Source organism: Caloenas nicobarica, chromosome 1 (genome assembly GCF_036013445.1).
Source record: "Caloenas nicobarica isolate bCalNic1 chromosome 1, bCalNic1.hap1, whole genome shotgun sequence".
Classification (NCBI taxonomy): Eukaryota; Metazoa; Chordata; class Aves; order Columbiformes; family Columbidae; genus Caloenas; species Caloenas nicobarica.
The window spans coordinates 4,463,737-4,535,144 of record NC_088245.1 but is presented as its reverse complement, the minus strand read 5'-3'; the positions used below and the strand labels follow the sequence as shown (position 1 = coordinate 4,535,144).

Sequence of the window (71,408 nt, the reverse complement as noted above, 5' to 3'; positions counted from 1 at the left end):
TTCAACAACACTCCAAACAACTTTTCAAAGAAAAATGAGCTGTTTCATGGATGAGGAAAGTGTGGCACAGAGAGGTGAGCTGAGATGCCTGTGGTCATCCAAAAGGCATAGCTGGGAACAAAGCCCAGTTCTCTTGACCATCAAGCCAGGCTTCTAACCAAACTGTGCATCCCAGCCTCTGATCTTCAGATCCAGCACAGGAGCTGGTGGAGTCCAGCTGCTGGCTGAAGGCTGCCCTTATTCCCGTAACTGTAGGTTGAAAAGTTGTTAAGATTCCAGCATTCAGTTTATCTAAGTCAAGACTCAGTGGAACCTGCTGGAGGGCAGATGTCCACCTCATTAATATTTTGGGACTGTCAGAGGAAGGTTTGAAGCACATGACCACATTACACTGCGTTGATGAGCAAGTCTCAGTTGCGTTTGCTGCAAGGCTCTGAAGATTTGAAACTTCTCTCTGCCCATTCCCCCTCCTGGCTTTGTGGATTGATATTCTCCACCATCACACTGCACCAATGTGACTCTGTGTGCTGAATTTCAATTAGTGGGTAGGGGGTACGGTCCTCACACAAAAATCCATTAGAAGCTGCCTGCTATTGAAGGGCAGTGAACAGATAAATGTGATTGTCTATGAGTCTGAAAACAAAGGGAATGTGCTGTGATTTTACTGGAAGCAAGGTACTGTCGGTGGAAACAGGTCAATACGAAAAATGGCTCTGCTGCTGCGTTGAAAAGTCTGGGAAAACTGAGATGAATAAGGAAAGCAATTTAGCTACAAGGAAATTTAAAAAATGTTTTTTAAAAAAGAGAGAGCTTTGTTTTTTAAATTACAGCTGTAGTTTTCTTTCTGTTTTTTTAAATTCATGGGATGCTTGAGAGAGAGGTCAGGAACTTCATTCTTCAAAGCTGATGTTCAAGCTGCATGCACGGCAATTCAGAGCAGAGGCTTCCTTTTCACGCTGCGTCTCTAATCTCTTAGTCATCCTTGGGGCTTTCAGGGCAGGTTCATAATGATTTTCTGACAAAGTCTCTCAGCTTTGTCTGGAACAGCCACTTCTCCATGGGTGAAGGTGAGTCAGAGAAAGCCTCAATAAAAACCTGTGGATGGCCGAGTTCTAATAGAGGTCCCACGTTTTTTTATCTCTGTGGATCCAGCCCTTAAATTTCCACTATACCACCCTTATGGTATGGAAATTCCTTGAAGAAGGGGGTACCCAGTGTCAACTAACATGACCTGTCTGGCCTCCAGTTGCCAATCTCAATGGCATCTTTGTTGTCTTGTAGATCCTGGGTCATATCTGCCAGCTCCACATGGATGTCTTGTACTTGGGGCAGGTTTGAGCACGTGAATCATGGTCCTGAAGTGAAGTGAGACAATTGCCACATCTAACACTAAACATCTTTGAGTAATTCATCTGGAATTGGTAGGCACAAAAGTAAGGCAGAAAGCCTTGCCAGCAGCAAGTCCCACAAGCTGTGCTGGCATCTTCACCTGCGTGTTCTCAAAGAGGTATGACATTAATTCAATTTTGACTCTGCATAACGCCTCTCAGTGATTGGTAAGCCCAATCCCAGCCAGAGTGGGATGTGTTGTAAGCTATAAACTTACCCAGACTCATCTCTGCTTCAATTTCTATGTCCTCCAAGCCTGAGATTTCAACTTTTCTGCCCAGCAGGCCCTATTTCACAGCCTTCAAATGACAGGCATTGCCTAACATATCTGTCTCTAAGCATCACATGTATAACTTACACTTTAGCACAGCCCTCCAGAGTTTTACAGAATCATTAAATAGTTAGGATGACTCTTTGGCGAGTGGAGAAGATGTCCATGCACTGGTGGTGTTTTCAGCTTTGTGTCCCCCTTTGACTTTTTCTTAGACTAGCAGGAAGGAAGACTGTAACTGCAATGCAAAATGTGTGCCCAAGCCACCCAGTTTTCTGCATGGTCCACGGTGCTACCAGTGCTTGGAACAGGAAACAAATCAAATGAGGAAGGAGCCACAGGACAAGTGTGGGACCTCCTTGTTTTCCTGCCGAACCACTTCCCTCCTGCCCTTCCTACCTGCTCTCACTAATAGTTACAGTCCCTTGCTGCCTTGAGCCTTGAAACATCCAGATCCCACTAATCAGCTCTTCCAAGCAGACACAAAAATCCCACTTCACAGTCCTCTCCGCCTTGTGGAGATACCTGGGATCAAATTCAGGGGCTCGATTCAGTTGGTCGTTTCAATAGCGTAGAGGTAATTAGTGCCATTTGAGACACCCTTGGGTGCCTGAAATATCTGCAAAGGACTTGCAGATGTGACACAGCACCTGTGGGAGGTCAGGGGAAGCCGAAGAGGCACCTTGAGGCCACGCAGGGTCCAGCTCAAGTGGTCCTGGATATTTATGTGTGGAATTAGCTTTCTGGATCCTATTGAATATGTTGAATAAGGGCAGGATAGAGTTGATTAAACGTCTGGGTCTAGAAACATTTGTGGTGTCCCAGGGTATCCAAGGCATTTGCCCAGTACTGACAGATATGACACAAGAACACAGAGGACATTTGCTCTTCTACAGCAGCAAGTGAAGACCAGATAGGATATACCATAGTGTCTAAGGTGACAGCAGGCATCTACGCCTAGACAGCTGAAAGCCTCCCTAGATCTCTGATAGATATTTAAGAACTCAGATATCAGACTCCCATGAAGACATCGACACTGTAAGTATGAAAAGGGAAGTCTCTGACTCTGGAGCTGAATCCCACCACAGAGTGTAGAAATGTATATCTGAGAAGTTATCTACACCCCTTTGGAAACCAGTGGAGAAAACAGGCCCTTTCAGGATACAAATTCATCCCACTCTGGAGCAACTATCTACAAAAGTTCAGAATGATAGCCTATACTATATAAATAGCTCTGTAGCAGACATATAGGTCCTAGATATCAGAACTTTTTCCTACCCGTTCCCCTATACTTCTCTACCCAAAACATAGTAGATAATATCTATTGTCTTCTGACTCTATGGCTCCCTTCTGCATCAAGTTCACATTTTTCATCCTTCCCCTCCAGTCATGGTAAGATTACACACCTGCTTTCATTTCTCACCCTTCCCCATCCATGCAGCTTTTGCTTCAAAAATAAAGCTACTGCATATCTCCATCCTCATCTTAATTCCTCCATCAGGACACCCTGTTCCCTACCTGACATGTCTTCATTCAAATATCTCCTTAGAATAGACACTGGAGTTGGGTAGCTGACACATCCCATAATTGTAACAAACAAGGGGGAAAAGTTCAACAGAAAGTAAATTTGGATCAGTGCAGAAGATCAGTACATGATGTATCAGCACCTGAAGGCCTGAAAACCTGGTGGGACTGGAGGAGACTCCAGCTTTCAGTGCTATTTATTCTCTGGTTTTGCACAGAGCACAATTTTATGGATGCTGATTTTACTTTAAGTGAGAAATATGTGTGTCCTGTGGGATAAATAAAAACAATGCGAAGCCCCTTGTGGGTGGCTGATCCTCTTAGAATGGCAGATGACCAGCTGTGATCAGTCAAGTCCTGGTTTCACCTTTCTACCCCACAGAAATATATGGTGTGCCACATGTTGTGGCTCTGTCCTAGAGAGAGCAACCAGAAATGCTGCTACTGTCTCCCATGGCTTTATTTTTTTTTCCAGCTGGGCTACAGAAATGAAAGATAAGACTGGGTTTGCAGGGTGGTCAAGCTATTGGAGAGATCTGAATTAATGTGGCATTAATGAACCAGCAAGCTTAAAGCTAAACTTGTCCTTTAATCGTTAACCATCTTGTAAATAGCATTAATCTGAGTCTCGAATGAATTACTCTGCAAAAGGCTTTGATGCCAGCCTTTTGGGATCACTCCCTTTGTGAGTGATTTTAAAATCACTTTCATTATATCAAATATGATGAATTTAAGAGAACCAGTGTTTCCACTTGTTTTCACAGTGCTTCAAAATAGGAGAAATATTTCTTTAGAGTTAGTATAAAAAGGAAATTGCAAACACCTGAGTTCCCCTTACTTTATTCAGAGTTTTTATTTCCACTTGTGCTTGTAAGATATTAAGCCAACCTTCACTGCCTTATCCAGAGTCAGCCATTGCAGAAACAGACTTCCCAGAGTGTATCAGAAGTCAGCAGGAGGCAGAGATAAGCCTCATAAGAGGTCAGAAAGAGTTCAAAAGAGCAAAACAAGGACAAAAGGCAAGAAAGACCTACGATGCAAAAATGCAAATGCATGAAACTGAACAGAAAGGCACGTGAGATCATAGAATCGTAGAACCATTTTGGTTGGAAGAGACCCTCAGGATCATCGAGTCCAACCATAACCTAAATTGAGCACTAAACCATGTTCCTAAATGTAGCTGTATCTGCTCACTTTGGACCTTGTGGAAGGCTAGGCTGTCTAGACCATGCAGCTGTAGGAGTCAATGGGAGAAAGAGCCACACCTGACAGGAGGAATGGCAACAGAAAAGGAGAAAACATGGTCTGATCACAGCGACTGCAGTTCCCATCTACCTAAACCCATTTATGTCCAGGCTTTTGGATCCCTTTTCATCTTTGAGCACATCGTCACCTTTTGCCCTTGGGACTGTGAATGCTCTGCAATGAGGGTTTGCTCCTGTCTGTCCAGTGGGATATCAAACAGTGAAGTGGTCCCTGTGCCACAAGGCCTCCAGTCGTGTGACTACCAATAGACACAAAAGATACCATGCTATGGGTGCACCAAAATCCCAGTATCTGCATTTTATAATCCTGTAATTCAATGCCAAATCTTTCTGGAGCTCTGACTGGCATTTGCAGTACTGGTCGTGCCTTCAGGCTAGCTGACAGGAAGCTTAGGCATAACCATGGAGGGTGTTGAACTCTTCTCCCAAGTGACAAGCAACAGGACGAGAGGAAATGGCCACAAATTGCACCAGGGGAGGTTTAGGTTGAATATTAGGAAAAAATTCTTCATGGAAGTGTTGTCAGGCGTTGGAACAGGCTGCCCAGGGCAGTGGTGGAGTCACCATCCCTGGAGATGTTTAAAAGACATGTAGATGAGATTCTTAGGGACATGGTTTAGTGACAGTGTTAGGTTAATCTTGGAGGATCTTAGGTTAGATCTTGGGGGTCTCTTCCAATGAAAATGATTCTATGTTTCTGTGCTAACTGGAAATAAAAACTTAATGCATGGCTTAGGCACTACTGGATCAAGGTGGCTGTGGCTCTGTGGAGATCACAGCACATTGGCCGAGCATTTTCCCAGCTTCTAGGGCAGGTTTTGCAATTGGCATCAGGTCCCACAGCTTCACTAAGAAGGTCAGAGTGGGTCTCACAGCCCAAGTCCACTGGGATGTGCTTTCTCCTATGAGTGAGAGGGGAAGAGAGGGCAGAGGTAAGTCTGTAGTTCTGGAAGAGAAGAGAAAAGAGAAGAGAAGAGAAGAGAAGAGAAGAGAAGAGAAGAGAAGAGAAGAGAAGAGAAGAGAAGAGAAGAGAAGAGAAGAGAAGAGAAGAGAATAGGAGTAGAGTAGAGTAGAAGAGAAAAGAGAAGAGAAGAGAGAAGAGAAGAGAAGAGAAGAGAAGAGAAGAGAAGAGAAGAGAAGAGAAGAGAAGAGAAGAGAAGAGGAGTAGAGTAGAGTAGAGTAGAGTAGAAGAGAAGAGAAGAGAAGAGAAGAGAAGAGAAGAGAAGAGAAGAGAAGAGAAGAGAAGAGAAGAGAATAGGAGTAGAGTAGAGTAGAGCAGAGTAGAGTAGAGCAGAGTAGAGCAGAGTAGAATAGAATAGAATAGAATAGAATAGAATAGAATAGAATAGAATAGAATAGAATAGAATAGAATAGAATAGAATAGAATAGAATAGAATAGAATAGAATAGAATAGAATAGAATAGAATAGAATAGTAGAAGTTAGTAGAAGTTAGTAGAATAGTAGAATAGTAGAATAGTAGAATAGAAAATAGAATAGGGTAGGGTTGGGTTGGGTTGGAAGGGACCTTGAAAGCTCATCCCTGACATGAGCAGGGACATCTTCAACTCAAACTGTTTGCTCAGAGCCCTGTCCAGCCTTGCCTTGAATGTTGAATGTTCCCAGCAGGATGAGAGCCTGCAAGCCTGATGCCTTCTGTAGCTGGAGCAAGAAGGCTTTGTCAATAGGCTCCCCAAGATTGAGCAGCCTGTAGTAAACACCAGCCACAAGGTTCCCTTTGCTAGCTTGGTCTCTAATTTTTACCCATAAACTTTCAACCTGCCCTCGGCTATTCTTCACCCAAAGAACTCCCATTTCTCCAAGTCCTGCACCACTAAAACAACAGTCCGGGCACCTCTATTCTGGAAGACAAAGAGTATTTGGTGACTTCAGCTAAGGGACAGTGTATGCACCTAATTTCAGGAACTGCTGGTGGGGTCTGAAGACAAGATGCCATTCTCCTTGGCATGACCTCTTTGCTGGCCTTCCTCCCCTTGCAGTGAGGAGCACATGCCTGCAACATCACCAGGGCCTAGATGCCCCCATGGATGTGATCTCAAGGTCTTTGGCATGGGCGCTATGTCTCTCTAAAGGCCCTTCCTATCTTTAGAAGTAACTTCTTACCTTTGAGTTCTGTGAAATAACACTAATAATTACAATAGGAAAGAAGTCACCATTAAGTATCTCCTTAAAGTTGTACTCTACTCCCCAGAAAGTTTAGTTTAGAAGAAATGCAACCAAGATTTTCACTAAACCACTTAGAAGGCTGCCAGCATCAAGTTGGGGATTTCTGAGATGTCAAAGATTGTGAAAAACTTCTATCAATGACTTCAGGAAACCGGAGAAAAGGTTCGTGATTTCTGGCACAGGACCTTCTTGTTGTGACATTCCTCTTGAATTTGTTCACATGCCTTCCCTCTCTTTGTGTTTCACACACACATCCCTCAGGGGCAAAAGACGTTCTCCAAGGTTGAAGAGTTTTTTGGGTTTTTTTCAGACTAAAGAGAGGGAAGGGGGAAAAAAAAAAAAAAAGAAAAATGTGTGACAAAGATGAACACAAGATGAGTCATGCTGCCAAAGGACACACCTGAAAGGAAACTTAAACCAGCAGCTTCCTCCTTGCTGCAGGCTTCAATGTGCTGCAGAATACAAGGACCTGAGAGAGAAAAGTCAGAATGTGTCCTTTCTTCTCCACGGCCAGGCACATCCAGTGTCAAAACCAAACTTCTGTACTCCCCCAGTGCTCACACCCTCCATTTCCCCAGCCATGGCTGCAGTTGCAGAAGAAAAACAAAATTAAATTTTGCTGTGCTTCAGCACAAGCAAGCAAAAGCTTTGCATCAAAAACCACGTGATGTTGCAAGTGACAGCAAACTCGGACCACAGGCAAATTTCCCACAGTGAAGTGGAACTTGAATGTCTTCAGCAGATCGGGAAAATACATGGCAGTTTCACTTGAAGTCATCAGACAGTCATTTTCTCTTCACTGACGCAGCAGAGAAGAAATCTTGTTCTCTGTTTACCAAGGTCTCTGCTTGTCTATACAAAGCCCGGAATCAACGTTACTAAGATGACCTCATGAGGAAAACCTGGAATTTACAATAGGAGATTTTTTTTTTTTAAATGAAATAAAAAATACTTGGAGTTTTGTTATTGGTTTGGGTTTTGTTTTTCTTCTCTACTTTTTCAGAAGTCATGGTCTGCTGTAGCCCCATGTGTTTTCAGACACCCCACCAAGCCACCTGGACCACGGGCAGCTCAGCCTACACGTATAGTCAATGCAGAGCAGCAGGTCCTCATGGGTCTTTGGTTTCTCTTCTTCCCCATAAGACTTTTCCCCTTTCTTCTACTTATCTAGTGATGAAAAAACCTCCCACCAAAAAAGTAGGTGAAAATGAGGAAGAAAAATACAAGAAAACTGCATGAATTCTAACAGGCAGTGGCTACAAGAAGATGCCTGTATCCTAGCTTAAGAAAAAAAATGATGTTTTCAAATTTTTATAAAATTTGCAATCATTTGCTGAATTCAGACAGGATTCATGGGGATCTTCAAAGCCGTGTTTCATACCAAGAGCACCCTCTCATCCCAAGTCCCTGAGCCTTTGAAGTTCAAAGCCCTCAGCGTCATCCAGCCCTAATCCATATATTCGATATAGGGTCTGCTGGGAAAATTGACCGAGATGGAAATGGGTCGCACTCCCCATCTTCCCCCCCGCAGAGGCACTAATTGCTTTTTCAATTAGCTGAAGCTGAGAAGAAAGATGACAGTTTACATTCCAGGACCGTGGGTCATATTCTAGCGTGTCACCTCCCTCCTCCTCTACATCGTTAGGCAATCGCAACAGGGAGGTATTCTGCCTTAATTTGTCAACCAAACTTCTCATGGCTTCTTTCAGGAAGCTGCCACCAGCTTCCAACGCCTTTTGCCATAATATTTACTTTTTTTTTCTTCTGTTGGTATTTCCTGGCTCTGCATCTCCACGTGACTCAGCGATTTCCCGGACTCCGATTCCGCGGTGACATCAGCTCCGAGAGCTGAAATTAATAAATACCACTCACTCATTATGTCAAACTGTAATTATGGGGGAGGTGGGGAGGGTTTTTTAGCTTTTTTTAGAGTGAGGATGTTGAGTTTCCTCTAAATCCATATTTGGAACCGAGCTGAAGCACATCTGCAATAAGGAATTGGTACAATTTTAATGGCTGAAGGAGAGAAAATGGAACACCCTGCTTTATTTTGGTTCCCGGTATCTCAAGAGACGAGAAGTATGTATAAAACAAACTGTGCTGCAAAGCACCTGGTATAGACATAAGGCAAAAGTCCAGAAGAGCTTCGAGGTGATTTCCGTGTCCCAAAGTCACCTCTGAGAGTGACTTCATCTCCATGAGACTCAGCGACATTAAAAAAAAACCAACAGTAAAAAAGAAACAGTAAAGGTATTTGAGACATGCCTAGCATCTGTCGGCTCAAGCAAACATTAGTAACTGTATAAATACATCTGCTTTCCCTGCTTGATGTTGTACGTTCACTTTTACCTTTAAAAAGAGGCATTTATTTCGTCCTACAGAAGCAAAGCGAAGCTGGCACTGACACAGCGCATTGGTATCAATGCTGTTTACAGCAGGTTTCAGTGCAGCAAATTTTGCACCAGCCCAAACACAAGTCATCTAAAATCCTTCATCCTTTTACAGATTCTCAGTTCACATTGAGATTTACTCAAAATCACAGATTTTCTATAGTTTTTAAGATATATTTTTAATATTTTTTTTCTTCTCCCTGCAGTTCTCGGGTTCACTGCCCTGAAATCTCCGTTCTTTGGCCAGATTTCAATAGAGCCACTTATAACCGCATCACCTTTTCTTTCCAGGGCAAAGTGAACAGCCGCCCATTGCAAGCGCTACCTGGGGCCGTGACACTACCGGGAGTCACGGGGACCTGCCGTACCACAGATAACACACGCTCACACCCACATGGAGGGTGAATTATGAGCTGTCACGAGAATAAGGCACAAACCCATCAAAAACGCAAGCCAGGCAATGCCTCTCCTGTCGGTACAGGAGAAAACGAGATTACAGAAGAGATTCTTGCAGCACTATACAAGGCCAGAGCAGGAGACTTTTAAACCGGTTTATCAGCAGGTCATATGAACTTCAGCAAAGTTAATTGAGTCTACCTCATCCTTTAAAAAAAACCAAATCAAATAAAAATCAGACCTCATAACATAAGCAAGATGTTATGAGAAACGCCCGTGAGTTCTGGTAAGGATATTTGTTTTTTCAGGCTGGATTTAATTTTTTATGGGTGTGTTTTTTAATCTTTTAATAACTCTGTCCAGAATTATTCTTCTGTGAAAACTGTCACCCTGCTCATAAAAGGTAGAATAATGTTCTCATGCAGATGCAAAGGGGCACTTTTTTCATTTTTTTTTTTTTTAAATAAAGGGGAACTTGGGGTTGAGAGATCAAAGCAAGCAGGGCCAGGTGGGGAATTCTTGTCTAGAGTTTGGAGGGGAGATCTTGGCCAATATTGAACTTTCAGGGCAGGGAATTTGCCGTTTTTCCTCCAGGGCTCGTGCTGCTCCAGGCTGGTTTATTGACCAGGTCTGGCCGTAGGTCAGCAGCACTCACTGTCCATCTGTCCTTGCTTAGGCGATGCTGCTCTGCTCACGGATGGAGGTTGAAGCACCTCTCCCTGATGCTCCCCATATTTCTGGGTCTGGGCTTGCAGGCAATGAAAGCACCTCTTCCGTGCATGCAAATGTAAAACCTGCCCTCTGTCCTGAGCTCTCTCAACTATCCTGATTTATCACCTCCAGCATCTAATGCGGATCCAACCGCCTCAACATCGATCACTCACGGTACCAAAGGTCCCTGTGAATTTCTGCACAGCTTCCTTGCTGATAAGGTGCTTCATACTGAACAGCCGAGACCCAGTATAGGAAAAACAGGATTCAAGACATCCAACAACTACATCCAGAGCTGTCCAACCTCACTCCCCAAGCAGCTCAGACCAAGCCAAAGACACAAGACAGAAATAATCCACTTTCCCACCAGCCTCAGCCCTTCCCATGTGTGTTTGTGTCTGTGTCTTGGTCTCACCACCTCTGTCTCCATTGCAAAGAGAGCAGGAGGCTGCAGCAGGCACTGATGCACCTTTGGACCTACCTAGTCTGGATGACAACACAACGAGGATGCTGCAGCAGACTTCAGCGTGAGCTTAGCAAACACCAGGACCCAGGATGGGCTCCTCGCTGTGCATGTCACTGGCAATGCTTGTCCATGACTGCCAAGTTCGGAGCCGAAGAACACTGGAAAGGTGCCCTGGGAGAAGGCTCCCATATTCTGGACTATCACTGCTGGCAACAGTCTGTGTGGACCGTTGGCTCGATCTTGTACATTTGCTTTCATGCTTGTCATAGAATCATAGAGTAGAGTGGGTCGGAAGGGACCTTCAAAGGTCGTCCAGTGCCCCCAATGCCATGAGCAGGGACATCTGCACCAGCTCAGGTTGCTCAGAGCCCCGTCCAGCCTGGCCTGGGATGTCTCCAGGGATGGTTCATCCACCACCTCTCTGGGCAACCTGGGGGGCCAGTGTTTCAACACCCCCAGTGTGAACAATTCCTTCCTCATGTCCAGCCTGAATCTCCCCTTCTTTAGTTTCAAACCATCACCCCTTGTCCTATCACAACAGGCCCTGCTAAAAAGTCTCTCCTCATCTTTCTTACAGGCCCATTTTCAGTACTGAAAGGCCACAGTAAGGTCTCATCATGTTCTTACATGTTTGTCTCCCCTAATTTCAGGGATGGCATTGGACTGACCCTCTCTCATCCCACACTTGTGCTCATCTTGTGCATTGCGGGCTGGAACCAGAGAGTGCAAACACAAGTGTTGTATTTATTTGTACAAAACAACATAAAAATGACTACACTATGGCCATCTAGCCCAGTATTATGGTTGACAGCAGTGACTTAAGGGAAAATATGACAAGATAAACATAGAGTCACATTTTTTCCTGAATGCTCTCCCAGTGAATTTGTCCAAATAACTTTCAAAACCCTGAAAGCAGCAGGACTCTGTCCGTGGCATATTTGGTGATGGAAAATATGTCCCTGGCAATGGAGAATATCCGCGGATATGCACAACTCTGCTTTTCATCCCCTGTGCTTTAAAGAGACTGAGTCAGAGATGCTGCATCCCCAAGAACAGCACTCTCCAGGTTAGGGGTGAAGGTCCCAGGGAAACAGTATAGCACAGGAAAGCCTGGGATGTTAAAACTGTGAATTTTCTATGGTCAGATTTGGGTTATTTAGAGGTGACTAATGGGACCACTACTGTCAGATAAATAGGATTTTGCCTCAGCTGTGCTATCTGGAGTAACTCTACTAAAGCCAGTCCTGCTGCACTAAAGTGGGAGCAGTGTAGGGCAAAATCAGCTGTTTGATGTGCCAGATGAGAAACTCTTTGTGTCCCCAGAAGTAGTTAAGTTGGTGTTTTATGTCCTCATGGGCAGATGCTAGATTTTGCTGCTAGGTCTGCTGCTTATTTTACTGTTTGGCTGCAAATATCCCAGAAGAGAGGTTACAACACAACCTTTGGGGGTTGGACTAGATGACCTTTGAAGGTCCCTTCCAACCCAAACTATTCTATGATTCTAATGTGGCTGTGTCTCTTGAAAAAATATCTGAGCCTTTAAAGAGAACCAAATCATTTTGGAATTTAATGGGTGTAAAAAAATCTTGAGGAAGTGTGAAAAAAGAACCTGCATAATACGACATAATAAAGTCATTCCTCTTTAAACCTTAAAAACTACAGGAAAAAATACTTAAAATGACTGAAACTGTTGGGGCATTGTCTGGACAGCAATGTCAAGGTTTGGTTAAGGTTCCATTGCAAGGGAAGTATGCATAGTAATGAATTTCTCATTCTCAGCTGAGCTGCTACTTGAACAGAGCCTGCCATAGCAAAATAGGTCACCTCACACCACCTGACTGGAATAATCCTGCAGAGAAATCACTTTTGCCTGCTACGTAGCAGAGAAGCAAAGGATTCAATGGAGATGAGAAAATTGTCACTTGGAAGATATTAGTAGGCCTAAAGTTTGGGCCAAGGCATAGTCATGGAAGCAAAACTCTCTTGGCAGTGAATTGGTCCCTGGAGACTCCTCGGTGTCCCTGTGAGTGCTTCCCTCTTTCTGAAGGCAGCAAAACTTTCCTGTAAATACCAAGAACCTGCTGCTTCTTGTCTTATTCCTAGGGTTGGGAGGTGTTTCTCTCCAGGGCATCAGAGATCATCATCGTCAGACAGACGGTGTTTCTGTTTGATACCATCAGTATCAAAGGGATTTTGGTTCCCATTCAACTCGTTCAAGTGCTGCCTTTCCCATATGGGGTCTTCTTCCCTGGTTTTACTCAGTCAACAGCTCAGAGAGACCTTGCTGGACATAAGAGTCCTGCCTTTTCTCTGTAATGAAAACTCCTTCATTTTTTTTCCCCCTGTTTCTGCTAAGGAAGGCAAACACACCTCAGCTCCAGGCCCAGCATCTGGCTTCGCTTGGTTGCCTGAATAACATCAGCAGAGTAGAAGATGGTCTCCACAGAGGGTTTTCTCCTAGTTGGGTGTAAAACCTGCAGGCTTGGGAAGGAGCAGAGCTCCAGAATGTGACAAGGCTCAGAGGTCTCTGTGGCCTGGAGACAGGGCTGTGAATACTCCTGTGGTGTCTGCCTTCAGGTTTACTCCCACCCCTCTCCTTGGAACTGATTGCCTTGAGCTAAGAGCTGGTCTGAAACCCTCCTGACTCACTTGGTTGGACATGCCAGGTGCTTAAGTTGCCCACACCTTGTTGTCCATAGTTGAGGTGTCTCAGGGAGTCTCATCTGTCCTCTGTCCAAGGCCAATGGTTCTCCCTGTGAAATATGAGCCAACCTTGTGCAGATACCCAGGGCAAACTTTGCACTTGGCAGCTGTGTTTAGGCAAATGAATCCCACTCCAGCTGTCCCCTGCAGGGCAGAATGAACCTCTCTCAAGACACCATTGGCTCCATTGATTAGATCTTGACTGAGGGGAACTTAAACACCATTCTCACATCTAAAAACCTCCATGTAGGGGTCTTCCTGTGCAAACCAGAGGTTATTACAACCCATTTCTGCCCCTTGTTCTTCTGCAACCAGCAAGCTGGAAAGGTAAAACTAATGAGAGCAGGGCTCAGTTAATCTGATATTAGCAGCCTTCAATTAGTCTGACCTATTAACCCTAATCTCATAATTACCCTGCTATTGGTCAGGAAGCGTGTGCACTAATTGGCAGAGCATTTGAACAGAAACTCGTACCCAACACATGAATCATGATCTTAACTATCAACTCCTTCTCCTGTGCCTCATTAAGGCTGGAACTGCAGCAGGTTATGTTATGTCACACTCTCCTTTTGGATGGAAATGGAACACAGTTATGTGAGAAAATGAGCCTTCTCATTCGTCTTCCAACCTGTTGGCCTTGTCAGCTGCTTAGTGGCAACACAGTCCCAAAAGAATTTATACGACACAATGGTCTAAGTGTCAGGTAAGAAGAGTCCAGCCTTCCTCTTTGGATGACACTAACCAAAAAGGGAAGACTCATGGACTGATTCTCATTTATGTTGTCTCCTTTTCTTACACAAAATAACCTATAGCCTTTAGACAGCCTAAGGCAGCCATGTAGAAATAACTTAAGACCATCAGGCTGTAGGATCCACACTGGATGCATGTCTCATCTTCTCCAGTCTTGCCCTGACTTTACAGGGCTGGAAGTCCTAATGACCTAGCATGGTCTCCCACTGGAAATGGATTGCTCTAGGTGGCAAATTTACATGTCTTCAGGAAGAACATGGGTTTCATCCAGCAATGTACCCATCTGGTAGGGCTCCTATGGAGGTCTCAAGGGAGGGGGGGCTGAATGGTTTTACAAGGGCAGGATCTGCTCTGTTCCCAGTGCTGTTGCCACCAAGATGAAGGGAGCTAGTGGGAAGGAAAAACCTCCTTCCCAAGCTCTGCTGGGCCCAAGAGAACAGCAGGACCATGGGAGAAGCACCCTGCTATTACTGTGCTGTCACAGTGAGGTTTTATCTCTCAGGGGTTCACAGAAGACTTCTTGTAGCAGACACAAGGTGCACAAGGTCCAGGTAGAGGTATCATCCTTCCACATGCTGGTTATCTCCAGAGGAGCAGCTGTCTCTTCCTATCATCTTGAACTTTAGCCCAAGGAGATCTCACAAAGCGTGAGGAGTTGGACCAACTCCAGACCACAGATGGGGGACAACGCGGAGGAGAAAGTGCTTTGAGCTTTGCAACCTGTAACTTTTCAGCTCAGGTTGATGCTGTATTCACTACAGAGGTGCCTGGGACCAAACAACCTGATTTTCACTTGTAGGGTCTTGTGCAATGCCGAAGGGGAAGAGCAAGAGGCAAACAGCCATTTCATTTCACATCACCATTCCCACTGAGGATTAAGCATCTCTAGTCAATGAGCCTGACGAGTCCTGTGATCAAGCGTTCAAGAAACACCTACTGTAAGCAGAGGCTGCCTTTGGTCTTTCTCTTTCTGTTCCTCCTGTGGATTTCACACTGATCATTTTCCCATAAGGACCAGCATTGTGCAATAACCACTCACACCAGCTTTCCCAGTGCTCTCCACAGTGCTCAGGATGCAGAACTGGTTTGCAGCAGTGACCAGCACCTGGGTGCCCTCAGCCTCACTTAGGAGGTGAATACACACGTGGAAATGCTGCACTGGTGAATTTTGCAAGACCTCTGCACCTTCTAGGAAGCACCCTGTGATGCTTCTTGCACAAATAAGGTTGCTTTTTTTTCTTTTATTAGTTAGTGTTGCAGCCAGGGGAAAATACAGTGTGGGACTGGAGCACTTTATGGCCAAGGGCACCCCTAAATCAGTGCTCCACTGGTCCTCGAGCATGAGCAATGAGCTCTCACATACAGCCCAGATTTCTTTGTGATCATGAGTCAGGACTGAGCACATTTAGCTACTCATTTGTCAAATGTGTTTTTACTTCCAGTTTGACTTCTTTGAATTTCCAGCATGGAAAGAAAAGAAAGTAGAAAGTAGAAGAAAAAAAAAATATATTAACTCCTGAAAGACGAGAATAAAAATTTCCAACATTCCATCAGCTGCATCAATCCAGGCCAGCTCCCGCACCAAGAGATTAATTTGCTAAGAACTGTGTTATCTTGCCTTGTGTCTTCAAGAACTTCTTGAAATTAAATCTCAAGTTTCTGCTCCCAGGCTTGTTTTAAAAATCCATTTTCAATTACTGTTAGCAACTTGTGACTAGAAACGTTGACAAAGGCAGTACAAAGTCCCCCCCTAATTAGCAGCTCACCCTGCAGCAAGGACCAAATTCCACTGTTGCATGTGGTCCATAGTTCTCTTTTGCCCTGACCTTGGGATCTTGCTACTTCACGTGCCTGGAAGGCAGAATTTAAACTGATAATAATGATATTCTTGCCCTTACAATCTGTCATCCAAGGATTTTCATGTGCTTTAGAAATCCTGGGAGGCTCTGGCCAAGCTAGATATCACACCTCTCCCTAAGTTGTTTTTATTCTCTGTTGTTGCAAGCATCACGTTATCATGCTCTAAACATCAGTGAACGGTGAGAAAACTGGAAAGTCTCTGTGTTGGATGACTTCGTGCCATGCATGTGACTCGACCTTATTCCCCATGATTTCGGTGTGATTCCCCACAGAGCTGCAAACAGCCACGTCTTCACAGGATCTGCATGTAAGTGGGACTGAAAAGGCGATTCTGCCTGGACTCATCGTTGAATCCAGGGTCGAAGATGCTTGGCAAGCTGAGTCAAATCGCTGTCTTCCAGGATCTCTTGTTACATTTACAGTTCTTTCACACATCAACTCAGAACAGACAAAAACCTGGGGGAAAAAAATAAAAAAAGGAAAGGAAAGAAAAGAAAAAATATATAATGGCTAAAGCACTCCTGACAGCAAAGGATGAAGGGCAGGTGTAAGAGGTGAACCTGTGGTGGATAAGAATGGATTAAACATGCCCCTTTTCTCTCAAAGGGGAAATTTTAGCTGTTTTTAACTCATTGCTTGGACATGCTTGTCTCCGTAAGTCCAAAAACATCCATGTGTCTGGGAAGGTGGTCAGAAGCTGCAGTTTGACTAATTCAAGGCTGTGTTAGAGTAAAAGAGAAGCAACTTCTAAGTGGAGAAATACCCTGTGGAAACCACCCATGTCAACATGACAGACACTCTTAGCTCAGACCAGGAGACCACTTCAGCTGAACTTGATTGCCATGACTACTCAAGAAGAAAGAGTCAGTTGTCCAGCAAGTTAAAGCCTATTAATATATGGAGCTTTAAAATTCTCCATTACTATGTGTTTAGAATAAGGCAGAGTAGTCCAAGCTTTTTCTTTTTACCCCCTGATTTTGGAGCATTTTCTACCAGAGGTGCGGATCCCTCTTGCACATGTTTGTTGTCATAAACCAAATACAAACTTGGTATCACAGGCCCCTCCAGAAAACAGCATGGATGCTGAGACCACAAATTGAAGCCGCAAGGAGGAAGATTATAATAATGTTTGCATTTCGGGGGAAAATGATAGGCATTTTTGTATTCCCTGGCACTGAAGGCTTCTCTAGTCATTTTGCAGACAGTAAAATTCATCCTTTCTGCAAAGTGCCCAGACTTATTCTGTCTGGTTTAGATAATGGGTAATAAACAGCATAGAGATGTTTAAGTGTCCTGGCCAAGGTCTTGGAGGAGTCACAGTCTCAGATTCAGGAACAGAGCTCAGATGTCTCCTCTCCAAATTCTGCCGATTGAGCACGATAAAAAGTTTCTTGTCCCACCACCTCAGGTAGATTCCTTTGTGCTAAATCACTGGTAGTTAAAAGGGTATAATAATTAGAATAATTAACTCCTACATAAGCAAGACATGGTGCAATTTGCAAAGATCTCCAAGAACTCCTTATCACCATTTTGCATCTAGGTAAACTGAAACAATGGAAAGTCAAATTATTCAACCCCAGGCCTGTCCTTTTCAGTCATAGGTATGTCTGGGATCAGAGATGCTCTGCAAGATCACCAGGAACTCCTGAAACCCAGCTCTCTGCATGGGGCAGAACTGCCGAAGAGAGATGGGTGAGATGTTAACACGTGTTGAGCTTATCACATGCCTACCAGCCGGCCCAGGAAGGCTGATTGCAACACGTCACCCCTGGAGTAGTCAGCAGGTGATCAGGGTCACATTTTGCATGTCAAATTTCCCAGCTGGAGACCTGGGCGATGCCCACTAGGAATTTGGGTGTGTTCTTCTGCCATTCAGCATGCCAGGAGGAGCAACACAAGCATATCGGCTAGAAGAGAGGCTGCTAAGAATTTGGTGAAAGAGCTTTTCGGGTTATCTCTGGTTGAGAAAAGTCCTTATTACTCATGCCCTATGCAGAAGTGGTCAATGGGACTGCTCTTCAGTGGAGACAAAGCCAATGTTTCAACTGGAGTTTCATTCCTGTAGATACCACACTGAGGTTTTTTGTTTGTTTTTCTTAGAAAAAGCCCGCGAGTTGCTATACAGAGGACTTGTAATCTACCCAGCCATCTGCAGCAGAAGGCTGGTGATGAATCAACACCAGCTGGAGCTTAGTAGAGGCATTTAGGCTGCAATTATGCTAGGCTATGTTCTGAGCCTTCATTAGTGGGAACCTCCCAATTGTTTCTAATATCTGCTGCTTTCCTTACAACAACACTGGTAAAATCCTCACCAGAAGAGCCTGAAAGAGGTCCCAAGGTTGTATTTAACTCCCAGACCACAAGCATTCCTATATGATGGTTGGTGGCGCTAAGAAAACTGAAAATTGGAGATTGAGCACATTAAAAACAGTTTCTCCTTCAAAATTTCCCCTGCTTTTGGGTTACAGTTTCCTCCAAAGCTGTTTTTCCAGGTCCCAGAGGGTCTGACAGCATATCAGACCTTGTGGAAGGCAAAGTGTTTGGTGCGGGAGCATGCTGAGATTGGTTCCCAAATCCCTCAGCCAAGATATCAGATGAAGTCCAGGCCACCTGTAAGATTCCCTGCCCTGTTCAAACATCACAGGAGAGGTACTTAAAGCTAAATGTGCACGTTTTGTCAAAATTGTGACTTGGAGCCATCCCACAGCCTCATAAGCTCAAACTGATCCCAGTTCCCAATAATGGTTACACTAACCGGAATCAAATGCAAACAAATGTACATTAGTTTCTCGGCCGTTGGCAAACATAGGAGTAAGGAATATTGCTCAGCCAGGACCAGTCATTTATATGTCTGGAAAGCTTTGTACTCCTTAATTAAGGGCAAGTTCTTCTAAAAGGTGGTTGACGGGTATTCTAGAGCCCCAGACACTTTTGCTCACACAAGAGTCCATACAGAAGATACCCAAGTCCTCCTCATTTCCACCATGCTGAAATCCTTATGATGCTCTATGATATCTTTACAGTTGATGTGAAATACATGTTGTGGCTCATCTTCCCCTTTGCCTAGAGTGTGGGCTGCTGAGGCCTGGAAGATGCTGAAGCTCCTGCGTGGCCTGTGGCTACATCTACAGAAGAAGCAAGGTTGAACAGACTCGATTTGGGGCCTTCATTTTATAAAATTAATAGCCAGGTTCTTGGGCAGATAGAAAGGAACATATGTGTTTCAAACCACTGCTAACACCTGAGAGTGCAGGGGAGGAACATACCCTACAAAATGCCTTAGAATGACACCAGCTCCAAAATGCTGACAAGATGCGTTTTGTGGCTGGTTGTCAAGGCTTTTCTCACATAGATGAGACCCTGAGACACATTAGAGATGACTTGATATCCTGCTCCGTAAGTTAGATCTTTCCTAGGCCTGGCAGAGCGTTTGAACCTCTATATTCTTTTACCTGGGTAGAGCATGAGGAACAAATTCTGCACTTAATACAGGGCCTGTAAATTCAGTGTAATTCACTGACTTCAGCTGATTTGCTTCAAGTTGGTTGAGATTAGAACATGATATAAAGACAGATACATTGCTTCAGCCACACCTATCCTGTCATGTGTTCATCTAACGCTTCTTTGCTGCTTAATGTGAGATGTGTTTTTAGCTGGTCACAGGTGAGGCAATGAACCCGTAGTGATAACCACTCTATCTCTGTTTCCCTGTGACCTTCACTGAATGACCTACTCAACCTTCACTTCGAAACTTTATGCTGACAGTGGAGCACTGTAGCTCCCAGTTATTATCTCTTGCCTGGCTTTTGCTCGTTGCCAGACAACAACCCTCAAATATTTGCTTTTTCTTGCCCTTTGTATGAATTTGCAAGGGAAATAGCACCAGGTTTTTGTCTCCAGACACTTGCATGTTTATTAATCTGTACTCAGCCCACAAGAACAGGAGGGCAATAGATGTACCTACTAACTATCCCCATCCTATGCGCCTAAAAGTATCCTCTAAACCCATTCCTGGAGCGATGACAGGGGAGCCAAGACTTAGCATAGCAGTAGATGGCGCTGAAGACCTTGAAGCCTGTCAAGGAGCCTTGGTCAACCTACACTCGCCTTGTAGGGGTTCCCCAAAAGCCTTCTCCCCCTCTGTTTCACTCCTACAGCGAAATCACTGCAAAGGAACACAGGGAGACCTTGTCATTGAAACCTGGGCTTCTTTGGGTTCAGTGCAGAGCAGGGGTTGACTTATGCTAAGTTCAGAGACACTCTTACCAGAAGTGGGATCACAAACCGTGGATGATGGTTAGAGGGTCTAACTGGGAGTATGAAAATGGCAGCAAGCCATGGACCACAGAAGAGCCCTGTTTCTGGACAGCAGCCATGTATAATTCTCCTCAATAGACTTCGCTACCAGCCTATTTGGAGGGTTCAGCATGGTCACAAAGAAGCTGATGACCTTCTTTCTCTGATCTCAGTAATCTCTTGAAATGCAATTACATTTATAGCTTCAGAGATGTGTCTCCAATTCTAGAAGTGCTGCGAGTCAGCTCCAAGCCACTGTCTGCCACTGTTACCATGAGACCACTGGGAACTTGTGACAGGCTGTGCCATGGAATTTCAGGTGAGGAGACATCATACCTCCTCTTATCTGATAGAACATGCCATATCTGAAGTGGAACTTGACACATCTGACTAAAAAAACTACCTTGACCTCCCAGGCTTCCCTGCCTGTTCTTCTGATGGTTTCAGGAAAAAAGTAGAGGAAGATACTCCTTTGACCTGCTATGTGACAGGTGATGTACGCATGGTGCAGCTGGAGGAGCACCATACTCTATGATGGCTTGGCTCTGGGACCACAGAGGTTTCCTAGCTGGACAATGCAAATTTCTGTCTATTCCACTGGTGGGTAGATACACTTGTGAAAGAAAAGCACATTTACAGGTGCCCACGGCAATGAGCAGTGACAGGATGTCTTCAGGGGGATCGTGTGTCATATTGAACCACTTTCTGCTGTGACTAAGACAAGATGTACATTCTATCCATCTTAAAAACACCGAGAGCAGAGCAGATCTCCAGAGCTTCCTGACCTCAGCTCCCTGTCCAGTCAATGGAGTCAACAGCACATGGGCATTTATGTCACTGATGTCTAAACTGAGCATCATGCCCACTGCTTTCACTGGGAGCCGGGCATCACCCACCTTTCTCTTGAAGTTAAACTGCAATGTGGACACCTAAGCACATTTGCAGATGCTGCAGTGGGACATCTCCATAAAAGTCTTTGTTTCTTAGCAAATTGCTGTCATAAAAGCTATAAAAGTAGATCGTCACTGATAAGGATAAAACATGTCTGTACTTGTGGGTATAGAGGCAGCCAGACTTGGGCCAGAACAAGAATTTCCATGTTGCCTTTAATACTCCTCTGAGTTACCAGTTCAAATTTACGAGTCTCCAACCCCCAAGGATCATGTCTGGATAAAATCTCAGCTCCATAAAGAACTCAGATTAGCTGAGACATTCCCTCCCTTTAAACATCCTTGAAGATGTTGAAAAAAACCTTCCCTCGGGGCCAGTTCCCTGACCTCAAGCAGTCCATCATTATTCAGCACATCATGACCATTCTAGTCAGGAAATTGAGCTTCTCCTCGCTAAACACTCTTATCTAATCACCATGGTCAATATTTCGAATTCACTTGCCCTACAGACATTTCCCCTCATGCCCATAAAGCTGGGACAGATCAAAGTGTAGCTGTCACGTGTTGTGGGTGCTCACCATTACTGAAATAAGTTTTTCTCCCAGGTACCACACCTCCACATTTTATCTGCAGCCTAATTCATTCTATCAGTGGATGAAGCAATTTAGTCATCATGGGATCAACCAGGAACTTTTCCTCTTTAGCCATACAAGGACATTTCTTTCTTCTCTCTCCGTAGTTACAGCAAAACGATCAGGACATTGATGCACGCATTGGATTCGTATTGATTCAGCCAAATACAACAGCCATATGATTTTTAATTAAATGGTTCTGCTGACGTATACTCTAGCTGAGATAACCAGCACTGTGTGCTAACTTAATTCATCCGCATTCCCATATAAGAACATAGTGATATTAAGCACACTTATGTATTGGCATGTTCATAACTAGACAGATGGAGAAAAGATGTGTATGTGTACATGCAAAGATTAAAATGGCATCATGTGCTACGTATTCACTTCTGCAAACATCAGATTAACGCATTATTAATGCCAAGGCATCCAGATTATAATTTCCAGCACTCCATATTCATATGTAGGTGAATGTGGGTGGATAGACATACATATATGCATAAATGCATATTCATACACACACATACATGTAAAAAAAATCGAGTGCATGAATATAAACGGATAGACAAATGTGTGGTGCAGAAGAGTGTTTAGGTGGAAGTCCAAATATCCAAAAAGAAATATCCTTGTGCATCTAGCCATGGAATTGCTAGAAATCCCAGCATATTTATAACAAATCTCACAGGCAGGATCTTTTTCCTCTCCTTAGCAGACAGAAGTGTGCCCATGCTTGCTGCGAAAGCAAGCATCTGACAGCAGCGTGGATGCAGCGTGAACTGGAGCGTGTGCCCGTGTGACACAGAGAACCAAATATTTCGATGCTGAGTGGTGATGAATAAATCCTTGCCAGTGTTTATTCCACACCCCAAGGTGGGGCTGGCACTCAGGTTGATCAAGGGAACCTTTTTTTGTGTATGTTTGTTTTGTCAGTCTCCAGGGTTTTTGCCGTCCTTTCCCACCCCTCAAGTAGGGTTTGGCTTGGGAGGTAGGTCCTGTAGGACAAAGCTACTCCATGCAACAACAAAATCTGCAGAGGTTGGCTGGGGACTGGCTGATTAGAGAGGTTTAATGAGCTGCGTGGGGAAAGGGGAAGCATCTCTGGAAATACAGAATGAGTCAAGCTCACCTCTGGGGCAAGGAGAAGAAAACCTGAGGTACAGAAGAGGCATTGAGGCACCTATGTGCTCTCAGTCACATCCTCTGCTGTTTACTCAAGCTGGAGGGATGTGAGCAGAAGTAAAACCTGATTTAGGTCACATATGCCTCTCTCTTTGCTCAGCGAGGAAGTCAAAACATCCCTGGGGCAAGAGAAGGAGGAGACAAGGAGCTGGTGCATTGTCTGGGAGATCAAACAGGGCTTGGTGCACAGTCCTGGACTAGCAACCATGCCATTTCTACCAACTTCAGTGCTCCAAGCAGAGGGAGGTTTTTGCATCTCTCTAATCATTCTTTTTTTGTATGTGTGTGTGTGTGTGGACCTTAGGACAGGGTAGTTTGGCTTATCAGAGACTTTATTTTCATAATCATGCACATTTGCATAGCTAATAAACACTGTTGCTAGCACGTTCTGTAAAGCAAGCACTAGCTGGCAAGGAATTTGCCTGATTTATGCACCTAAACAATGGGCATGGTTTGATTCCTCACCTCCTACCCCCTCACCCACACTGCCTTCCCAGTCTACAGCTTCTGGGTTCTGCATAAAACCTTCTGGACTGTTAATTCAGCATGGCAAGGGCCTATCTACAACTCCACATCCATGCAAGGCTCAGTGCAATAATGGTTGCATCTTGGTCAGCCTCTAGGCATTGTCCTCATGACTTAATTAGACTCATCTGTAATTTTCTGACTTAAGGACTCAAGTTTCCAAAGGTATTAGAGTCCTTGGAGGTGCCAGGGATGTCAGCGTGTTTGAGACCTCTGAAAACAGCCTGTTGAGCCAAACCAGAAGGAGCTGTGCCAGGAGCCCGGTTGTAGGTAACCCAAAGCACCTGAGCCCCATCTCATGCAATTTAAATATGGGGCACTGGTATGGCCAAATCCAGGTCCAGCAACACTTGTCTTTGGCCATCCAGGGCCAAGAGAGCAGTTCTGCCAGGCCAACAATTGAAATTATTTGACTGCCAGAAACGTTCTCACCAGGAGATCACACGTAGAGATGGACCATAAGATCAGCGTTGCTAGTTGCCTCTGTTGGGTCAACAGCAGAGAAGAAAAAGAAGACTTCAAGCCCTATGACCAAGCAACAGGAGAGCTACCCAACACCTGTCTGGTGGTAAACTAAACACGAGCTTTGCCTAAGCCAGGGGTGTCAAACTCATTTTCACCATGGGACACCTCAGTCTCGTGGTTGCCTTCAAAGGGCCGAATGTAATTTTAGGACTGTATAAATGTAATTATCCCTGCATGCAGCACATACCAATTACTGGAAAGGGCTATCAGCAACATGTGGTGACATCCTTCCCTCTTCGTCTATGCTATTTCATTTCGAGCAGCTGTGCTGCGGCTCACCTCAGAGCCAGCACCAGGCAGAGATGCAAATCTCAGTCACTTCTTCCACCCACCACATGTGAGAGAACTGCATTTACTGGCAGAAAATAACTACCCATGGCTTTAAATACTGCCGTACTCAAAGCCTCTGTCTGCCTCCAGATTTTGTCCTTCAAGAGAGGAGCCAGCCCTGCATGTTTTCTACAGGCTTTATTAGAAATGGATGGACAAAACGCACCTGTAGTCAAGCAGCCTTATTGCTTAGGCTGGCTGCTGATAACTTTTTCCGATTTGGTTGAGAGTTAGGCAATGCAACAATTAAAGCCTGGTTGGCAGCTGCAAAAGAAGCTGCAAACTTTTGCCAGTGGCAGCATCTGCCAGGCAAGGCACAGGTTGTAAATCAAAGCATTGGCACTAATATCCAGACTAGACACCAGTTACAGGTTTCCCCGTGATTTGTGACTCCACTGGTCCATCATCTGCCCTGTTAGATGACAAGACTTCTGCTGCAATCCCCCACTCCCAGCAAATCCTAAACTAGAAGGTAGTGACTGGAGCGAGGTAAGAGCACAAGGCTGATCAGGGAATGCAGTTTGCTCAGGATTGCTTAATGCCAGCTCTCAGGATTGCAGAAAATCCGTAACTGGGACCGTGGGGGAGGAAGGGGGATGTTGGCTTTGGAAGGCAGGAAGGATGTGTTTCCACCTTGGCTGTCTTTTAGGAGATGCCCTGAGGAATAGAATTCACAGCTAAACCCTGGGTTTTGATGTCTTCCCCATACAAATTCATCAGCCGCTCAAACTACAGGAGAACTAGGCAGGTATGTGACTCTTGCTAGAGGCTCCGACAGGAATTTACCCCTCCAGGGATCAGCAAAATGTGCCTGGGGATCCCAGAGGATGAGAAAAGAGGCAATTTACCACTTCCTTTCCAGATAAAAAAAAACCAAATAAAGGCTTTGGGTTCAAACAGAGTTATACTGAATCCACTGTGCAGCCTGGAACCCTCTCTCAACTCCCAGCTCCCCAGATGCTCGTATGAGCATATGCCAGTCCCAGACATAATAACAGTAATAGTAACAATGACAATAATAATAGTAAAAAAAAGTAATAATACAACTTTTCCATCCATCAAGGGAAAGTTCTGCCAAAGAACCTCAGAGACCAGAACAGGCAACTTTCGGTGGTTCAATGAGCCCAGCTATGTCCCCAGCTGGGGGCTGCTCTTTGAGAATGGGGGGGTTGGGGCAGGGACAGCATAGAGGTTTGTCAGCTTTGCTCCACAGGGCGATGGCCTCCACAGGAGAGGTTTCCCCTTGGAGATATGCAAAATGCCAGATGAGGAGCAGCGCTGCTCACCCACCCTCCCGGTTAACCAGAGCTGTAGCTGAGGATGAAGTCATTTTCTGCTATTGCCCCAAAACTCTGTGAAACAGGTCGTTTCCCATGGTTGTCTCCTTCCATGTGGAAGTTGTGGGGACACGGATGTTGGGATGGAGTTTCGCTCTGAGCCTCGGGACTTTCCCAGGGCTGTACGTGGCATGGCCATGGTGTGCATCATGCTCACATGGCCCTCTCTCTGGTCCTCACCCAGTTGCTCCCAGTCTTACCCAGTTCATCCATCATGGGTGGACACCGGCTTGCTGACAACAGGCTGCTGCCCTCAGCAATATATACCTTGTAGGTATAATCCACATAATCCTGCAGTTCATGAACTACATCTGTAGTTAAGATCTTGCTCAGTGTGCCTCAAATGGGGACAGACTTTTTAGCAGGGCCTGTTACAATAAGACGAGGGGTAATGGTTTTAAACTAAAGGAGGGGAGATTCAGAGTAGGCATAAGGAAGGAATTTTTTACACTGAGGGTGGTGAGAGCCTGGCCCAGGTTGGCCAGAGAGGTGGTGGATGAACCATCCCTGGAGACATCCCAGGCCAGGCTGGACGGGGCTCTGAGCAACCTGAGCTGGTGCAGATGTCCCTGCTCATGGCAGTGGGGGCACTGAATGAGCTTTGAAGGTCCTTTCCAACCCAAACTATTCTACGATTCTATGAAATAAGGAGCTATGTTGAGCACTCTATTTTAGGAGGGTCTCTTTGGACAGCAGAACCACACAGCCAATGCACTTACCCAAGCTGGGTGGTGGCTGTAGTGTGGCTGCATCCAGGAGCCATCCCTGAGCCACACCATCCCCTATGCCCATCAACCACGAGTCCCAGTTAGCCCAAGCCAACACCACACCAGGGAATACACCAAAATATCATGATTGTCACAGCCCCAGCTCCAGCCCTTGCCCCGACCCTGTTGGTTTGCCAGTGTAAACATGGCCTGGTATGTTGCTGCAGAAAGCTTCAATTCGAAGAGGAGGCTGAGAGGGGATCTTATCAATGTTTATAAATATCTCAAGGGTGGATGCCAGATGTCAAAAGGATGGAACCAGACTCCTTTCAGTGGTGCCTAACTATAGGATGAGAGGTAAAAGGCACAGACTGAAGCATCTTCCAACCAAAATGATTCTATGAATGCCATAGGAGGTTCCATCTGAATACGAGGAAAAACTTCTTTATTTTGAGGTGCCAGAGCCTGGACCAGGCTGCCCAGAGCGGTTGTGGAGTCTCCTCCTCTGGAGACATTCAAACCCACCTGGACACATTCCTGTGTGATCTGCTCTGGTGACCCTGCGTCAGCAGGTGGGTTGGACTGGGTGATCTCCAGAGGTCCCTTCCAACCCTAACTGTTCTGTGATTCTGTGAAACCAGCGTTTTCAGCTAGGAAAAAAGCTCGCCCAGAAGAATCCTATCTGGCTTTGCCTGTGTTCCCAGCCTTACTTGAACACAGCTGGTTTCTCCCAGCAGACACAGCCCCTGCTGTGCTCCCTGCCTGCTCAGATGGGAACCTACAAACAGCGCTACTATAAATAATCCCATCCAGTGTAAGAAACAACCTCCTTGACAGTTTTATTTTCTGCAGGTGCGATCAAGCCACAACGATTTGATTTGCTCTTTGTGCATATTAGCTTTGGTCCCCTGGTTAATTACTTGAAAGAAGATGTTACTGGATTTCTACCCTGGACTATATCTGTTTTGCAACTGAATTCTTCAGTGTTGTGCTTTGTCTCACCTGCTGCAAGCAAAGGTGATGATAACTCAGAGTGGCTCAGTTGCAGCTAATGGGATCTATCTAAAACATACCCGGTTCAAGAGAGGAGACAAGACCTGATTCTACAATAGCTATTAGGCTTGTTTCCTTCAGTGGATTTATTCCTAAGCCCTACCAGCAAATGTTTACTCATCCAGAGGTATCTTGACCTCTGGCATTTGTGTACTGAAGCACACAATTTGATTGTGAGTTAGCATGGATCTCCCACGCAGCCTGGATTTGAATATCTTCCTATGAAACCGGACCCAGACCGCTTCCAGCAATGGGTCCCACAGCTGTTTGTCTCAAAACACCTCTTCAAAACAATAGGGGGATGTAATGGCTGCTTAATATTTCATCTGACCTTTGCACAGAGGCTAATGCAGCCCCTTTTGAAGTAGATGGCCAATGTGCTTGTGCTTATCAGTACTTAAAATACCAAATTCCTGGACAGTATGTATTTATTGGTTATTGCTTGTATTTCTTCTAGTATTGATTTAGTTTTAGTTAGTCCTACAAGGAGCAGGGAGTTGGGCTTGATGAGTCTTGTGGGTCCCTCCCAAGTTGAGATATCTTAAGATTCTATAATCCATGACTTTGATCCACAACCTGCAAGAGACGCACAGACATGAGAAGTCCTGCTGTCCCACTGCCAGTGGATGGGCTGGACACTTTGATTGCGGGGATTCCTGCCTGCTCTTGGCAAACATCACGCTTTGCAAAAACCCTGCCTGTGCCACTAAAGATGAGCCACAAAGCCAAATCCTCCCTTCCAGACCAGCACAAAAACCCACCAGCATGACCAAAAAGGGAAATATTGTGCAAAGCATTGCACTGCCATGGGGAAATACCAGAGGGTTTCAGATTCCCAGGTTGTGGAGAAAAGAAAATAAATAAAGCTTCCCAAAGGAGCTGCAAAACTCACATTATAGGCTCAGACACACGACTAGAGCTATTGCAATGGCAGCCTATCAGCCCAAGCCTGGCTGCCCAACACATGCATGGTAACACATGTGTGGTCTCACCCCGTGGCAGGCACGGGATTGCTTGGCTTAGCTTAACCCTCCCAGCACTGCTGAGTCAGCCTCTCTGCAGGCAAATCGGCTTCACAGCCATGGCAAAAAACCTTCCTGGGCTGGCTGACATCTTTGTAGCCCTTAATCAGCACCAGCCCCATCCTCCCCAGCCCTCAGAGCAGCCCTGCAAGTACGCAGACAGTACTAGCTTTGCTAAGAGCAGCTTCAGGAGGAAGCAGCCGGCCGCAGACAGGCTCAGATCAGCTTAGCAGATAGGAAGGTAATTAAAACAACCTAGGACACACAGGTGGGCTTTTTGTTTGAGCCTACCCCTCCCAACGTTTATCCTTGTCTGGGGCATTGTTGACCTTGCAAGCTCACGTAGCTTCCAAGAGCGTTTCAAGGGATGGTACTGAGATGCCGGAGACAGCACGCTGAGCCATATCTGCATTCCTGAACCTGCTGGGTCTCCCAGGAGGTGCCTGGAGGTGACGAGTTGTGCGGGTGAGGTGGACAGCCAGCCCCACGCAAGATAAGGGCAATGAAACCCCCATTCAGTCTCTCATGAGCGGTGAAGGGCCGTTCCCCGTTCTCTCGTCAGTGGTGCTTCTTCCCCCAGCGTTACTGCTGCAAGTTAATCTGGTGCAGTGCTTTCCAGCAAAGGAATGTTTGTCAAAAAAAGCTAACATTTGGTTTAAAGCATCTTCAGCAAAACAAGCAAAACAATATGTCGGTTCCTGGGATTGAAAGGAGCTTCAGAAATTTTGAAAAGTATTGGTTTCCATCCCATTTGGACAGGAAGATATTTTTATTTTTATTTACGTTTAAAAGAGAAGATCTCTGGTGAACCAAAAGCCTTGGTTTCCAGCCAGCTTTACCCATGAGCCTTGCAAACCCTTTATTACAATTCTTCTGACTTAATTCACTTTTCTTCCCAGTCTCGTCTCTCTCCAGGCTTTGCTGACTCTTGCAAGTGATTTTATGTAACAGATGCAGATGTACTTCTCCCACCTCTGCAACAGACCCTGTTGTGGGCAAAAATGTGCCAGAAGAGGAGACTTGAAACTAGTCCCTCTGCAGTGGCCATGCTCAGAAATACTCACTATAAGCCTGCACATTGGTTTAGCAAGTCTGGAAAGCCATTCTAGCCATTATTACAAATTAATTGTGGTGATTATTAGTGTTCTATTATTTCATTATGCCTTGTTTATACAGCAGCCAGTCCCTGCTGGGTAATTTATAGCCAAATAAGAAAATAACTTCCTTGCCCTAATGGCTTCTAAAAGGTGGGCTCATCCACACCAATGGGGCCTGTAATGGTGCAAAAATGTCACTGAGAATGTACCCAAACAGATTATAACCTCTTAGGAAGAAAAAAAAAAAAAAAAGAGAAATTTTTACAAAGATAAATCAAAGTGGTGGCTGAATTTTGTGGCACTGGCTCTGACACTGTAGATGGATACATCTCTAGTAGAAAGGGCAACACCCTTCTCCAAGAACCTGCCCTGGGGATGACTCCCAGGTCTTTCCTCTCGCCTTTCTCCAGTAGGTTAAATCCACCAGTGCAGAAGCAAAAACAAACCCCAAAAACCTGGCATCTAACCCTTGTACCCATACAGCAGAAACTGGGTTGCTGCTGGCAGTGGTTGAGCAATAATAGAGTGGGTTGGTTAACGAGCAGGATGTCTGCAAAGGATAAAAAGTGGCCTTGGAGTAATGAACAAGGAGGTCATGCTTGGGAGATGCCTACACGTTGCACTGAAAATACAGAGCAAGAAGTGAATGCGTGGCACTGCAAATGCCTAGAGAATGCTAAAGGATGGGGCGATTAGAAAGAAGGAGGTGGATGCATGGCAGGAGAGCACGTCTGCCTCTTGTCACACATGAATCAAGGCTGGGCAGAAGGAAGAGTGAGTCAGGTTGGCTGGTTGAGCGGGTGGTGTCACCCATCAGAGGGAGTGACATTAATACTGTCTGGAAGGTAAAAGAGCAGCCCTGGAACAGCCAGAGTAAGTCACGGTCCTTGTAGCATCACCAGTGGTAAAGCCAAGAAGGAAATCAGCCATTAACACTTGTACCATCACCCTGAAATCTAGATGTGTTCTGTCTGTAGATACACCCCCAGGGACAATGTGCTTGCAACATGGAGTGATGGGGTGACCAGGCACCTATAGAGAACTCCAGCTTCCTTCTCTCCACCAGAACAACAGTGCCCTGAGTAACAGGTGGGTTGAGATGGACCAAGAAGCAGAGAAATGCATGGTGACATTTGCTTCTCCATGCTGCCATATGGTGGAACTCCTGCTCCCAAGGGAGGACATCAGTATTTTTAGGTAACCTCCGCCTCTCTTAAACCAACACATCCCCCGCTAGGCAGAAAGTCTTCTCCTCTCTTCATTGGGAAAAGGCAGCTCTGCCCACAGGTTGGCATACAGCTTTGGTGGAGGCATCCAACGCAGGCTCTCCAGTCTGGTTTGGATGACATTTATCAAAATTCTGGGTTTTCTTTCTGCTGATGCTTAGTCAGTTGTTTTGGTGGATAAAGGCAGTGAAAGGCAAGACTGAGCTCTGGAAATACCTCCTCATAATGACCAAAATCACAGCGTAATTGAGGGGTTTGAGCTGCAGCTAGTAATATCTGGATTTGGGGCTGTGCTCATTCTCGAGCTGCCCCCCACCATGGTAATTATTCGTTAGGTCTTAATTACTATTTCTCTTCATAGCTCCAATTCAGCCACGCTTTTTGGGCACGACCTCTGCTGCCATCCACTTTTCTAACTGCTTCACCAGTTCACTGTTTGGCACGAATTTTTGCCAACATTGATTTCAGCACAAAGAGCATTCAGTTACCTTTTGTGGCAGTAAAGACCGAATAATGTTTGCTGGGTGTCTGACTTGGAGTGGATGCCATCCAAGACTCTATACCTTGTACTAGAGGGAGAAGGCAGTCACAAAGCCTCGGTGATCCTGAACATTGTCTCGTCACCATCTCTTCAGATCGTGCTGGCTCTGCAGCTGAGGTACATGTGCTGGGACCAGAAAGGAATGATGATCTCACTGTGCCAACAGGTTGGGTGGACAGATGTATCAGTTGGGTTTTGTCTGGCTTGTCATGAAGATCACTGGACTCGACTAGGTAATGTTGTCATGCTCTAACAAGGCTGCAAATTAGATTTCTGATAGGATAGTGGGAGATAACATTGAAAAAGACCTCTCAAGGCATTTAGCCCATTGTCAGTTGAGTTGGAGCTTCTGGGTCCTCAAGGGACAGTGGTGGCTCATGAGAGAAGAGACTGCCAGGAGATCTGAGGCCTGGCAACACTCAATACACCCTTGATCGGTTTCTTTGCTCTCTTGCTCTGTGGACTGTCTATTGTTGACACGTTGGCTGGTGCATCAGGCCACAAGGAAAGCACAGAGCAAAACTTACAGTGAAGGTTTCCCATGGCACAGAGCCCAGACTGGCCTCAGTGGCAGCAAGGACTGGTTCCCCCCATGGCCTCCCCAGAACAAACACAGGTCCTGGGGATGGACCACAGAGCAGGACAGGCTGTCCAGAGAACTGGTGGAGTCACCATCCCTGGAGGTGTTTAAAAGAAATATAGAGTTGGTTCTTAGGGACGTGATTCAGTGACAGTGTTAGGTTAATGGTTGGACTCGATGATCTTGAGGGCTTCTTCCATCCAAAATGATTCTATGATTAGCAGGATGAAGCAGGGCACTCTCAGCGGGAGCACGAGACATGAAGCCAACTTAGTGGATGTAGGTACTATACATTGATTTTGGGGGTACATTTGTCACCCATTCTGGTATTTACTCTTAGCCACATGCTGCCGCATTGCTGACAACAGGATTTGGTTTCAATTCACTTCTTCTAACCAGTTCCTTCCCAGAAGCACTCCCAGCAGAAGCCAAGTGACCAAACCATTAAGGGCTCCCAAGTCTTGCCATGACTGCAGAGACCAGGAGGTCTGCAAACAGAGGCCTTTCAGTACTTAAAAGGGGCCTATAAGAAAGATGGGGACAGACTTTTTAGCAGGGCCTGTTGTGATAGGACAAGGGGTGATGGTTTGAAACTAAAGAAGGGGAGATTCAGGCCAGACATGAGGAAGGAATTGTTCACACCGAGGGTGTTAAAACAGTGGCCCAGGTTGCCCAGAGAGGTGGTGGATGAACCATCCCTGGAGACATCCCAGGCCAGGCTGGACGGGGCTCTGAGCAACCTGAGCTGGTGCAGATGTCCCTGCTCATGGCAGGGGGGGCACTGGATGAGCTTTGAACTTCCCTTCAACCCAAACTATCCTATGATTCTGTGATAATCTCGGGGAGAGGAGCCTGGCCCTGCCCTATGTATCCCTAACACCCATCACACCGCTCAGCCTCAGAGAGGAGAGAGGACATAGATGAACACACAAGAAAGGGAAATGCAGGGGTCAAATATTCACCTCCATGCAGCCTTCCCTTAGCCATCAACGAAGCCTGGGCTTTGAAACCACCTTGGGAATGGGGAAGGAACCCCAACACTTAGCAGGATTTAGGCACGGAGCAGTGAGACTGTGATTTACACAGGTCTGTGCACTGCTGCAAAATATATTTTCCATATTTCGGTAGAAATATGTGCTTTCCTAGGATGCCTTTGTTGTAGCAAAAGTGCACAAATGCATTCAGATACCTGGAGCTGTTGCAAATAATTCCCATTAGAGCCACGAGCAGCAAGCTGTTTCTCTTTGCAAAACAACCCCCCAAAATATTCAGTTATTTTTATTTTTTCTTTGCAGGTGGAAAAAAAAATAAAATCCCTCAGACCCCATGATGTGATGGCAGTCGCTCCCCAGCCAGAGGCAGGTGAGTGGGGTGCTGGCTGTGGTCCAGCCAACATGTTGCATTGTAAATGTTCACCCGTGGTTTATTTAATCCCTTGCACGTTATCAGACACATTCCTGAGCCATCAATCAGAGCTGAGTCAGCCAGCGTGACTAGTCTGGGGTTTTTTTTTTTGTTTTGGTTTGGGGTTTTTTTTTCTGATTTTTGGTTTTTAGCAATCACAAGTTCTCTGGCCCTGTTTGCTGGCAGGAAGCTGGGGTTTTATTTTTTTTTTATGAAAATGGGACTTGACTGGGAGCAGAGAAATGTTCCTGCTGTCAAATCTAACCTTTAAAGCTGCCCTGCCTCGAGCAACATCTCCTCTCTGCGATGCTACAAGATGCTACAAAATGCTACAAAATGCATCATGTGGAAGAAAAATAAAGGCTGCTGCCTGGGATGGAGTTTGCCCATGTACCCCCTCCCTTAAACATTTCTCCTGCAGCATGATACAAGCCCCATCGTGCCCCCTGCACGAAGAATGAGGAGAAAAGGCTTTTCAAAGGAGCTGTTTTCTTGCAGAGCATCCTTGAAAGCGTTGCTCCACATCCACGTTCCACGAGCCAAAGCCTCCCCACTGTGCTCTCCCCACAAGGACAAGGTTATCACAGCTTCAAAACAGCCCCTGCTCTCCCCAGGGCAGGCAGGGGAGCAGCTCTGCTGTTGTGGCTACGCATAATCTCAGCCCGATGGCGTTATCAAAGCCCCCACATCCTTGCGGGACTCTCTGCAAAATGGGTGCAAGGTTGTGTTCCTTGCCCTAAAATAAGGCAAGAGTGTTTCACATCTGCTTGGGTCAAGGAGATGGCCAGGTTGCTGGAGGTTTTTTAGAATACATATATATATAATTAGTTAAACAAAAAAATCTTGTGGGTTTTAGCTTTCCAGGAGAGCATAGGTCCTCCCTGCCCCTAGGATGCTTGCAGGGATGAGCATCGCCCTAAAGCCTCACATGTCTGCATGCATACCTAGAAAAAAAGGGATTGCAGACACCACAGAAGCTTTAAATCAGAGACCCCTCACGCTGCCACAGGGTCCTGTTGCACAGAGCAATTAGGAGAAGGGAGATGGCTCCTCTTCTGTGGGGACAAGCTGAGAGAGTTGCAGGTGTTCAGCCTGGACAAGGCTCTGGGGACACCTTATTGCGGCCTTTCCGAACTTAAAAGGGGTCTGTAAGAAAGATGGGGATGGACTTTGAGCAGGGTCTGTTGCGACAAGACAAGGGGTGATGGTTTTACACTAAAGGAGGGAAGATTCAGGCTGGACATGAAGAAGGAATTTTTTACACTGAGGGTGGTGAGAGCCTGGCCCAGGTTGGCCAGAGAGGTGGTGGCTGAACCATCCCTGGAGACATCCCAGGCCAGGCTGGACGGGGCTCTGAGCAACCTGAGCTGGGTGAAGACGGCCCTGATGATCTCCAAAGGTCCCTTCCAACCCAAACTATTTGATGATTCTATCATTCCTGCCCATCCTGATTACATCACAGCAAACTCCAGCCCAAAGCAAGGCCTGATCTGCTCTGAAAGCCCAGGGAAGATCAGAGCAAGGGTCACACATCAGCTGCCAGCCACAGAGCTGAGCTTGAACACACAGCGGTCCACACTTTTTTCCTTTTGATCTTAATAAGCTTTCAGAGGCACAACAGTTTGAGGGGGACCAGCCTCCAACCACATAAGGAGCATCCACCTAAGATGTGCTCCAGACCATTGAGTCCAAATTACACCTTTCTCTGCCTCCTTCCCCTCTTTTTCTCTGGAGTTCAGGGAAAACACACACACACACACCACACACACTTTGCAGAAAATTTGACAACTTTGCTTGCAGGTGGCATTGACTGTTTTCCTGCCTTGAGGGTAAAGACAACCATCATCTCAGCGGCCAGCTCTTGTCCAGCCCTTTGGTTTCATTTAGAACCAAGTGATTTTAAGCAGGTATTTGGTTTCAAGAACTGTACCAGGTCTGAAGAAATGGCTAGTCCAGCCTAACTTGCAGCCTAGATGAAGATCTAGGCAAGACCTACTCCAGCACATCACCTTTGTACTCAACAGTGATGTAGAGTGTAGAGCTGGTCCTAAGTAGGTGTCAACCCTTCATTGGAGAAATGACACCCAGCTCCACTGATGAGATCTTCACTCACCAAAACTTTAAACTTGCTGTAACATGGTCAGAAAATTAAAAAAAAAAGGATTAACCCATGGGATCCAAAAGGGTTCTGTCAGAGACAATCCTCAGAAAATCCACTGTGCAGTCAGGAGAGATTTACGAGAGCAGGAGCATCTGTGTGAGGCAGAACTGCATGGACATAGTCACCCTTGGTGTCATCAAGCTGCACACAAGACAAGCCTGAGAGCATAATTACTAACACAAGGAAGAACCAGGTCACGTCTGTATTTCAACAAGATATTTTATTGGTCCAGCAACTGCAAAATATACAAATTTCTGAAAGGCATACCCTGTTTTTAAGCTGGCACAGCTTTGTATCAGGCAATTATTCCAGATGTATATACAGAACAGTTAACATACCACAAATCCAAAAAAAAAAAAATCCCAAGTAACTACCCTTCTCTTCAAGCTTTGCAGTATGCATTAAATAAATAAAGAGCGCTTTGCTATTAAAAAAAAAAATTCAAGTATCATAAAGGAAAACAAAACCAGGAAAAAAAGATAAGGAGGGAAGGGAAGAAATCATTGGTGTGGTTCAACAAGTCCCCTCTCCCCACCCGCCTTGGCTGCAGCATCACTGCCCGGTCCTTGGCCCTGTTAACCAAAGACGATGGGCAGCGATTTTCTGGGGCAGCACGATGGAACGGGGCTGACACTGTCCCACCTACCGCCAGCCCCTCCAACACGAGAAAACCTCTCTGCTGCTCAGAGACCAATTTTGCCCTCGCTGGAAAAAAAGCCAGGTTCAAATTTCATCTTTTTGTAGGACCTACTAAGACTTCTGTTATTGCCAAGGGTAGAAAGTTTAGGGTCATTAAGTTTTCTTGCTGTTTGATTTTTATATATATAGATATATATATATTCTTTTATATATATATATGTATATACACACACACAAATGCATGCCAAAACATCTGCAGAATTACATGTTTACGAGATTGATCATGGGGCGGCCAAACGTCATGTTTGCCTTTGCAGGCTTATCTTTTCGTAGCAGGAGGAGAAAGATAAAACTCCCCAGGAAGGAGGCTGAAAAGACAAGTGACTTGCCTTCCCAAAATATTCGTTTTTAAAGTCAGAGAAACCAAAAGGGCAGATGTCAACCAAGTCTGCTTTTAATGTGGTTATTAAAAAAAAAAGGGGGGGGGGGAAGCATTCTTTGTTATATCTGTACAGGAATATAATACACATATGAACAAGCTCACACAGGCAGGGCAACACCAAGAATGTCTCTCGGTTGGATATGGACCGAGCACAGTCCCAGTCCCCTCCTGGCATCGGTGCTGCTCCGAGCACATACTCGGCTGCACAAGGCTGAAGCGCTAGGCACTGTGGTTCGCCTTTTCCCAAAGGAAAAACAGACCACCCCCCCCCCCAAAAAAAACATGCACACAAAAAAATATTAAAAAAATAATCATAATTTCCCCCCAAACCTCTCTGCTCCCATCTGTAGGGATGTTGTTACACAAGATGGGGATGGAGAAGATGCTGCACAGAGCAGGGAAAAACAAACCAAACCAAAACCCTAAAAAAAAAAAAAAAAATTTTAGAAATTCACAGACTTTTGCACAAAGCAATAGTGGTTAATTGCCATTTTTATTCGCTGTCTCGCAGCCCGGGACAGGTGCCAAGAAGAGATCTTGCATATCCAACCCCTGGGAGTTGGCTGATGGTCTAAGTCAGGACCTCGCCTTGTTTTCCCCCCCCAACACACACACCTCAAATGCTGTAACTACTGGGGTTTTTTTGTAGTCCCAGCTTTCCAGCATGCAAAATAAAATTTAAAAAAAAGTTGCCTGTGTTCAGGCTTCCCCTGTCAAGGGGCATGACTTGAAAAAAAAAAATAGTTTTGCTCTTGCCACAAATAAAGTGCAAAAACCAAGCGGTTTCTAGGTATACACACATATTTATGTGTGCATGTGTATATATTAAATTAAAAAAAAAAACAAAAACAAAAAGAGAGAAAACAGACAAAACTGTCCCTTCTTGTGGCTTTTTGCAGCCACAGAGACACTCCTGCATCCCAGCCAGACCTCTGGCCACCTACACAAGACGTGTGTCTGCAAAATACATCTTGCTCAGCCTGTCTGTTAAATCCTGAGATAATGCATGGATTCCAGCCTCCTCCCAAAAAAAATCTCCACTTTCCTCCAAGGAAGAGGAAAGGGGAGATGAAGTACTGGCACAGCACCTCAACTGGTGCTCAGTCTCCCCAAAAAATTGACACACGTCTGAACTCAGACCATCCCTGGGCACTCTCCTTGAGACGAGAGCATCACCCAAGATGAAAGCATCATCATGGCTTCCCCTACACTAAAGGCAGCTCGCAACCAGTTTTAGAAGCAGATCTACATTCTCTGCAAACCCCTTTTAGGTGTGTTGATTAAAAAAAAAAAAAAAAAGAGAAGAGAATGTTTTTGAGGTTTTTTTTTGGTTAAACCAAGCAGTTTTTGCTGTAAAGGACTTCACACAACTGCCTTCCTGGTGCTCGTGGGCCTGGATGAGCCGGGTTTGCGTGTGCAAGAGGCTGTAGCATGGGTAAAGGACTGCAAACACAGCACATCAGGGGTTCTCTTGAAAAGTAATTAATAATAATAATAAAAATAATTAAAAAAAAATGCAAAACCCCTTTGCTTCCCCCCCTGCCCACCCCTATTTCTCTGCTAACCCCGCACCATCCACATATATACACCCCACCCACAGATGCATGGGTACCAATCATCTATACAAAAGGAGATCAAAACCGCTTACAGAGGAAGAAAATTAAACTCCTGTGCGCTAGAAGCACTTTACAGCTTGCTACGATCTAACGGGACGCCGGAGCGGAGAGCAAATGCCGCAGCCTAAAGATCTGATGGTGACCCTGGGGAGCTCGGCTCCTCTCCTCCGCTCTCCTGCATCTCTCCCCACTTCAGCAGAGCAGTTTGCAGATGAACAGGTGTGGGTAGAAACAGCCGAGGGTCGACCTCGCTGCAGATGGGAGAGAGACCGGTTTGTAAGCAAGCTTTGGAAATGGCGATGGGATGGGAAGCTGGCGTCGCCGACGGCGTCGCTGGTGGCCTCGCGATAGCGCCCATGGAGTCACGACGGCTTCTGCGAGTTGTTCATGTTCTGTAATGAGAGGAAGGACCAGGGTTGGGAGTTGTGGTCGAGTTGGAGCCCATCCCGGCAGCATCTTCTACATGCACATCAAGAAGGTGACACGGGGGGAGTAACAGAAAGCCACGGCACGGGTCGCTATGAAAGCATCCACCACAGAGGAGAGGACACTGTCCACCCAAGGAGAGAGGTGGGGGGGACACGCTGACTTGCTACCCACAGCCCTTCCCGCAAGCATCCCTCTAATTACAGGGTGGGAATTTGACAGGTATCCCTGCAAACCGAGCTAAAAAACAAGACAACCCTCCCACTCAGTCTGCACTTCCGAAGCTGCTCTTTGGTCCATGCAAGGAAAGGTCACAGGGGACCATGGTGTTTATTCAAGGAACCAAATTAGTCATCTCTGCCTTGCTCCCCTTGAGGGTGGGCAGAGTCCTCCTGTCTACCACGGAGGTCACCGTTTGTCCATCCTCAGCACTGCCAAGAAGATGCAGCTCCGACCAGCCGTGCTGAGGAGCTAGCATGAGGACCAGCCACCCTCAGCAGTATGGCAGGAGCACCAGGTCCCCTAATGATGCCCCATGAGGTTTCATGGGCCCCAGAGCTGCTTCAGACCCAGCCTTGGTGTGGGGTGGCAACGACAGGCACCCACCAGCACACGGTGAGGACCATAAAACCAGAGACAATCAGCTAAACACAAGCAGGACCAGCCCCAAGAGCGGTGGCTGGAGGAGAACATCCACTAGAGGAGAAACCCAAGGGGAGATGATCACAACAAGGACATTTCGCAATTCACGAAACTACACGAAACCAGGTGGGGAAAAAAGGACTAGGAAACAACTAGGAAGGTTTTTTTGGTTTGTTTGTTTGTTTGTTTTCCTTTTACTACCTAAACTGCCTCTTACAAGCACCAGGAATCCCGGCCAGGCTACAAGGCAGAGCAGGCTGAGCTGTTTTCTCTGTTATCTAAGGAGACAGGAGGAGGGTTAGGAAAAGCCACATGCACCACAGCCATTTACCTTGGAAATATTAGCAAAGAGAAAACTTTGAGAAAGTGACAAACGGGTCGTCTTTAAGCATGAAAAGTGAAGGGGAGAAGAAGGGAGGGGATCAGGTCGTTGTTAAAAAGTGCAGTTTGGATCACAAACCAAGCAAAAGGAAAAGAAATCATCACTCCATGTGGTCCCAGAACAGCTAGATCCCATAACCAGGAGGACTCTTAGGTACACAGTCATGTCCTCAGCCTCTCCAGGTGCCTTCTGGTCCTCCTGGATGGGGGTCAAGACCCCAACGGCGAGGGCTGATTTAACAGAGCACCCACTGCCAACCAAGTCCCATGGTGAAAATTGGGAAGGAGGTACCTTCCACCTCCCCTGACCCCATATAGGTTGTGGTGGGGCATAGGGAGGACCAGATGCATGCACATGAGGCAACAGCCTCCAAGAGGGGTACTGACACCATGACTATGGTTTGAGGTGTCTCCTTTGCTCCCTCAAAAGCGGCCTTTAAGTCCCACACCAGTAGGTGGAGGCAGGCTCCCAGCAGCTGGAGATTATAAACTTGATGCTGCCAGCCTACAGCTGGGATGGGCACCATCACTGCCTGCTCCAGCAGAGCTCCTGGTCTAGCCAAACCTAGTGCAGGCATCTCCCAAACTCAACATCGGAGCATGTTTTCAGTGTCCTAGCCAGCACTGAGGCATGCAGTGCTTCTAATTACAACATGGATGGGGGAACAAAGTGGATGGAGGGACAGACAAAACCAAAAATGCTTTCAAAGCAACCCAAGGAGACCAGGCACTTCATCAGGGGCTTTTGTGCCCATGAGCAGCAAGGGAAGGAGCACAGACATGCAGGCCATGCTGAGCAACTCAACCTCTGGGCAGAAGCACGGGCATGGTGACGGTCGTCTTCAACCTATCCTCCAGCAAAGCCAAGTCTGACCTTTCTAACTTCCCTTTTCTCAAACACCAACCCCCATACTCTAAAAAGGGAAGAAATGTGAGGTTCAGCAGCTGTTATGAGCAAGCAGGACTGAGGCTTGGCCATATTACAGCAGATCCCCCCATCTTCAGCCCACAAAACCACCAGGACAGGGATGCTGATTCGAACTGGACAAAAAGACCCCTGGTCATTCCCCCAGCCCCAAAGTCTCCCTGTCAAGAAGACATTTGATCACAGCTTCCAACAAATGCTGCTCTCTTAGTTCAATGATGTAGCACAAATTAAGTACAAAGGCTTTGAATTTATCGAGAAGCTGTCCTGTCCTTGTTACACAAGGATCTAACAGCACTCAAACTCTTGAAGAATCGATTATTCATAATTACTGCATTAAACGCTCAAGGCACCTTACTTTCTTACTAGAGCCAGAGGACAATATCCATATATTTACTCTGTCCAAGACATCTAGGTGGACTGTTCCTGCAATTTGGTTTGCAGAACTGCATGCCAGGATCCAGAACCAGTTCATTTCCAGAAAAAACACTCCCGATCCCATACAGGCAATAAAAACCTATTGGGGGCTGAGGTCAAAACCTTCTCTCATATATCTGTCGTGCCATCACTCTTAGACACAACTCAGAGCCCCTGGGAAGACAGATCACCTGGGTCTATCACCTACACTAAAATGTGCTGCCACAGAGGAGATAACTCCAGGAAAACCCAACAGCATCTCCCACCCCGTGACTGTCTGAGGAGGAGCCAGGGAATTTAGACAGAGGACAAGTGATGATTTGCTTCATTTCTTAACAAAATTGGGGCATTTAACCAAGCTAGGATACTTAGAGGTTGGACGAAGCATCATCTTTACCTCTTCTTTACCTTTCCTAAGCAGAACACATCCAAATCCACATGCACACACGGAGAAATATTAACTCTAAGATGTCCCTGCCCCAGCTGAGTTTCACAGCAACAACAAAACAATCAGTGGGATGGCAAGAGACATGGGAAGGGGGCGAGAGGGGGGGGAATAAGACGCAAGAAGGTACTTACAGGCATGCCTTCCCTAGTAAAGGCTGCAGAGAGATAGAGAGAATGGAAAGAGGTGTCAGTAACGCCGTGCGAGACCGGGTAGAGGACACCAGACGGCACAGAGGGGCACCCAAACAGCGAGAACTTCCAAACCCAAAGCTGGCAGAGGGTTTGTTAGAAGACCAACCCAAGCAGAGCCTTGAAAGCCAAGAGACAGATCGAGTTGTCCTGCTCGGCGCTTGCTGGGGTAGGAAGGCTCATGCGGAGCGGCCACCAAGCAGAGCATTTGGAGGAGCATGGCACGCTTCCTAACCTGCCCAGGACCTGGCCAAGGAGAGGCGAGAGGACACCAGACAACACAAGACAACGCAAAAAGGGGCTGGGCAAGACAGTGAGATCCAACAGGCAGCTGGTGGGAAGGGCAGCACGGCGAAAGGGGCTCCCATATATCTACACTGCTTCTCCAGTACCACCCCAGCCCCTTGATGAGCACAGGGATGGGGGTTTTGTCCCTGGAGAAGCGTGCGACATCTTTCTTTCTACATCCCATCCTGGGTGGGTGAAAGAGGAGAGGACACATGAGCACCATGGCAGCTATGCACAGGGCTTCCCCCAGGGCTGCAGAAGGTAACCAGGTTTACCATCATGCCAAGAGGCCTCTGCTCAATTTTCGGTCCATTTTGCCTATTGCTCCAGGAAGGAGGAGACCCCTGCAGTCAAAGATGGGTCTTGGCAGCTCCTTCTTGAGGGAAGCACAAGAACATGTGCTTAATTATAATGCCCAAGTCTATACCAGAGCTGAGCACATCCAGGGGAAAAGCAGGAGCCCTTTGGTCCTGAGCACTCTAGAGATGCGGCTCCTCGGGAGGTTGACGCCACGATGCCAGATGGTAAAGGCACTAAATTAACGCAGCTTCAGGGGAAGTTTACGATGCTCTCAAAACCCAAGAGACGACTGACGCCGACCCTTCGCCGAGTGCTCCCAAAACCAACCCAAGGCATGGAGGGACAGGAGCCACATGAGAAAGGCGCATCTCAGAGACAGCAGCACAGGTTGCGACAAGTGCAAGCTGTTGGCCAGCTTCAGGAGTGACAGGAGGACAAACAACAACAAAATAAGAATAATAACAGAAAAAAAAAAAAGAAAAAAGAAAAAAAAAAAAAAGAGTTCAACTAACTTGTCCCGGCAGCTGCGTGGGCACTTCCTGAGGAACACAGCCTGGCAGGGCAGAAGAAACAGCCACATGCTCCTCAAAGCTGTTGATGCGAGGTTTTTTGTTGGGCTCTGGGCTTGCTAGAGGGGTAACGCTATTACGTCTCATGAGCGGGTTAGGTCCCTTCTTTGCTTCCTAAATTAGAGTGAGACAAAGAAAAAAAAAAAGTAAATAAAAATAAAATAAAGGGAAGAAGGAGACAGTCATAAAGAAAAAAAAGGCAGATTGTTTTGGGTTTTTTTTTTTCCTTAAAGCAGCCTCTGTTTTTCCCCAGTCACTGTCAATGTGCAAAGGATAAGTTGAAAGGCTCTGGACACCACAAAAAAGCCTAAAGCAAAACTTTAAAGAACGCAGTGTGATTTCCCAAGAAGGGAAGAAAAAAACCAAAACACAATTAAAGGCCCTGCACTCAGAAATGAGACGAACCTTCTCTAATTGCTAAAAAAACATAGCAGTAATCAAAAGCCGTGACTTTATACAACAGAAAGAGGCACCCATGGGTCTCCTCCTTGAAGCCAGCCCCTCAGACCCAGGGAGGAGTGTGAAAGCAAGAAGAGGGAAGACGAGCCAGCCCGGGGTGATACGGAAGATTTGGGAAGGGGAGGCTGGGGCAGAGCAGCGAGCGAGGGTCGGCGTCGCGCCAAGCTCCAACTCAAGCGAGGTGGGATGGAGGGGGCAGCACCTGCGCAGCAGAGCAGAGGGACCCAAGCGCTTCGCGCGTGTCTTGGTCCTACCCGCATCTCATGGCTCTCCCACCATCCCCAGCAAGGGTGCTGGAGGAGGACACAGATTGCCCCCGTGGTGGCGGGAGGGGGAAGGACCAGCTTCCCCACCTACAGCCATGGGGAGGGAGAGGTGGCTCTGATGGAGCCACCTGCTGAGGTTGGGAAGGAAGGGAGATATGGGACAAAAAGGGACGGCTCTGACCATCCATCATCCAGATGGGCTCCAGCACCGCTACACACAAGTTGGAGAGGTCCCAGCGGCTGGGACATGGGCACTGCCAGGGTCCCTGGGGTCCCCCTTGGGTGGCCACCCAGCCCCAGCACCGAGCTGGCATCCCCTTGCTCTGACCTCTGAGCTCCTGGTGGAGCACAGGGCAGATAGCTCTGATCTTATGGCGGTTGACCTCCATGCAAAGAGTCTCCTTCCTACAGCATCCTCAAACCAGCACCACCACCTCCCACCCTACAGAACGGCACTCTGGTAGCCACACAGAGCTGTGGGCACACCAGGGGAAAAAAAAGAAAAAAAAAAATAAAAGAAAGAACCTAAAAAGGCAGGAGAGGCTGGGCAAGGTGTTGAGTCCAGACTCTGCCAGACACTTGGGAGACCTGGAGGAAGTCACCTTCTCCATCCATGGCTCCATTCCTTGTTTGTGTGTGCAGATAACTGCACAGGTGAGAGTTAAAGACCAGGGAGGAGCTTTCCCTGGGCCAGCATTAATCTGGGCAAACAGGCACATGCAATAGTCCTTTTCCCTCAGAAAACCATCGACCAGCTACATTTTTGCAGAGCAAGAACCCATCGGATGCTCCAGTCCTCCATCAGCACTCTGAGCATCTAAGCCAAGCGATCACCCCACGCCCAACCTGGGCGTCCTTGCTGCCGGCTGACCATAGGGGACAGAAGGGGGACACCAAGGGATGGCTCTGAGGAAAAGCAACACTCACCTCTGGCCGTTCCCTGTGGGTGTTGACGGCTTCGATGTTCAGCGAGACAGACTCCACCCGGCATCCTGCAGAAAGGAGCACAAGGAGAAAGAGAGGCCATCAGCAAACCCAACAGGTACAGGATGCTATGAAGTGCTCCACCCCAGACCCTGGCTCTTGTCCCAGAGGCAGCTTGGGTTCAAGAGAATGTACAAGTCAAACCCCTTGGTGTGTTTAATAGAAAGGCCCCACTTACCATAGGCCACCGGGGTCAGCTTCAACACTGTGTGAAGAGGACATTTCAGGTAGGGCATTTCATCTGCAGAGAAAGCAAAGCAGGAGGGTTCATAGAATCATAGAATGGTTTGGGTTGGAAGGGACCTTTCCAGCTCCCCCAGTGCCCTCCCTGCCATGAGCAGGGACATCTGCACCAGCTCAGGTTGCTCGGAGCCCCGTCCAGCCTGGCCTGGGATGTCTCCAGGGATGGTTCATCCACCACCTCTCTGGCCAACCTGGGCCAGAGTGTCACCACCCTCAGTGTCAAAAAAATTTCTTCCTCATGTCCAGCCTGAATCTCCCCTCCTCTAGTTTAAAACCATCACCTCTAGTCCTATTGCAACAGGCCCTGCTAAGAAGTCTGTCCCTATCTTTCTTATAGGTCACTTTTAAGTACGGAAAGACCACGATAAGGTCTACTCAGAGCCTTCTCTTCTCCAGGCTGAACGCCCCCAACTCTCTCCACGTGTCCCACCCTCTCCAAAAGCAGGCTTAAACATCCTTCTTAACAGCTAAGGCCATCCCACACCAAAGGGATGCCTGCTCCAGGCCCTGCACAGACCTGAACACCTCTTATCTCCTCAGACCTCTGTCTAACATCCCTCCTCCATCAGGATCAATCCACTTCCCAGGGACAGGGAGCTCACCTGCACTCTTGTCCAGAAAGTATGCCAGGAGACAGCGCATGACAGCCTGGTGACAGATCACGAGGACGTTCTCCTGCCTCTCCAGCTCCATGATGACCGGCTCTAGGCGCTGCACCAGATCTTGGTAGGACTGAAACAGAAGAAGGGAAGGGAGATATGGCACAGAATGAGGAAAACAAGCACCTCACAAGAAACAATGTTCCTTGTCTTGTTCCATCTATTGATTTCATGCCCTTGCCTGAACTAAACCAAAATAATTACTGCTAAAAACAAGCAAAGTTCAACAAAGCCTCATCTTCAGGTTACTTAGAAAGTAGCTACTTCTTCTGATCAGAGCAGACAGCAAACTAGTAGGATGACATCTTTCAAGTCAGAGGAACTATCATTAAGCGATATGTTTCTTGATGAGACCTTCACTACCACAGTTTCACAAAAGCTATTGAGCAAAAGGTAAATGGGAGTCCTGACTTTTCCCGATTCTAGTTTCTTGGAACACTTGCTGCACCCTTGCTGAATGTAGAGGACAGCATGGAGACAAGAAGAATGCCATGTTTAAAGTAAGAGTCACATCTCTGAAGGTCTCTTTGCAGACCTACCTCCCCAGAAGGATAGCGGTAGTAATATTTATCCTGATCACGTAAAACAAATTCATCTGGATGCTGCTCTCTGATTTCTTCATACGTCATTTCTTCACACACGCCCTGCCAGAACAGGACATCCATGAGGTTAACGGACACGCTCAAGTCAAAAAGCATCAGCACATCCAACATGCAAAACCTTCTCCAAAGCAATCATCTGTAACCCTGAGTAGTCAGCTACAGAGCTTTTCCAAGCAAAATTATTTTAATCTACTCATTCAAGACAACAGCTTGAGGCATCTGCACAAGGTAGTGCTGAGATCAGAAGCCAAGTTGTGACTACTGCAGCAGAAAAAGTACCTTTTCCCATTCTGCGGGTAAATTTCCCCTCAAAAAGTGAGATTTAGGCGAAAGTGAAAAAGGCTGGTGCTATCACCCTGTCTGCCAAGCAGGAACCAGCATGATCCAGCTGTTCCTACTGCAATCAAAGATACTTACAGCATCTATTTCATTGAGTGCCTTCCACTGCTCATAAGGCAGTTGGAGAGCTTCTGCCGTCTGGATTGTCCTCTTTAGTTGGCTAGTCCAGACTTTGAGGTCCTTCAGGTTCTGCTCCTCAACAAACTTGTTCAGTGCAAATGCAAACTGTGGGACATTAAAAAAAAAAAAAAAGGTTCATTCCTAACCCACAACTTCCCAATAGGCCTTATTCCCTGTTTCCCAGTAAATGTTGCCTTCTCCAGGACCTCTTTTGTCTTCCAGAGACGGTTGTGTTGGCCTTCTGCTCTGAAGAAGAGCAGAAGAGCAGCCACACATGCATTGATCCCCAGAAGCTACAAGGGCTATGAGAACAGGGAGAAAGCAGCAACCTAATATCATCAAGGAACAACATCAGCACCCACAAAACAGCACAACCTGGGCTCTGCTACAATGCTGTGGAAGACCCTTAGCCACTCATAACCACAGCTCTGCTTGTCATAGAGCTAAATTGAGGTATCCTGTAGTCCTTTATATTAATCACACCTCAAACGAATCCATTTGGACTTCAAAATGCTCTGGCAAGCCAAATTAATTATTAACCCTGCCTGAAGCAGCGCGTTTGACGATGTCTTTGAAGAATGAGGAAGCGAGTGATCTGAAAGCACCCTCAGGGTTGGCCATCCCTTCCGAAGGAGGACAGCAGTCCTTCTACATCCTGACCTGCCTGTGCAAGGTCTCAAAGAACTCAGTGAAGATACTCAACCCTTTCTCTCCTAGAGATTTCTGATGCCCAATTCTTTTAACCTCTAACTACATGCAACGTAGATGGCTGGAAAGTCTTGTTTTGAGGCCATGCCCGAGCCCAAATTTAACCAGCCCTATAGATGGATCCTCTGAGCACCCCAGCTGTCATCAAATATACACATAACCCAATGCATGGCATCTGCTACAGCCAAATCACCCCCAGAAGCCATAGGGGACTATTCCCTTCCTCCTTACCTTCTTGCCCCTGTTGGAGAGGCCCGAGTCACCTCCAATCTTCCCCTTGAGGTTGAACTCACTCTCACCGTGCCGACAGAGATAAATGGTGCGGGGTTGGACATGGATGTTCATCAGGTAGTAAACGATTCTGCTCTGGATGTGATCCTGAACCCTGTTGACCAAGAACCGCCGGCCAACGTCGATGACTTTGATGAGAGAAAGCTCCCTAGGAAAAGCACAGCAAGGATGAGGGGGTTGCCAGTGAGGAAAACAGAAAGAAAGAAACACCATCCTTGAAAAAGAGCCTTGTGAGGTATCTCAGTCAACACAACCACCCAGCCAAAAGGACTTCCCACAGGCTATTTTCAACAGGAAGCCAACAGGTAGCGGCCATTCATAAAGAGCTAAGTAACACCACTGTAATCGTCATTCCTCCTTGCAGCAGTAAAGAGGATTAAACAAGACTAGCAGGGAGCACGTTCCTTGCCAGGACAGGGATAATCCATGCAGGGCACATGGACATACCTGTGAGCAGTGGAAAGCCTGGGAGGTACCTGCATGGTCATGCAGGACAGCAAAGGTCTTCCCAGGGCATGCAACTAGGTGGAAACCACAGGGTTTGCTCAACCTTGTGGTTTGAGCCTGTTCAAGCAATCCCTTTGTATTTAGACCTGCAGAACTAGCGTCTCTGAGCCCAGAGGAGCCTGGAAAGGTTTCAGTGCCCAATTCCCTGCCACTGAACTGGGGAAAACCAACATTTTCAGGGAAGAAGCTGAATTCATGACAAGGCTTGGCCATGTATTTCTCTAGCACGGTCATGTATTCCTCTAGCACGGTCATGTATTCGAAGACAATAAAATACAGCTCCATACTTCATTACTCCTCTCCTGGGAGAAGAATGGCATTCAAGCCAGTTCAGAAGTCACCAGAAGTCTCTTACCGGTCATAGTCATCAGGGTCAAGTGGCTGGTAGCTGGCCTGGTAACAATTGATCCTCTTCATGAAGTCCTCCATGGCATCAGTCGAATTACAGTCCCGGTAATCAGGGCTGGACAATTTTACTTCCTGCAGCAGGAGAGAAAACACGACAAGGAGAGGTTAGGAAGCTCTCCAAGGCAGACCGTGCTAATCTCAAATTTCAAAGTCCTGCCAAGATTCAGCTATCGGCTTAGCCACTTTTTAGCCATCACTTATCATAAGACAAACGAAGCAAATGAGACCCAAAGGTAAGCAGAAGGTGAAAAAAAATCTGGTATAAACCATTTCATGACCAGTATAGATACATACAAGTCCACTCTTATTCTCCCAAGAGCTGGGGAAGCAGCTCACCACCCAACACAGCGGGAAACTGAGCTTTTTTTACGGCTAAAGAAAAGCGTTAGTTTTAAACATTTCAAGCCAAGGATGGAAAGCGCACAAGCTTAGACAAGACGCTTATCCTGGTTCTTTAGAGTGAATAAAGCTCCCAGGAGGTTGTGGTCAACGTGGCCATCCACCATCTGAGGCAGCAGGGTAACAATATTCAACCCCTTTCTGTGGATTATTTGCTACAAACTACTGGGCTGAAAGATGCTAGAAATAGGCAATGTGAATTATCCAGAGCTCTCATAGACTAAGTTCTGCCTGAACTACTCTAATAGGCTGTTTTTCCTGAAGATTCAGATTTGCCAAGTAGCATCACATGTTAGTAACTTCACAAGCAATCCTGAAATAAACAGGGTAACACAACCAAGAGAGATGTGTAGCAATGCCCCAGGCCCACAGCATATTTTCTGCACTGATCCCAGCACCATTCATCTGCAGTGCCTTATGAAGCAAAAATCCAAAATCCAAGCTCTTTAGTTGTTCATTTTCTCCCCCTTCAAGTATTGGTTTCCAAAGAAAGAGATGAAATATCCTCCAAAAACAAATCAGCTTCAGGGTGTTGCAAAGAAAGGAAAAAAAAAGCTTTAAAAAAAAAGAAACACTGAGCATTTCATTAACATTGTGGAAAAAGCTGTGTGCAACCTCCCAATGAGCTGATCTCTGGCCATGGGACACCAGCTCACAAAAGGAGCAAAAGCCACGCTTCAACTCCCACCCCAGCACCCTTTGTGGAGCCTGTCCCGAGGGCAGAACAAAACCCTGAAGTCACAGAATCACAGAATCATTTTGATTGGGAGAGAACCTCAGTATCATCAAGACCAACCATTAACCCAACACTGGCACTAAACCATGTCCCTAAGAATCTCGTCTATGCATCTTTTAAACCCCTCCAGGGATGGTGACTCCACCACTGCCCTGGGCAGCCTGTTCCAATGCCCGACAACCCTTTCCAGGAAGAATTTTTTTCTAATATCCAATCTAAACCTCCCCTGGCGCAACTTGAGGCCATTTCCTCTTGTCCCGTCACTTGCTACACAGGAGATCAATGCCCTTCGTGCTCCAACCTCCTTTCAGGTAGTTGTGGACAGCGATAAGGTCTCCCCTCAGCCTCCTGTTCTCCAGACTAAACAGCCTTTCTCACAGACTTTGAATATCCTATGACGCATTCCCAGACACCATAAAACAGCTCACAAAGTTCAGATGTACAACTGGAGATAAGGCTGGAGCAGAGCTCAGTGGAGGACAGGACACGTTCATTCAAGTTAATCATGCCTAGGTAGACCAATTAATATCTACCTGCCCTAGCCATGCTTAATGGGAAAGAACTTCTGCTGGTGGGAAGTCAAAGATCGCTCCCGAAGGAGCCGGGAAGCAATGTTTTATGCTTGTCCCAGACAAGACTTCAGCTAGTGGCAAGAAATCTTTAAGCTGAACTGCTATTCTTCTCAAAGCAGATCCCAGCAGATTTTGGGAAGCTGCATGTGGCTGAAGACACTGAGTCAGACTGCTCTCCAACAGGATTTAAACCCATCACTTCCAAAAAATGGGACTTTGGGGGAGGTCAAAACATCTTCAATACATTTCTCTCCCTGACATCAAGTTACAGATCAACAGAAACGCAGGGAGCATGGAGAAGAACCAGGGAAAGACTACAGCAACTTTTATTTTCATTACTTCCAGGTGGCCCTGGATCCTGGGAGATAACAGCCCCTTTCTCATCCCAGGCCAAATACATCATAATCCCCTAATCCTCAACCAACCCCGTCAAGACATTCTGATAAGAAACCAACTGAGAACACGTGGAAAATACTTCGCAAGCGAAAACAAAAGCAAGATGTTTCCACGCTTACCATAACATTGCTGGCAACTACCGTGGGATCATTGCAGACAGATTCAATGAAGAACACCTGCAAAGCAAGACAAAGCTCACCTGAAGACCAGCAATAAGGTTTGTAGCATTCAACCAGCTCCTTGCTCAACCCAGCCTCCTCCCTCCCTGACTGGAGAGCTCTCCCACTATCCCACTCCCATCCTTTCCTTCTCCAGAGCTCAGGATTGGGAATGAAGGAAGACTTTCATATTTTTGATCAAATCCAACAGTGAAATCCCCCTTACACAGAAGCATCACAAGGATAGTATGTTAGTTAAAAAAAAACCCACCAACAATACACTAATGTGGACTATGCAATACCGGTGGCAGCCTGATGGTACCAACCTTGAACCCATTTTCTTTGGCAAAGTTTAGGATCATCCCTCTCCTCTCCCGTGTGGTATTGGTGGCATCAAAAACCTTTGAAAGCAAAGATTTCAATTAGCACCAGGAGTGCCTGGTTTCCTCCTGAGCCCTTCCCTCAAAGAAGGACCTGCAGAGCAAACTGCACAGGGCACAGCGCCTTTGGGACCAAGACTGCTGCCAAACGTTGTGGAGCACATCTCTGAGCTTACCGCGATCTGGCCAGCCTCCTCCGTCAGGTACAGCTTGACATCCCTCAAGGCAGCCAGGGCACATTGCCTGCAAAAGAGGTGAGAAATGTGTGGTCCTGATGTCCTCAAGGGATGCTCACAGCAGCCAGTGCATAGACCTCCACAATGGAAGGCAGGCTTTGCAGCTCATCCTCACCACCTCCTCCCCCTCTCAGGAACACTGAGGAAGGACACTCTTGGTCTGGTAAAAATACATGAGCCATGCATGCAGAGCAGCATGCTGGTCTTCACAGCAGAGGCAATGGTAGATAGAACCACAGTATCATTTTGGTTGGAAGAGACCCTAAAGATCATTGAGTCCAACCATTAACATAACGCTGGCACTAAACCATGTGCCAAGAAGATGATCTATGTATCTTTTCAACCTCTCCAGGGATGGTGACTCCACCACTGCCCTGGGCAGCCTGTTCCAATGCCTGACAGCCCTTTCCATGAAGAAATTCTTCCTAATACCCAATCTAAATCTCCCTTGGTGCAACTTGAGGCCATTTCCTCTCTTCCTATTGCTTGTTACTTTGGAGAAGGGACCAACCCCCCTCGCTACAGCCTCCTTTCAGGTGGTTGTAAAGAGCAAGAAGGTCTCCCCTCAGCCTCTTTTTCCAGGCTAAATGAAGAAGATGAAGCAGCAAAGGCCAAACCTCATGGTAGACCTCATACCCTACACCACTGAGCCTGAAGGTAAGTTTAGGGTACCACTGATGGAAGATGCATTGGTGATCCTGATGCTACCAAGCCTGTCCAGCTTCAGTTTTCAGCTCTTGGTGCCCAAGTCAGGCTGTCCTTGGGCAGGTAGGGAAAATTCAAGCTAGAGCACAGCCTTTCTGTTCATTACCCCCAAAACAAGCTGGGTAACCATGCTGCCAGCCATGGGCTTTGTCTCCCATTTGGGACCCAAGTGCAAGCACAGATGCAATGCCCACACTTACCTCCTAACTTTCATGGCCTCCTCATTGTCGGGGCGGAAGAAGTCATAGGAGCTGTAATGCTTCACCGCCTCACGGCGATACTCCCCGACATTGAAAACTGTGTGGAAAAGGCAAAGACCATGAAAACCAGGAGCAGGCATCAGCACAGCTCAACTCAGCTGTGCCGTTTCTGCAGATAATGCTTTCTAGCAACAGGCGAAGAAGTGACATCTGTAGAGCAAAACTCTCAGAGACACCTCTTGGTCTTCAAAGTGAAGGAGAACCTGGGCTGCAGCAGAAGCCACAGGAAGATGTTGATATTTAGCCCATGGGATTTTGGAAAGATCCTCCACTATGTCCCACCCTGAAGGCACTGAGCACCTAGAGCAAGTCCTGAGGACCGGGCCTCATGTTTTCCTCAAGCAGCCAGAAAAATCCTCACCTTTTGTTGGGACACCAATCCAGTTGAGGTAGCGAGTCAGCTTCTTGGAGATGTAGGTCTTCCCACGGGCTGGGAGGCCAACCATCACTATCACGGTGGGGGAATTGGCGAGCTGCGGCCCACAGGCTACGAGGAGGAGGAGAAAGAACACGAGCAGCCATTAATCCTCCAATGCGTCTTTTATCAACCCTACAAGGCATCAACCCTACAAGGCACTTGCTTTTAGAATCATAAAATAGTTTGGGTCAGAAGGGACCTTCCAAGGTCATCTAGTCCAACCTCACTGCAATGATCAGGGACATCTTCAACTAGATCAGGTTGCTCTTGACCCAGCCTTCCCACAAGTCCTTCAGCAGCTAGAGAAAAGCCTCTGCTCTCCGTGCACCATCACTTCTGCATCCCTCTTATGAGCTGAGACAACCAAAACCTTGAGCAGGCAAATCCGCTGACTCATTTTTGGAATGGGATCTGCTGAATGAACACATGTCAGAGCAGATGCCATGGTAGGTGGCTCCATGGCTGCCCACTGGTGAGACACAACTGCCCCAGCTAAGCCACACTGACCCAAATTCACCCTGGTGTGACCCAAACAAGGGAACAGGAGTCACAGCCTGACAGCCATGGCAAGGAGATGGCTGCAAAGTGGGCAAGGAACGAGCACCTGCCCCAGGCTCCCTGCAGGACCTCGGTGCCTCAGTTTCCCCACTTGGAAAAACAAAACAAAAACAAACAACAAGGCAAACAGAACCTCCCATTTCCACGGTTTGGCCGATTGTGTGAAAACCTTGAGGATTCCCAAGGACTTCGGTCCAGTCCTCGCAGCAGCGCATTTCAGACATGGCTGCTGTGCTGAAATACCAGGTCTGCACCAAGACCTTCACCTGCAGAGAGCACCTTCCAAAACCTTTTGCTAGTTTTTTTAGCCAATATACATGCAAATGCAACCAACTAACCGTTTTGTCTGAACACAAGCAGGGAACAAGGACTACAGAACAACCAGCATTCAAAAACTAATATGTAAGAGCGACTTAGCCCTTTTTATTCATAAACCTGTTTTAAGCTGGGTGCGGTTTTTTTTTGTTGTTGTAAAGAGAGTCCATGTCTGGAAATAAATCCAGAGGCACCACTTAGTGATGACTTGGCAAGTGAAGAGAAACTCCTTGCCACTTCACCCGAATGGCATGGCCAAAACGCAGACAAATCAGCTGCAAAGCTGCCCAGGTAAATCGCTTCTCCCCGCATTCATCCTTTAGAAAGTAAATTCCTGGTTGAGTTCGGAGGAAATCGCTGAGCTTGCAGGACTGGGAAAGTAGTTCGGGATTATTTTTAGTCCTCCACAGCCTGGTTCCAGCATCACGGGATGTGTCTGTACCATCTGGACCACACGGACCATGTAACGTGGCAGCACCCCTGCTCCTCTCCAGGCTTTGCCCTGCAGAATTGCCTCTCACATGCTGCTGCACACAGGAAAGGCCCAGACACAAAGCCAAGCGCTTTAAAATACGGGCAAGGAAGATCTTAACGACGCCTAATGGAATTTGGATTAGCCTGACAAACCAAGAGCCCTCCCGGCAAAGGCAGAGACCAGCCCCGATAGGCGAGACCTGCCGGGGGATTTCTCAGCCACCCTTCAATCCACCCAAGGAGGCCAAAGACCTCAGGGGAAAGGAATGCAGGGAGTGAGAGGCTGGTGGCAGAGACATAAAAAACATGGCTTAATTACGGTCTGGGTGGAGAGCTCTGCCTGCCTGTCCCAGCTGCCCGCAGGTGGGACCAGGTGACGGCAGCAGAGCAGTTTGGGGGGATGCGAGGGGCTCCCCAGGGATGGGGTGGTGCGTTGAAGCAGATTTTTCTCAGTGGAGATGTGGGAAAGGCAAACAAGCCGAGAGAGAGATGAGACCGAGAGAGTGTGCAAAGCATATGGGATTTCCCTCCCATTCTAATAAAAAAAGAAAATCCAACAGCTAAAGAAACTGAATTAAGGCCACAAGGAAGAGTTACAGCACTGGTGACCAGAAGGGCAGTGAAGAGCCACCCATCATCTGCTTGACCATCTCACCAAAGTAGACTCAGCAGGCAAGACATGAGAAAACTATCTAAAAGAGATTTTTTTTTTCTTCCCCTAAATATTCCACATTCCTCAGGCTGAAGCTGCCTTCACATTTTCCCCCTTTGTGTGACCTCCATCCCCAGTGCCACATTTCAAAAGCCCAGACCAGCTCCCACTAATTTCAGCAGCAAGTGCTGATTTTGCACACTGGGGTACCAAGGCAGCTGTGCAACAAATCCAGAAAAAGATATTTTTTTCCTCTCTAACAGTCTCGCATCCTCAACCAGCCCATGGGTGCAAGGTTTTTTTTTGCACAATAAACAACCACATATTAAACAAAGGGAGGGGGAAAGGAATAATATCTGAATAAAGTAATTACTCCTTGCCCTACCTGCCAGCAGACAAAGGAGGCAAGAGGACTTGGGGCGATTAAAATAATAGCTCTTTAACAGGATGGGAACAATACTGCGACTGTTCATGTCCCTTTGGCTCCAGAAAGCTGAGACAGTTCCACAGCTGATGCAGACATGGGTGAAGCAGGAATTAAACACCTGTATCTGAGGAATCTCCCCCAAATTTGGTTTGCTGCCAAAGGAAAGAGCCAGTTTCCCCTTGGACCATGAAAAAGTATCTGTTTACAGACCTGGGAAGCACCTGCAAAAACACCAGGGCATCAACCATGCAGCTTTTTATCAGGAACCTGAGCCCAAACCCAGCTAAATCACAAAAGCTTCCAGGAAACTTCGCATCATGGATGTAACAGAAACCAATGTTTTGCTCCCAGGGCTTCACAAAGACCTAATTCATCATTTCTTTTCACCACTGCTGAAAAGCTGTCAGTGATTTCAGTGCATATTCATTACTCGTTATCAACATCTATGCAGGTAAGTCAAGGTTGGGGATGACTTTCAAAAGGCTCAATCAGGATATTGAGAAGTAGCTCATCACTTGTGCCTTCCGTCTGCTAGAAAGTCAGCACCAATACGGTCTAGTGCTTCAGAGTGGGTGGAAGGAAGAAAACAAAGAAAGGGAAGGAAATTTGCTTCTATAAAAAGTTAGATAAAATAGCCACTTCCTCACTTTAGGCATTTTTACCGTCTGCTCATGAGAAGTGCTACCACGAGCCTGCCGCTTCTGCAAGCCCACCCCACGTGTTCTACCTTAATCTCAACATTCCCCCTTTCCAGCTTCTTCCCATTGCAATTCCCTGACACCTTCGCGGACGGACCAGGAACACGTTTCTGCGCTGCTTATCACATACACGCGCATGGTACTGATATCACCCCACCGACATGCGAGCTGTGGTTTTGCATGCACGTCGCCGACGTATTTTCACATACTCTCGCCTGCCGAGCCGGAACGATGACAGAGAGAAAGGCAGCAGCAAGCCCTTTCATCCTGAGCATCCCCACCCGAGCCCCCTCCCCTTGCCTGGCTCTGCCCATCCAGCCGCCTGCAACGACTTGACTTTCCCAGCCCCTACGTGAGAGACGTGCGGCTTGACAGCAATTTAATGGATCGCCGTCAAAAGGCCAGATGAAGGCATCGCTTCGCATCCATTCAAGCCTCCCGTTGACGAGGAAGCGGACAATCGGGCTAATTATTTCAACACGTGGGGAGCAGCCAAGCCGGAGCTTTCTGAGGATGCTCCCAGGGATGCTCCCGGCTCCTTCCTCCCCGCTGGGGACCACATCAGCCTCACGTCTCTCTTTTACCTCCACTCGCACAGGGATTTGTGGCTCTGCTCTTTGTTGCTGCTGAGGAATTAATACACCTCGAGTTTAAAATAGCCACCTCGAGTTTAAAAAAAAAACAAAAATCAAAAAAAAAGCCCCAATAACACTCTTCTCATAGAGCACAGCTTGCCTCATTCCCACCCTGTGAGAAAAAAATAATTAGAAGCCACATTATGGTATTAATAAGCCCCTTGCTGCCTTAATATTATGTTAGGTTTCTCTTCTGCCAAGCAGGAATTTCTCTCCTCCAAGAAACCAGGTGAATAAAAGCGCAAAAAAGACAGATGCTCTGCACGTACACAAGGGACTTCTTGCAAAGGTGTCAGTCCTTGAGAAAAATCAGATTAAACCGATACATCTGCAAAGCATTAAGCCAGGAGATATTTTGCCCTGCTAAAAGCCAAACCCCATGGCAACCCAGATGTTCAGCCTGTTGCTAAAAGCCCATTTCCTTGGCAGCTTCTGTGGCAGAATTGCCCTTGCTAAGCACAGGCTGCATGTGCAAACATCTGCCACAGGGTTCAGACATCCTTTGCTACGTGCCTGACCCATAGCTGTGGGGCAACAACATGTGGCAAATTCACAGGGTATATTATTTTTTTTTTTTTTTGAAGGGAGAACTTTCCGGTCAAGGGAAATAAATGTCTGAAGGGATTTCAAAAAAAAAAAAAAAAAAAAAAAAGCCTGCTCAAGAAAAGCATTGGAAAGACTGATTCACCCAACTGCCCAAGCCACTTCCATCCCTTGCCAGGCTGCAAAGTGCCACCTCCTCCATCCTGGCTCTCCGTCCCGCAATGCTTATTTAGAGTTACGTGGAGTTGCGCAACTGTCAGGTTGTCAGTGTAGCTGTTGGGTGAGTTAAAAGAGCTGCCTCTGGAGCTTTAGCATTGTATTAGGATTATTTGTTTTATAGTAACACCGGGATGACCCAAGCATTTTTTGGTTTGGGAAGCTGGTTTTAAGCACTCAGGATGCTTTGAAAATGGGGGAAATCACTGCGGAAATTTCAGCATTAATTTCTGCCCCCCCTCCACCTGCCTCCTATCATCCCAAGCACAGCACAGGGAAAAGTGGTAAAGTACAAACAGCTGGTGATTTTTTTTCTTCTCCTCCAAAATCCATTGCCCTCATCCTGCCTGTCCCCCCCTAAAAAATATTTAATAAATCACTAATAAATCTCTGATCAAGATGCAAGACACCCTGAAAATCCCAGCTGACCTGGTACCCGGGCGCCAAAGTTAGTAACCTGCTCCCTTCCCTTTTAATCCCAAGACTGGAGGCGGGAAAGCGGTGAGGGCGGGGGAGGAAAGGGGGGTGAAATTGGGACACGCGTGTCTCAACTCCCATTCTCCACGGGGCCGGGGAGCTGCCATGTGATGGTTGCACCTTCCTCCAGCTCCTAAGGCTGGGAGTGAGTCACGGGATGGCAGCGGGTGGGATGCGGCCACCGGGATGATGCTGGAGGAGGAAGGAGGGGGATGCTGCATGGATGTTATGGGAAAGGGCGTAGTAAAGAGCACCCCCCGGGGTACGCAGGAGGAGGCGGGGGGGACTGTTTCTTCCCATCCCACCCCACCCCACCCCGCAGGGATGCTGCGGTGCCCGTACTCACGGCGGCGGGGCAGGGCCGGCCGGTTGTCATTGGGAAGCCAAATCTTCTGGATGCGGCTTTGCGTCAGCTCCATGGGCATTTTTAAAACAAAGGTGTTTTTGCGCTCCGCGTCCACCTTGGTGCGTTTGCGGGGGGGCAGGGAGGAGAAAAAAAAAAAAAAAAAGAGAGGAAGTAGAGGGGGAAAAAGAATTTTTTAAAAAGGCTTTTTGTCGCAGTCGTCGCTGTGCGGGGTGGTTGGAACAAGCGGCTGCGGCGCTTTCGGATGCTCCTCAGAGTCTCGTTAAAGGCTTTACGGCGGAGGAAGGGGAGGAGGAAGAGGAGGAGGGACGGGGCTTCAGGGCACAAAAGCCGGCAGAAACAGCCGCTGCGTGCTCGGAGGGAAGCGAGGGCGAGTCCTGCCGCTATAAGTCTGGATGCGAGAAAAAAACTTAAAAAAAAAAGTTTATTTTGAAAAAAAAAAAAAAATATATATATATATTAAAAAAGGAGGAAAATCTCAACGCGAGGCAGCCGGGGAAGGGCTGGCCCTGCCCGGCTCTTGGCTGCTGCAGGGAACCGGCGCCGCTGCTCTCGCTGCTCCTTCTCCTTCCCCTCGCTGCGCTGCGACGAGCCCGCACCGGCAGCCGCCGCCTATTTCTATCCCGACAGGGCCGTCCAGGCGCCGGCGGCTCCCGCCCTCCGGGGCGGGGGGGAGGAGGAGGAGGATGGAGGGAGGAGCTGGGGGGGGGATGCGGTTCGGCTCGGCCCGCGCTGCCGCCTGCCGCCCGCCCCCCGCACTGCAGCGGGGACAAAGGAGGCGCCGCTGGGACCGGGGAGCCTTTGTTCTGCAAGGGGGGGGGCGGAGGGGACCGGCGCTCGGTGTGTCTTCAGCGTTGGGGGGGGTGTGCGTGGGGGGGGTGCCCAAGCCAAAAAAGAAAAAAAAAAAAAAAAGTTAAATAAAATATATTAAAAACTGAAAGGTGTAAAAATGAAATATATAAGACATAAAATATAAAAACCAATAAATATAGAAAACATAGGATGTAGAAAACATAACATGTAGAAAACAAAATAATAGAAAACATAAAATATAGAAAAACACAAAATACATAAAACAAAAATATAGAAAACATTAAATATAGAAAACATAAAATACATTAAACAAAAATATAGAAAACATTTAATATAGAAAACATAAAATACATAAAACAAAAATATAGAAAACATAAAATACATAAAACAAAAATATAGAAAACATAAAATAAGAAAAAAAAAACTCTATTATTAACCAATGAAATAATGAAGTCAAAGAAAAAAATTTAGAAAAGAAAAAAGCAAATGGTAAAGTAAAATTGAAACATACCAAAAAAAATAGGAAAACTGCAATAATTAAACAAGTTAAGATAATAAAATCATAAAGTAAAATAAAATAAAAAGTAAAAAATCTAAAAATAGAAAACCAGCAAATTAAAAGTAAAAAGAAAACAAAAAATAAAATAAAAATTAAAAAAATAAATACATAAAACAAAAATAAGTACAAATAAAAAATAGTAAAATGACAACAAATTAAAAAAAAAAAAAACAAAACACTAAACTAACTAAACTGCAGTGACACGGGGCGGGGTGCGGGCTCCCCCTCGCACCCCCGCGCCGGGGGCTCTGGCAGCGGCTCCCCCCGGGCCGGGGGCGGGTCGGGGGGCGGCGGGGGCCGGGGTCTGCGCTCCGGCACGTCGCTCACGTCGCACATGGCTCTGCCGGGCCGGGCCGGGGCCGCCTCCCCCGGCGGGGATGCCCTGGCTGAGGTGGCGGCTCCGCCTCCGCCCGCGGCCACCGCTCCGCCCCGCTCCGCGGACGCGCAAAACGCGCGGGCGGGCGCCCCGGCGGCGGCTCCGACCGTTCCGTCCCACCACCCCCGTCCGTGCGCCTCGGTCCCTCCCCGCAAAAAGCGGCTTTCGGGGGGTGGGTGCGAAGCGACAGCAGCGCTGGGGATGCTCTGCAGGGAAGTCTTGCTCTCAAAGGGGCATGATCGTATTATTTTGTCATTTTTATTATGTTATCATTTTATTATTTTATTATCCTTAATATTTTAATTAATATTATTATGTTTAATATTCCATTATTTTTATTATTTTCTAATGTGTTATATTATTTTTCATAATTTTATAGAATCATCATAGAATCATAGAATCAGTTGGAAGAGAACCTCAGGATCATCGAGTCCAACCGTAACCCAACTCCAGCACTAAACCATGTCCCTAAGAACCTCATCTAAACGCCTTTAAACCCCTCCAGGGATGGTGACTCCACCACTGCCCTGGGCAGCCTGTTCCAATGCCCGACAACCCTTTCCGGGAAGAATTTTTTCCTAATATCCAATCTAAACCTCCCCTGGTGCAACTTGAGGCCATTTCCTATTGTCCTATCGGTTGTTACGTGGGAGAAGAAACCAACCCCCTCCATGCTCCAAGCTCCTTTCAGGCAGTTCAGAGATCAGAAGGTCTCCCCTCAGCTTCTGTCCTCCAGGCTGAACCCCCCCAGGTCCCTCAACTGCTCCTCATCACACTTGTGATTAAACTTTTAATGTATTATTATATGACTTTCATTTTATTATCATTATTATTGTTAATCCAGTGGCCAGGTTCCTGCAAGTTACCCTTCCCACTGAAATCAGGTGGTGAAAATTAGCCCAGCAATAATAACAACCCCCAAACACTGAAATTTCCCAGCACTGAGGGCTTGGGGACATCTAGGGGCCACTAAGAAAAACCACTTTGGAGACACCAAAGCCCCGCATGTGCAGGTGCTCATACCCCCTCACTCCCAACTCCAGCGATGGGGTAAATGAGGTAATATTAAAATACATCCTAGCTGGGAAGATTGTAGATAGAGGTGGGAGCATCTGCTCGGATGGGGTTTAATAAAGCAAATTTTGCTTGAAAATTTAAAGCTCAATAAGTAGCGTCTCGGATACTTAAAGTGTTCAATAGCCTTTTAAAATTTTAATATATAGGGCATATTCCTCCTCTGGAAGCAAAGGCTTCTATTTTTATAACAGATCTAGAAAGAACGTATTTTTGGCTACCTCCTTACATGGAGTCAAGATGGATGGAGTAAAAAATGCACAATTCCTCCTTCTCCTACGCAGGAAAAAAATATTCACAGGAAGAAAAAAAAAAAAAGCAGCAGCTACTATGAGGGAGCTGGAAAAGAGCCAGAGATTTGGGTGTGGGATGGAAGAGAATAAAAGCAAGGAGCACTTTGGCTGGCAAAGGTGGGGATGGGGGTCAGACACAACGATGCTCCCTGGACCACCATGCACAAAATCCATCATTGGGAAAAGACAGGAGGTGTTTTGATTTTTTTTCCAAAATCCCAGACATTTTTCCACGGAGGGCAATGAAAATTTGGTTCCTGGCTAAAACGCGTGTCAGAAGAAGGAAGAAAATTCACGTGATGTTGCAGGGCGAGGAATCTGGGCATCCCCCTTCCTCCAGCAGCTCAGCTCTCCTTCTCCATCCCTCTCCTCCACTGCAAAAATCACCACCCCCACAATATCAAAAGGAGCCCGAAAGCGAAAACCCCGCCTGAATTAAAATCACAGTCACTTCAAATTAGATCCACCTAGTAATTCTTGGCTTAAAAACTCCTCAAATAACTGGAGCGGAAAGCTTCAACTCCTAAATAAATGGCCTGGTTTTCAAAGGCACGAGCACCCAGCTGCTCCAAGCGAGGTCAGCTGGAAGAAGCATCATTACTATTTATAAGGCGCTTTTTCACCGCAGGGACAGGGTGGTGAGCAGGACAGCACTAGGTGCACCGAGAGGGTTTATTTTCCCCTCTTGAGTCGTGCTGTGTAAAAGCAGAGCTCCCTATAAATAGAGCTCGGACCAGTAAATAAGCTGTTGCTCGCAGCTGCTGTGAAAGGAGTCCACAGGGTGCTTAGCTCAGCGATTTTTTGGGAAATCAAAACACCGTCGGGGCCAAATGCTGTTAGCAAGAGGAATGTCAGCTCGCCGAGAGCCACTGTGGGCACGGCGTGCCATGGGATGCCCAGCGATGCTGTCCTGCATCCTCTGCTTCGCTGAGTGATGAAAGATGCAGAGGGAGGAATGAATCACCTGGCGTTCACTGGAAATGCTGCCTTACCTACCCCATCGCAGGAACCTGTAGAGATTTAATAACTGCAAAGGGACAGGGGTATAAATGTAACGCCAGGGCTTGATATCTGAAGGTCCTGGTGGTAGATGGGGAAAAAAAATTACCTCGAGCATCCAAGGGATGGAAGTGGCAGGTTTAGAGGGGTGGGAGAGGGCAGAGCAAAGGAGGGGAGTCTGGCAGAAAATAGTGAAAACGTGTTTTTGTGAGGATGGGATACCCATCTCTTACAGGTTTGCAGGCTGAGGATTTCTCCGGAACACCAAAACCAAAACCCCTCAATTCCCCTTTTTATTTCTCACCCAACTAACCTAGCAACCTGCCCCAAACAGTGGAATTAGGCTCTGAATACAGCCCCAAAATCACAGTCCTGGATTAAAATCCCCATCCTCTTTGGAAGAACCTACCGGTACCAAGGGGCCACCAGCCACTCTCGCCTGGCACCTTTCCCCTGGCACCAAAATGCAACAGCAGTGATTGCTCCAGCGAGCCCCAACTCTGACTAAGCCATGATTCATCCTCCTCTTTTTCTTTTCCTTTTTTTTTTTTTTTCCTCTAAAGGCAACATGAAAGGACAATACAAGTCACATTCATGCCTACATTCCATGCAACATGAACCATCTCCTTAGGATGTGGTGTGGAGGGGACAGTGTGCATAGTGCCCCGTGGGATCCGAGTCGCGAAGTCCAACCCCGCACCCCAGCAACTCTTTGCATGGTTAAAATTTGGAAACGGTGGCTGGGAGCTGTGCATACATCCCCATATAGTTACAGCCATACGTGTGCTCAGTTAACAACAGGGCAGCTTGACTCACAGCAATTTACAGCACAGCCTCAGTTTACCAGCCTGGGACATGGGTACAAACAATTCTCCCTACCCTGGGAGGGAGGTTGCAAGAGTCAGGCAGCAGCTGCCCAAATTCTTATTGGTGCATTAACAACACCCTCTTGCAACAGAGAAAATAATCCCTCTGGGCTGACCGAGGGGCATTTATACACTTATTTAAAAAAAAAAAAAAAAAAAGTTTAACGCTTCGCACTTTGAAAAAAATGAGTGTGATCCTGGAGAAGCCAAGAAAATTGTTTGCAATGTATTAGGGGAATTTGGTGCTTTCAAAAAGGGCAGGGATGAATCCAAGCGGTTGCCTCCTCCTCTCGCCCACTGGATGCTGAGCTGTTTTTGCTGCTGATGGCGTTTTCTTTGCAGGGACTCGAAGTTTGCAAAAGCTGCTGAGGGTCAAGCTTATGGAGAAGAGGGTTTTGCAAAAGGCCGATAAAAGACGTTTGGGTTTGGCGAGGCAGCTGGAGTTCATGGTCCTTCGTGTTTGCACTTTTCAATCACCCCCTTGCCCCTAGCAGGTATTTAGATTACAAGAATAAATAAACGAGGAGTGAATTGCCTGTATCATGAGGATATCACCGTTCCCTCTTCCCATCTCACATTCTCCCCATCTCACATTCTCCCCCACCCTGCCCAAGCCCTGCTGCCTCGGGGGACCATGATGAGCCCCCGCATCAGCCCCTGTAACACATCAGGGGTTTTCTGCCGTGGAAAAGACCTTTTTTCTCTCCTTTTAACAAAATATTTTTTTTCTTCCTCATTTCTTGCCTTTCACCTCCCCTGCCCTCACAATCACACACTTCCCTCCTCAACAGCATCGAACCTGCAGCATCAACCCCACCGCTGGCCAAAGAGGAACAGAAATCGGGTAAAATAATTTCTTCACGATATGATTTCAAGGCGGGGTTTCCTGCCATGATGACGGGGTGCTGCTCAGCACAGGACTTGCAGTCCTGTACCCTGAAATCAGAGGAGAGCTCCCGGGTCTGCAACTGGGAGGGCTGAACTCTGCCCGGGGTGCAGGACTGGGGCAAGTCAGGGAACATCTTGTGCTTGGGGCTGCCCCTGACCTGTCCCTCAAACACCAGAGAAATACACCCGTTCCCCCAGCCGGGGACAAGCCGTCCAGTTTTTGAAATTATTGCGCGCTGTAACCGGACCTGATGTGCTCACGAAACGTCTTCCTTCCCCGATCGTCAGAAATTCAGCTCGTTGCCAGATGCCAGGCGCTGAAATACCAGCAGAGCGAGCGCCGAGGGCTGCAGCACGCGTGCCTTTGGGCGCAGCTTTTCTTAAAAATAGCTGCAAGCAGAGAAGGGGAAAATGCAAAGGGGTTCAGTCTCAGAAGCAAGTGCTGAGCCCGAGAGGGGGAAATCCCCGCAGAGGCACAGGGCATTGCTCAGCCCTGCTGTATCAGCACCAAACACCGTGCCCGGAGCTGATCTGGTCTTTCCCGGTGGCCAAGAGGCAGGAAAAGCCACCAAGGGGTTGCAGAAATGCCACGGGGCCACTTTTGCCAACACTCAAGCAACAAGCAGCAAAAATCAGCACACGACCTCGCTGGGTACTACCCAGGTGGTTAATAAAAAAATAATTTCAGTGTCCGCTGGCAAAAACGAGGCTCCCTATAGTTTTCTTTAAGTGCTTTTTGGTTGTCTTCAACCAAGAACCCGTCCAGAAAGCTCGGGGACCTGCTTGCTTTTGCTCAGTGCTCTGCTCTGAGCTCCCCTGTGTGTTGTCACCAACACACTTGGTGCAATCCAGAAACTATTTCAGGGAAAGTAAATCCCGCCCCAAGTCCTCTGTCATGCTATGCCATCCACCTTGCTAAAAGCAGTTTATTTTTTTGTAATTCCTTTTCATTTAGGAGCCCTTCGAGCAGCAGGATGAGACTTCAAACATAGTTTCTTTTGACCTGGCAGATTTGTGCCCTAACAAGGGGAGTTTAGTTATAACCAGGTGAGTTAAAGGTAGATGGGAAAGGAATTGGGAGAGCTGTGAGCACATTGCCTGGCTGAGACAAACACGGGGAAGAAGGGAGGATGAGAGCCAGGATTTAAACTCAGTTCCCCAAATTAAAAGCAAAATCACCCAAAGATCCCTCCATCATCACCAGAGAGAGGTGGGTGCCCCTGACGGTGCTCAGGTTTTGGAAGAACCTTGGGAAAACCCAATAAAGCTCAAGGGGAGGAGTAAGATGGGTGTCCAGCGACCCCAAAGGAGCCTCCCAGACAGATGTCCTTATTTAAAATCCCAGGAAAGGAGTTTCATCTGTAATTTTCAAGAATTACATTCTGTAATTCTCAAAAAAAAAATACATTTGGAAATAACGTTCTGAACCTGCCACAACCATTGGAGCAGGGACATTTCTCAACGCTGGCAAATCTGCTCAGAAATGGGTCCAGGAGGATTGAGCAACGTCCTGTGAAAGTTCCTGACCTTACAAGACTAGTGCAAAACAAAACTCACCCCATACATGGACTAAATCATAAAGATAATTGACTCCATAGGTTGCAGAGACAAATACGTGTTTTTAAAAGTGGTTACAGAGTAATTGGATGGCAAGTGGTTGGGGATATGACAGTCTCAGGAATCCGATACTGGTTCTGCTTGAAATGAAATCTGGCTGCAAGATTTCAGGCTTGGTCCCAACAGAAAGGGTCGAAGGGTGCGGATCAGTCAGAGAGCCAAAATTCAGGTTTTGGCACTGTCAGTGACTCCGAGCAGCCAATATTCACGTTAGGCTGACGCTGGGTTGTGCCTCCTACTCCCAGGTACTTTTCGTTACATCAAAGGAACACCTCCCCATTTACCCTGTGATTTTAGGGTGCAAAACATCCCCACTGTAAAAGTTCTGGGATTTGGTTTAAGATGTAAATCCCCAAGATGTTAAACTCGACTTTAGGTTACCTTGTCCCTAAGCAAGATGCCACGACCACCTGGGACAAGGCACCGATCCAGCACAAAAATCCTCCTGGTTGGAAAGAAAAAGTGTGTTTGCTGGGTTACTCTGTCCCAGCTGCCTGATCAGATATTAATATTACCTATCCTGCTGGCATATGTTACCATAGTGCTTTCTGTGGATAAATCAGCAGAAATACCATGTGCTCGCAGCTCATCCAGACCTAATTCGTGCTGGAAAGCGATGCAGAGAGGTGGAGGTCCAGCAGGAAGGAGCTAAAATACCTCCAAGCACAGATTGTCAGGGGAGCCATTTCCATGGGGATGCCCAGTGGTTGTAGCCGATTGTGCTCATGAAGAGCTAAATTCCCAGTTAATGGTGCATTTGGGATGCAGCTCTCCTGCTCTCTTGCCTGCAGGGCCACAGTGATGGATATGAAACCCCCTATAGATAAGTCTATCTAACCCATTGAAGGTGGAAGATGCTCTCCCTCTGGAAATCACAGCCTGTCGTTATCCCCTGAACTTTGCTATTGAACTATTTCCTAACGCCTTATTAACACCCAGCTTTCATTAAGGACCTGGATCGTTATCTCATCATTGCAGGTTATTAAATCACAACACCACAGTGGCTGTGACTTTGATTCTGGGGCTGACTCACCTCATGATGATGCAACAAGCCCAGGCCAGTGACAACCTCACCATTGCCATAGTGACCAAGAGGCTTCTAAAGAGTTGCAAGCAATCATAGAATCATAGAATCATTTTGGTTGGAAGAGACCCTTAAGATCATTGAGTCCGACTACAACCTAAATCTAGCGCTAACCCGTGTCCCTAAGAACCTCATCTCCATGTCTTTTAAACCCCTCCAGGTATGGTGACTCCACCACTGCCCTGGGCAGCCTGTTCCAGTGTTTTACAACCCTTTCCGGGAAGAAATGTTTCCTAATATCCAATCTGAGCCTTCAAGCCAGGTACCTGCTGGGGAATCTCTTCAAAGCAGCGCAAGAAGCTACAACACAAAGCTCTCAGAAAGAAAACATGGTGGTTTGTACTCCTGCTGATCAAGGAGGAGGTGCTTGTAGGCAGCAGCATGCACCAGATTAATCATAGCCGAGGAAAAAGGATAGTTTATTATCCCTACTGTCAACCCCTGCTAATACCAGTTTAGCTCGTGATATGGGACTTTTGATCAAAAGGTGATAAAATGCCCTCTTATGAAGCAGCATCCCAGGAGGATCTGCATCATCTGGGAGGCTTGGATGGAAGCATTCCCTGGGGGATGCTGAGCAGGGAGGATGCGTTGAAGCCCCGCGTGGCTCCTGCTGTGTTTGCCTCCATCCACAGCAAAGCCGTGAGCAGTATTTGGGAAGGATTTATGTCACTTTGGGTGTCTACAAAGAGCCGGTCACCTTTGATCGCTTCTACCATTCATAGAGAGAAATGTGTGCTCCCAGAGCAATTCACCTGCCCTGCTGTGGTTATTGATTGCAAACCAGGCTGAGATGTGTTCTGGAGGTTCCTGTAGCCTGTAAGCACATTGGGAGACCTCGCTGTTGTCTACGTCCAAAGTCACCTGACACACATCTCGGTGCACTCCAGCATGAGGTGACCCAAAACACAATTCCTCGTTGAATCCGGAGTCCCACGTAGGGAAAAAGAGCAACGCTTTGACGAGGAGATGCATTTCGAAACTGCGTACGTGCTGAGAATCTTTCCACCCACGCCCTTGTGAGCACGTCTGACATATCGACAACCTGCTCGTCCCTGATCCATCGCAGGGCTGGGACGATACAGGCAATGGCAGGTGATGGTTGCCCAACAGTGTCCTACACACCTCAATGCCATCCAAGAAGAACCACTTTTGGGACAAACACCACTCTTTGGATTGAGCCGTCTTTTGGATCAACCTCCCCAAGGGTTCACCTCTCTACTGATGGAAACCACAATGCATCAAGAAGTGAGGTCTAAGTGTCAGACTTCTCCAGACTGCTGCCGTGGGCTTTTAAACCTGAGACCCGCAGGGACTGCTTTTAGGATGCCCGTGAAAGACAATTAAGAGGGAAAGCGTACGGTCAATAGGTTGAAATTTAGAACAGTAAGTTTTACAACTACACTGAAAAATGCTCATGCACCAACCAAATGAAAAGCCATCATGAGACGGCAAAGATTTCCGAATTCTCTACACTAGGAACGATAATGATCAAGAGATGAAAGACTGATTGAGGCTCTGCCCTTCGCACAGCAAACGTCTCAAGGTGGTGGGTTCGTTGTTTTTTTTTTTAGCTGTAGGAGTCGGTCTGAATTTCCATATGTTTCTCTGGAGCTCCCCATAGGCAAAGCCTCCCCCAGGTAAGCTTTCAGATCTCTGATTTGCTAACAACTCTCCTAACCAATTTTTGGAGCCAAATCACTGGAATCAGATCACACAGATTGCTGGAATGCAGAAGTTAAATAATCAGTTTTCCTTATCAGGATTTTCTTAATTTTTTTTCTGCTTATGAAGAAAAGATTTCCATTTATCTAATTCCTAGCAGATGTTTTTAATTTGTGCATTTTGTTTAGTCTTTTCCATGCCATGGAGACCTGGCTGGCAAAAAAAAAAAAAAAAAGGCCGAATTGTCCAAAAATATCTAGAGAATTTGTTTCTTCTTCCCCTGATATTTTCCAATTAGACATGAAAAATGTTAAAGGGAAATTTCTCTGGAATTTTGGGACAAGCTGAAACAATATGGGGAGCTTGCTGCCAACATATTTTCTCAAATGCATTTACATTTTCCAGCCCACCATGACAAGTTGTTAACAGCGCCTTGGGAAAAAAAAAAAAAATCAGCTGAATGTTTAGATTCCTGCCCTGGAGCTTAACATACAGTAGCAAACTGGTGTTTGGGTAGCTGGCAGTTTGGAAGGGATCATGAGGGAAGATGCTGTGCTCATAGCACCAGGGAGTGCCCGAGTTTCCTCCCAAAACAACTGCTGTTACTTGAGCTGAGCGCCCGAGCCATGAGGGGACAGCACAGATGGAAGCACACGTTGGACATTGACCATGAGTCATCCTCACTCAATACACCTTTTTTTTGCATCTACTTCAGTATTTCTGGCAACACCACTCATCAGGGAATCACAGCATAAGGCTGGACATGAGGAAGAAATTTCTTACACTGAGGGTGGTGAGAGCCTGGCCCAGGTTGGCCAGAGAGGTGGTGGATGAACCATCCCTGGAGACATCCCAGGCCAGGCTGGACGGGGCTCTGAGCAACCTGAGCTGGTGCAGATGTCCCTGCTCATGGCAGGGGGGGCACTGGATGAGCTTGGAAGGTCCCTTCCAACCCAAACTATTCTATGATAAACTCCATGACCCAAGTAGGGTTCCATTTTGTTGTCTCACTCCTTGAAAACTAAACAAATGGCTCCAGGAGATGGGCTCACCCCACGCGTTCACCCCACCGAGCCCATGTGCTGCCCTGCACCACGCTGGTGGGTCCGCGCTTCTTCGCTTCCACTTCTCCAGGGCTGACGCCTGCAGCGACGGCAAGGTCAGAGCGAGGGTTTCACGTTTCCCAGCCTGGCTGTTTACCCAGCGCTCGGGCTGAATTAAAACAACTGCTAGAGAGTGGCCTGAGTCAACAAGAGATCTGACGGCCATCTGACTCCCGGGCAGGTTCTCCTGCCAACTTCCCAATAAAGAAAGAGAGCTGGGCTCAGGATCAAGGCATGACCTTCTTTCGCTTCATGTTGTGCATTTATTGCCTGAGCTTGGATAATCCAAGGTATCTCAGTGATGGGCACATTGTTCCCCACTATTTGGTGAAGGCTCTGGCAATGCCTCATGGGTCAGATGGGTACTTATAGAATCACAGAATAATTTTGGTTGGAAGAGACCCTCAAGATCTTCAAGTTCAACCATTAACCTAACTCAGACACTAAACCATGTCCCTAAGAACCTCATCCATGCATCTTTCAAACCCCTTCAGGGATGGCGACTCCACCACTGCCCTGGGCAGCCTGTTCCAATGCCCGACGGCCCTTTCCATGAAGAAATTTTTTCTAATGTCCAATCTAAACCTCTCCTGGTGCAACTTGAGGCCATTTCCTCTCATCCTGTCGCTTGTTACTTGGGAGCAGAGACCAACCCCCTCCATGCTCCAAGCTCCTTCCAGGCAGTTCAGAGATCAGAAGGTCTCCCCTCAGCTCCTGTTCTCCAGCTGAACCCCCAGCTCCCTCAGCCGCTCCCATCACACTTGTGCTCCAGCCCCTTCCCCAGCTCCGTTCCCTTCTCTCAACTCGCTCCAGCACCTCAAGGGCTTTCTTGGCATGAGGACCCCAAAACTGAACACAGGATTCGAGAGCCAATGTGAGCTCCAGTCTGTATCTGTTGAGATGCTGAGACCCACGGAGGTTTATATTGGCAGAGCCCAGAGCGTTTCCCACGCCTGCCAGCTATGCAGGAGCAAGGTCTTTCTGCAGCTGTGGCTAATGGGGTCCCATCAGTGTGGGTTTGGGGTGAAGACACGGATGGTCAGGGGCTCACAGTAGCTGCAGTCCCCCATATCAGCCCGGAGAAGAAAACGCTTCAGGAGGACCTTATTGTAGCCTTTCAGTACTTAAAAGGGGCCGATAAGAAAGATGAGGACAGACCTTTTAGCAGGGCCTGCTGCAACACTACAAGGGGTGATGGTTTCAAACTAAAGGAGGGGAAATTCAGGCCAGACATGAGGAAGAAATTTTTTACACTGAGGGTGGTGAGAGCCTGACCCAGGTTGTCCAGAGAGGTGGTGGATGAACCATCCCTGGAGACATCCCAGGCCAGGCTGGACGGGGCTCTGAGCAACCTGAGCTGGTGCAGATGTCCCTGCTCAGGGCAGGGGGGGCACTGGATGAGCTTTGAAGGTCCCTTCCAACCCAAACTATTCTATGATTCTATGATTCTGTATTTACAGAACAGTCTGAGCTCAGATGCGTTGCATGTCCACTCCCTGTCCTACCTTGCACACAGATGCTCATTCCAGAGGAGACCAGTGAAATAGCCCCATGGAGGACCTGATCCATCCCTCCAAGGCTGGACAAGCACAGCTCCCTCGGACACGTGCAGGAGCACACGCAACCGCCTCCATCCCTGGCAGCCTGCGCCGCTGCTGCCTTCGGATGCTACTCAAAAATCTGGTCCTTTTGCATTCAGGCAGAGTCAGTCATCGTCAAAACGGGGTGACTAAGACTCGGCGCTGACACACGCCAGCCTCATCCCACGCTGCCTTGCCTTGTTCGCAGCTGGGCCGTTAGCTGCCAAAGCCACCCAGCTCCACCGCTGCAAGCACGGCATGGTAGGACATCCAAAGCCAAGACAGCAAAGGCAGTCACGGGGTTTTGAAAATTTCCACAGCTAAACCATACCCCAAAAATACCTCTTCCCACCTGTGTGTCCTCCACTGAGGACTTACCCAAATTGCTGCCATTGCAACAGCCGTAAAACTTTTAATGGTTTATTAATTTGCTCTCCTATTTACAGCACCAGTGAGTTTGACCTGGGTTAGTTTCTGAGCAGCTCATCTGCACCCAAAAGTTATGAAAAGTAAAAAGGGAGAGGGGAAACACAGCAACAACAAAAGGCAATTTCATGTTTAATAGGACCGAGGGCTTTGCTGACTGCATG

General features: G+C 47.0%; 1 protein-coding gene across 3 annotated transcripts; it reads right to left on the bottom strand.

Annotated features, from left to right (window-relative positions):
- Positions 1 to 38,076: 38,076 nt before the first annotated feature.
- On the bottom strand, positions 38,077 to 58,294 carry PFKFB3 (6-phosphofructo-2-kinase/fructose-2,6-biphosphatase 3). Of its 3 annotated transcripts, XM_065629345.1 has the most exons (16): positions 57,884 to 58,294; positions 52,486 to 52,611; positions 52,065 to 52,161; positions 51,100 to 51,166; positions 50,870 to 50,944; positions 50,505 to 50,561; positions 48,230 to 48,354; positions 47,308 to 47,515; positions 46,327 to 46,473; positions 45,847 to 45,951; positions 45,251 to 45,380; positions 44,584 to 44,646; positions 44,349 to 44,413; positions 42,640 to 42,810; positions 41,483 to 41,505; positions 38,077 to 38,504 (listed from the first exon to the last, which is right to left on the bottom strand). In XM_065629345.1, the coding sequence occupies exons 1-16, from the start codon at positions 57,960 to 57,962 to the stop codon at positions 38,498 to 38,500; spliced, it is 1,545 nt and encodes a 514-aa protein (XP_065485417.1). In that variant the 5' UTR covers positions 57,963 to 58,294; the 3' UTR covers positions 38,077 to 38,497. The 3 variants fall into 3 exon arrangements, with proteins under 3 accessions (XP_065485417.1, XP_065485426.1, XP_065485437.1); XM_065629354.1 differs by lacking the exon at positions 41,483 to 41,505; XM_065629365.1 differs by lacking the exons at positions 41,483 to 41,505; positions 42,640 to 42,810.
- Between the last annotated feature and the right edge of the window lie 13,114 nt (positions 58,295 to 71,408).

What these genes read in the sequence shown, in the direction of transcription:
- PFKFB3 (XM_065629345.1), bottom strand. Translation starts at nt 57,962, where the DNA reads ATGCCCATGGAGCTGACGCAAAGCCGCATCCAGAAGATTTGGCTTCCC. An exon ending in GATTGGTGTCCCAACAAAAG is followed by an intron (nt 52,162 to 52,485) that starts GTGAGGATTTTT and finishes TTTTCCACACAG; the next exon opens with TTTTCAATGTCGGGGAGTAT. An exon ending in TCTCCAACAGGGGCAAGAAG is followed by an intron (nt 46,474 to 47,307) that starts GTAAGGAGGAAG and finishes AATGTCCCACAG; the next exon opens with TTTGCATTTGCACTGAACAA.